We start from the raw sequence: 72,089 nt of genomic DNA on the forward strand, positions 1-72,089 counted from the left end.
GAGGACGGCCCCGGCTCCGCCTCCCCTGCCAAAGCATCGCACACCGCACACCTCTTTATGCAGGACCCATCCGCACAAATACGCTCTAAAATATCTTTAAAAATCGGCCAATCAGTACCCAAGATTAGCGGATGAGTGAGGCGGGAACTAACCGCTGCCTCCACACTATGGTTTCTTCCCCTGAATTTAATCGCCAAAGTCACCATGGGATACTTGTGAACATCCCCATGCACACACCTCACCCTCACCAGTTTAGCTAAACCCAAAGCCCCGGGTTGAACCAAGCGTTGGTGGATGGTGGTCTGATTGCAGCCGGTATCCAGCAAAGCTTGGTAAATACCCCCCCTGATCCTTACCGGAATCCGGTATGCTCCAGCCCGATAGGGGGCAGCCTGCGGGACGTCGGAGACCCGCACCACTGTCCCCACCTTCATCAGCGGACACTGATCCCGGAAGTGGTCCGGGTCCCCGCACCTCCAACAGGCCGGCCCAGGCGTTGCGGTCGCACTTGTGCTGGCGGGCGCCCCCACCTGAGGAGGAGAGCGGCTGAATGACGGGGAATGGGAGGGTACGTTCTCCCAAGGCCGGGAAGCTGGTCTCTGGTACACTCCACGCCTGCGCGGGGCAGGAACGGGCCCTGGGGAGAGAACGGAGCGAAAAGACATAGGAGGGGAGAAGGCAGGGGCAGACACAGGGGAAGGGGGAAGAGGGAGAGAGTAGGAGGGCTCGTCCGCCCTCGGGATCGCAGCCAGATGGTTCTCTGCAAGACGAACGGCTTCCTCCAGCGACGCTGGGCGGTGGCACTGGACCCACTCCGCCGTTTTCGGGGCAGCCATTGGCCAAATTGCTCCAGTACCACCTGATCGATAACACCCTCGACGTCGCGGTCCCCCGAGAGCAGCCACCTCCGACAGGCATCCCGGAGCCGTTGGGCAAATGCGAACGGGCGATCTGACTTTTCCAACTTCATGCCCCGGAAGAGCTGACGATTCTCTTCCGGGCTCCGACCGACCCGTTGCAAAATGGCTCTTTTTAGGTCTGCATAGGCCAGGAGGTTAGTTGCCGGCAGTTGTTGAGCTGCGAGTTGAGCTTCCCCGGACAGGAGAGGAACTAGGCGGGCTGCCCATTGTTCATGCGGCCAGCCCCAGATTTCTGCCGTTCGCTCAAACAAATCAAGGAAGGCCTCAGGATCATCTGCTATCCCCATCTTCTGTAACATGGAGCGGGTGTCCGGGGTCGCGGCTGTGGCCGGCGCGGCCTCCTGGCTGAGGAGGCTCCGGATGGCGTGCCGGTCCTCTGCCTGAGCCCGCATGATCTCAAAAAAACGGCTATCCTGGTCCTGCCGGAGCTCAAGCAGGGATTGTTGGTGGCTCTGGTGTAGTGTCGCGAGGGACTGGAGGACCTCCGTCAGCTGGGAGGACTCAAACAAGTCCCTGGTTTCGGCACCAGTGTAACGATCTCCTCCAAGGGATGACACTTGACGCAGTGGCTCAAAGGTGAGGGTCTTTATTACTAACAATAATAATTACAATAACAACGTGCAAGGAGCACTCTTTAAACAGCCAGCTTAATGACACAACACAGTAACTCTCATGTCACTCTCTTACCCCCATGGAGGCCCTCTGGCTGCCTTTTATGCCGCTCTCCCCATGCTCACTGAAATTAGAGACAGGTGTTAGACATAATTTAGCTCAGGTGCAAGCGCCCTTACCACTTTTCTCTCCTGGACAGGCGCTTGACCACGCCCCCGCTGCCACAATCTATATAGAGTGTTCCACAGAAGAAAGAAAGTGACATGGGTTTTGAGTAAATTATGACATAAAATTATAAATGGCTATTTTTTAATCACCTTCCTGTCAATAATATCAGACAGAGTAATAAAACATGGTGTGTGACAAGAACGTTTGTCTCAATGAGGATTTGTTTTTGTCTTGAAGACACTTCATATTCCATCATACAATGGGCCCTATTTTAAGACCCATAAGTCATAAGCTCAAAGTTAATGGGCATGGCCATGAAGTTTTGGTATTTTCATGCAAGCATGCGCTAAGTCTAGGTACAAGTGGGTTTGGCAAAATTATGCGCACAATGCACTGATGAGCTGGGTCAAGCGCAATTTATTTCTGAGTTTTTTCTCCGGCAGCATCTGCATCCTATTACTGTGTATATAGCGCATTCCTTGTCAAGCACCCATGATATAAACAAAGACAGCACATTCATAAGAAGTTGGTATTGTTACTGGCCTGTATGCAATGAATTAGAACAGTGGTTCTCAAACTTTTTTGATAAATGCCCCCTATTTTATTCCCTTACTCCCTCCATCAGGAAACAGATGTTACGACAGTACCCGAGACATTCCCATTCTGTCACTCACTCGACGTTGTGTCAATGTAGTGACACTAGGGTTCCCAATAGAAAAACGCCACAACAGCTGAACCATGTTACGTGAACTGCTGATTCAGGTGCAAGCAAGCTGCTGCATGCGTAATAGCAGGTGCATCAGACTGCATGTAACCTCCATCAATGCCCCAAAAGACATCATGTAGTTCCCCACATCCCTGAGGGAGGAAGCGATGTAACTAGCATGGGAGGAGGCTGCGCCAGCCGTGGCCATTTCTCTCTATGTATTCTCTTCACAGAGTATTCGATTCTTCTGGGGCCATCTAATGCTTTTATATGCATCGGGGAAGATTTTCTTTTCCTTTCCTATTCTTTCAAGGCGAAAAGACCCTGCGGAGACCACATCCTGCCCAAAAGGGGAGGTCAACATGTGGCAATACGACACATGGGCTCACCAGCCGCACATGGAAGAGGCAAGGTGGTAGGTCCTGCCTCGAAGGGGAGGAGCTCTACAAACCCAGCGACTGGGGGCAGAGAGAGCTCTACCCAAGGGAGATGCGGGTCTCCCGACAGGGGAGACCATACCGTGGAAAATACATCACAGGGGTTACCGGAGTAATCGGCACCAGTGGAGCACCTATTCTAGTACAGTACCCATAGTGGGTCTGGCTACGAACTCCTCCACCAAATTCACAACCACAGGGCTAGGGAGGAAGGACATCCAGGGTCCACGACTTCGTGAACTCAACTGGGGTAAAAGCACACGTTTTCGCTTCAGGGGAGGAGAAAGGAGTTATATGCAAGCGTTACACCTGGCCAGCTGTTCCGTATTACCAAACTCTACCTGTTGGAACACAGGACGAAACCGGCTCAACCCGGAGATTGTATCTCACGAAGGTATTGGGTGTTGCCCAGCCTGCTTCTCTGCAGATGTCTGCCAGAGAGGTGCCATTGACCAGTGCCCAAGAGGATGCCACACACCTTGTAGAGTGTGCTAAAACCAGCAAGGGGGCGGGCACGGCCTGGGTCTGGTAGGCCAATGCAATAGCATCCACGATCCAGTGGGCAAGCCTCTGTTTGGAGACAACGTTCCCTTTCCGCTGTCCACCAAAGCAGACAAAGAGCAGCTCAGAGTGTCTAAAGCTGGCAAGCTCATCACCTGATCCCTAAAAGGGGTCGAGGGAACCTTCGGCATGTAGCACAGTCGGGGTCTCAGAATCACTTGAGAGTCTTTCGAAGGCCCAGCAAGAACACAGAGAGGTCCCATGAGGGAAAGAGGTGCAGCCTAGGAGGGTTTAGCCTCTCAGGAACCTGATGATCAGGTAGTGCTTACCAAGGGATTACCTTCAACTGTGTCGTCGTGTGCTGCTATAGCAGCTACGTATACCTTCAGGGTCAAGGGGGAAAGCTGCCTCTTCAGCTTCTCCTGTAGGAAGGAAAGAACTGACCCGAATGTGCATCTCTGGGGGTCTTCGCTATGGGAAGAACAGCACTTAGCGAACACACACCACTTAAATAGGGAATACAGCTGCCTTGTAGAAGGAGCCCTGGCATGAGTGATCATGTTTTCTCCTTTAAGTGGCGGTAGACCACTTAAATGAGACATATTATAACCCTTTTTAGAAGATGTAATATAAGACTCAGGTGTTCCCAGAATGTGTCAAGTTTCAGCTCAAACTAGCCCATGGATCATTTATTATACCATGTTATAAATAACTCTTTTTGCATGGAATCAAAAACATTCTGATTTGTGTGTGTCTCTTTAAATGCAAATGAGCTGCTGCTCCCCAACCGCTTTCCGGAAGAGGGCTGTGCCTTTACAGCTCATGCATCGGTTACTACAACAACAACCAATCAGAACCTTAAATACTGGAGTTCAGGCAGGGCTAGACTGGGAAGAGAAATCGGCCCGGGATTTTACATAGCAACTGGCCCAAAAGTTGAGCGGGGGGGTGTTCGCTGTCCCTTTCTGCATATCGCGGAAGGGAGGCCGAGAGAGACAAAGCCAAGATTTCAGTTCATTATCGTTACAATTTATCTTGCTACTAATACCAAACATTATAATTTTGACTATTACAGAGGCAAGTTTCCTAGTTAAACTTAGTCTAACTGCAGTTGTGTCTGTGTGTACTTCATAATAAACACTGACGGCACATTTTTCCTCTAGAAATGCTCTGAGATCAAACGGAGCCTGTCTATGTGCGTGTTTATGCAAATAATTATCGGGATTTATGAATAAAAAAAAATACGAGTATGAACACAGAAAGTTGTTAACCCCTCAGGAAAAGACGCTGTGGGTTTTTCGCTGATAAACATCTGCAGTCATTTGCTGTATTTAGTTCAAGTTTTTACTGTATTAATTAGATAAAAGTAATTTACTGTTATTAATGAGTGATGTCACCGAAATTACCCATGATGCAATGTATATTACAGTTAAATACTGTATGGTTATATTATAGTAATTTACTGTTCATTTTACAGTTATTTACCGTATATACTACACTATGGGTTAACAGTGTACATTCATGGCCTTTTTCTGGATGGAGCTTGGCAGGACAAGAAAAGACAAGAGTATTTTCCATGTTTGACCTAATGTAATTAAGAAACGAACATTTTTGAGAAAATCACATTTTTTCACCAAAAAAGAAAAGAAAATTCTCTCATCATTATTTCACCCTCAAGTTGTTCAAAAATGGTATGACATACTTCAGTGGATCACCATTTACTTTCATTGCATGGAAAAAGGATGCAATGAAAGTGAATGTTGAGTGAGACTGTCATTCTGTCGAATTGTGTTCCATGTAAGAATGAAAGTCATGTGGTTGGAACAACATGAGGGTGAGTAAATAATAAAATTATTGTCCCTTCAAATGTGTTCTTCCATTCAGTGGAGTGTTGGCTGAACAGTCTCCCAAAGTTCACTTTGATGCAGTTACTGTGAGAGATCAAATCAATGTTATTTGATGAATAATTACGTCCATTCTGTCACTTCATAGACTTGTAGTTCCTTAATGAACAGTAAACTCTTCTAACCTGTCTTTAGTGGACAAGAGGATAATGGAGCAGTCCCACAAAATCTATGTGTGTCCCCTCTACAACAACAGTGAGCATATATGGACACTGTCCACCACTGGCCATGCAACCAACCTTGTCATCAGTATGCTCCTTATCAGCAAGCACCCTCAGCACTGGATCAAGAGATGTGTGGCTTTGCTTTGTCAACTGGATTATTAACACTGAAACCTTTGACTTCTGATCCAGCACTTTTCTTACCTTTCTGTTCATACATATGGCTTTATGATGTTTCACTGTTGAGCTACTTCTATTAAAAACATATCTGTACAGTTGATTCATCTTTAAATATCTTCAAAAAAAAAACAATCACTGACATTAAAGAAACAGACTCAAAATGGAAAATGATGTCATTATTTTCTCACCCTCATGTTTTCCCAAACCTGTAAGCTGTCTCTTGAGTGAAACACATAAGATGTTAGGTACCAGCAGCCTTACCATTAACTTTTATTGTAAGGGATAGAGCAGTGTCAAATCCACTATACTTAAAAATTTCTCCTCATGTGTTCCACCAAAGAGAGAAAGTCATAAGAGTTTGGAATGACATGCCGGTAAGTAAATGCTGAAAATTTCATTTTTGGGTGAACTATCCTTTTAAACTGTGTCTCTTTCTGGGGGATTGCTTTAGTCAATGGACAGCTTTCTGTTCCTCTTTAAGGAATATTCCTGGTTCAATACAAGTTGAGCTCAATCGACAACATTCGTGGCATAATGTTGATTACCACAAAATATAATTCCAACTCATACCTCATTTTCGAGGGTCGATTGAGCTTACTTTTTTATCCTTATTATTCCTTATATGTGCTGTTTTCAAGTAATTTAAAGAGCTCAAAAAAAGAAAGCGTGGCCCATTGCATAAGATTCATTCTTAAGTCAGCTGTCTGGTTGGGTAGAATTGCAAAACCGAGTGCCACGCAGAAGGTCAAAGCCAGGTGTTGGTTGGCTGGCCCAGGCCCCATGAGCGTATATTTTTAACTGCACATGGATATAAATAGGTGTGAGAGTGTAAAGCGACCAAAAACACAGTATAGATACAACTGCCACGAAAAACAGCAGCAGTTCCTGTTGCCTTAAGGTAGAATGATCATTTGCCTTTTAATTATATAAATAGATTTCTCTTCCTGGACATTTTGTGGAAATCTAGATCAAATTTTGCATGGGATGGAGTAATGCATGTTTTCAAAATAGTGTCAATGTAATTATTTTATCATCATTAGTGTCTTGTGATGTTTGGACATTAATCCTTGCACTAAAAGGGCCATTCTTTGCAGCAGCCTATTGGTTTGTAATGCAACAACAGTGTAGTTTCTCGTACATTCTCTTGAAATCCAACCCAGCATGGTAGAACTAGAGCAGATATTTTCAGCTTCTACATATGGCTATTATGAACCAGCTCTTGTACGCATGTACGTTACAGTTTGTTTCTAATAAATAAAGTCATACCATAATGTTTACTTCAACAGTCAAACTACATTGATGTGCTGTCATACTATTATCTCAAAACATTTATAATGATATAGGCATACTGTCTTTTTCTACATATGACCAGTCAGTTTATTGTGTTCCTGTGGAAAAACTAAACAAAAACACAATATAAAAGGGGTCACATTAGGGGGGGAAATCGTATTGACATTCTGATTTTTGGATGCCAATTAAGAGTTTAGTAGTTCATCATGGAGGAGGTTTATGATGCTGCAGAGGATGATTTGGACGAGGATGAGGCCACTCAGTACATGATTGAGCAAAGTCTGTTGGAGTACAGCAAACATGCTGATTCATCAAACAGGTACAGCTAAATCACTCTGCATTTAATATTGTATTATCTATCTCTATGGATAACTACAGTATATAATTAAACACTTTGCTGTCATGTGCCTTAGTGAACTATTAGACTGCATAGACCACGAGGAAATTTTCACTGCTATACAGGCTGGTAGGAGCTGAATTCTCTCAGATCACCATCAAAATTATCAGTGCTCAAATACAAGAGCTGCAGAATGAATGGAATGTGCGTGCTGTTCTCTTTCATGTCTAATGTCAGGTAATGAGGAAGCTCTGAAGATGCTGGTGCAGTGTAAGGAGGCTCTGTCTAAAGCAGACAGTAGGGGCTGGATCCCACTGCACGTGGCTGCAGTACAGCAGAAGAGGAGCATTCTTGAAATCATTTATGCAGGTAAAGGAGATGCTCTGTATTTGCATTATGATGTGCATACATTTAATCTCACTAAGACAGAGAAATTGTTTAATAATTGCTAATCAGAATTCCATATTCAGCATCTCCTCAGGGGTCAGGGCAGTGCCGTACTTTGAGAGGGGAGACTCCGTTGTTTCTTGCAGCTGTTCATGGTCTTAGAGAGAATGCCACATTCCTGCTACAGAATGGCTGTGACCCTGATTGCAAAAATGATGATGATGAGTCGGCATTGGTTGCAGGTGTGGAACACTGTGCTATTCAGAAAAGCAGTTTTGAAAACAAAGTTTATTTTTGCAATTCAGTTTAATATGACATGCTTTAGCTTTAATCACCCTCATGTTATTCCAAACCTGTACAACATTCTTTCTTGATGTTATACAGGATTTTTTCCATACTCTGAAATTAAATGTGATTGAGGCTAATATCACTTTTTGTTTTCCACAAAGAAAAGAAAGTCATACAGGTTTGGTACAACAACAACAACAGATTAAATTATGACAGAATTAACATTTTTGTGTAAACTACCCCTTTAAAATACCTTAGAGAATACATAAGTTTGCATTTTTTTTCCATCAAGTTTGATTAAGATACTGTATGAATTGTCTCTTATTCTGAAATCAGCCATAAATAATGACCAGTATGACTTGGCTCTACTGCTGCTACGCTACAATGCCACCGTGGACCAAAAAGGGAGTCTCCAAAGAACCGCTTTGCATGAAGCATCTGTGCTCGGCTTGGATAACTTTGTATATCTGCTCCTACAATCTGGTTCTGACCCAAATGCCATTGATGCCTGTGAACATACTCCTATAGGACTTGCTGCACAAGCTGGACATTTTAACGTTGTAGAGGTTCTGCTTCAGAAAGGTAATTTTTAGATGTGTGTTTGTGGATAGAAATTCATTACCTGCCTTAGTGATATAAAGTTTATTAAAGTTTATGCTACTCATAGCAGACAGATCTACTTGATAGATAATGTAATGATAGGAATTATCATGTTGTTATATAGGTAGTTGATTCATAACATATTCATTACCTCAAAATTTGTATGTGTATAAAAAAGCGTACATTTAAGGTGCTGTAACTGATCACCATTTCTTAATAGTTGTTCACTATTTTAATCTTTTTTAGTTCATGCCACACTGCAAAAGTGTCAACTGCCTTTATATTATGGAGTTCATGGTCATATTTCATTCGTTTTCAGGGGCCAGTGTGTGGTCCAAGCCTAACACTCCTAGTTCACCCTCAGTTTTGTTTGACGCAGCAGCCTCTGGAAACCCTGATATCATTGCACTGCTGCTGGAGTACGGAGCCGATCCCAACATGCCCACACACACAGGCCATCTCCCCATCCATCGTGTAGCCTACCGTGGACATCTGCTGTGAGTGACACACAAGTAATGGGTTATTCAGTGCAGTGTTCAGCCTTCCCTGGAAAACAAACAAACACACACAAAAAAAAACTTTTTCTTCAGTAAAAACATTTTTCAATAAAAATATCTAAAGATCTGTAAAACAAGAAGCAAAATTGCATAAGGTATTATGATATGTAGAGAATATATCTTGAATTAAGTTTATTTTTCTTATGACATAAGCAAAGAGTTTTTTCTTGTTTTAAGCATAAATCTAAAACAATATTTAGTGAGGCCTTTATGCTTAATGGAATAGTTCAACGAAACATTAAAATTCTGTCACCGAAGTTGTATGACTTCCTTTCTTCTGTGGTACACAAAAGAAGGGTTTTAAGGATGTTCTGTTCGCTGCCATCAATACAATAGCGGTTGATAGTGACTCACTTTAAAGCTTAAAGTTTGCATCAGTGTGATTATGATTAGTCAGAGCGTCTAAAAAAATTAAGTGTTTCTGAAGGCATAAGAAGCTTTTGGCAAGAGACAGCCTAATATTTAAGTTGTTTTACAGTGAAAATCTTGACTTCCGCCATAGCTCTCCTTTGCACATTCATAAGTTGGCCTGCATCGAGAGAAGCTCATTCACAATAGTTCATTCTTACACATTTTAAAAGCAAAAAGAACACTAAATAGTTGAACACATGCGTGAACACAACCATACACTTCTATCATGAACTCATGATTAAAGGAGAGGCATGGAAGAAGTCAAGATTTTCACTGTACAATAACTTACATTTTGGATTGTTGTACCTTCAGAAGACCTGGAATATGATGCGCAATTTGCATGGATATACTTTTATGACTCTTTTGGGTCCTTTTTTGGGTTCTCATCTGCTATTGTATTCAAATCAGCAAATTGAACATTCTTTAAAGCAATGTTTTTTCGGATGCAGCGTATATTTTCATACAATCATTATTGTATGAAAATTATTCGACTATTCGAGTCGAAAGAGAATGGATAGGGGGAGAAAAGAAAAATGTAGAGAGAGAACAGATTAAAAAGGAACTTTCCACTCATTCACTCTGTGGAGTGTAGGGACAAATGTCTGTTTGTTAATTTATTGTATGTGTATTGTCAGTCACTTAGGAGATCAAAGTTGCAGCTGCTGCTGCACAATTTCGAAAACACAAGATCTACCACCAAGACTTGTGTACTGCTGCTGCCCCAAAGAGCCTTGTGCACTGAGTGTATGCTAGCTAGGTTTGCTTTAGCCTGCTTGGCTAAATGGCATAATGAGCCGATTGGCTTGACATAATGCATGTGAGCGAGCTGATTGGCTAACAGATTTCAAGTTCAAAGAACCTATCAGCTTGCGGCAATCAGAATTTATCAGAATTTATTTCATCTCTGAATTTAGTCATTTGTAGACACACACATTTTTATAAAGTATAATTAGACTTGTTTCGGTCATAAACAACTTGGTGCTTTATCAGTGGTGGTTTAATAACTGACATAACAGGTCTGTGAACAAATCTGAAAAAAATAAAATGTTGGTGAACATATTCAAAAGACTTGAGTTACGAGTTAATGTCAGACAGAGCGACATCATCTGTTGACTGTTGGAGTTAATTCAATCCACTAAATAAATGTGGCATTTATTAAAGTAATAGGTTTTTGTAATGCTGGATATAACTTTAAACTAGAATTTGCTAAATGATTGATTAGTTTTCAATAGTTTTAGTTAATAAATGGAGAACAAAAAAGAGGAATGATTATGACAGATGAAGCATGTTGCCAATAAATAGACAGTTACAATAATATATGGTTTGTCTATATCCTTCAAGGGGTTTTGGTTATTTTTATAACACTATAAATGCTTATTATAGTGTGATGAGGAGGAGGGCGGGGCCGGGCCGTGAGTGCGCAGTGCCGGACCCCATTTGGGTTAATCAGCCGAGGAGAGGGATAAGGCCAAGCCGGATGTGGCTGTTCTGGAGAGAGAGAGCCACACACAGCTGACGTGTGTGTTTATGTTTGTGTCTTTTTACGTTTTTATTAATCATTATTTTGACTGTTCAGCCAATTCCAGCCTCCTCCTTACCCATTTAAACCCTGTTCCATGTAGAAAATGACAAGATTCTGAATAAATATTAGCTGGCTAGCTTGATATATGCATTTGTCATTTCCTTTTATTTATTTACAACAGATTGGAATTCATTAAACGCACACATCTTATAGTGTCATTGGGGGCTGAGCCCCTCTACGATTTAATTCCTAGAATTGATTGGGCCTTTGGTTCATGCAAATCTGTTTAAAATCTTACACTCTTTTGTCTCCATTGACACAATTCTCTATCCATCTTCTCTCTGATTTCACAGAGCACTGGAGCAACTGATACCAGTAACAAAAAAGGAGGTTATAAAAGAGAGTGGTATGAGCCCATTACATTCCGCAGCAGCAGGTGGTCACTCTCAGTGCCTGGAGCTGCTCCTGAGTTCCGGTTTCGACCCGAACTTCATGCTGCACCCGAGAGTGCGCAAGAACTATGACGATGAGCGCAGGTCAGCACTGTTCTTTGCCGTATCAAACAGTGACGTGCAGTCAGCACGGCTGCTTCTGGAGGCTGGGGCCATGCCAAATCAGGACCCTGTCAACTGCCTGCAGGTGGCCATGCGGCTGGGCAACTATGAGCTCATTAACACTCTGCTGCGATACGGTGCAAATGTCAACTACTACTCCCGTGTCAACACTACACACTTCCCCTCTGCTCTGCAGTATGCACTAAAGGATGAGGTGATGTTGCGCATGCTCCTCAATAATGGTTATGATGTGCAACGCTGTTTTGACTGTCCTTATGGTCAGGCCTCACATGTGCCTGTGGACTATGAGGGATGGAGCGCTACTGTAATTAAAGATGTGGTGGTAAGGCCAGTTTTTCTCTACTGTATTTCTGAGCTCTGCAAATAGATTTTAAAGGTATAAACACAAATGTATTATTTTCAAAGGGTATGATCTGATGTTTTAGAAGAAATAGTTTACCCAAAAATGAACATTTTGTCACAATTTACTCATCCTTATGTGATTCCAACCCTATATGACTTAATTTATTCTGCAGAACACAAAAGGATATATTAAAAAAAAAAAAAATCCCTGATTTCCATTCAAGTCGTTAGTGAACAAGCCTTTTTTCACATGCACCCAGGAATGCACACTGGAGAACTGTGGTGGAGGTTAATCAACTTATATTGAGGTTTTTTTCTCACCAAAGCCTGTCATATGGCTCCAGAAGACATGCATGGACTACTTTTATGACATTTTGGGTGCTTTTAATAAGCTTTAAAGTGAGTCACTATCAACTGCCTTGTATGGAAATCAGGGATCACAATTTTTTTTAACACATATTATTTTTGCGGCCTGCAGAATAAATAAAGTTGTATGGGATTGTAATGACATGAGCAAGAGTAAATATTGACAACATTTTAATTTTGGGTGATATATTCCTTTATGTTACAATTACCAAGTCGTAACACTCTTATCTTTGTGCAGTTTTGTGAGGTGATCACAGTGTACTGGCTCAAGCACATCTCAGCCCAAGTACTGAGAATTATGTTGGATTATGTCGATCATGTGAGTTTCTGCTCCAAACTGAAGAGTGTTCTTGTTGAGCAGAAACAGTGGCCAGAAATATGTAAAATACAAGGTAAGTCTTGGGTCACATCTCACACTGATGCCTTTAGAGAGATCCACAAAAGCTCTATGTATGAAATTTCATCATCAGCGTAAATTTATATTGTAAGTAGATCTGATGTATAGATCTCAATATTTCAATGTTATGATGAAAGTGATGAGTTACCTGATAGATTAAATTAAAGTGTATTCTAGAATGTTTAATTATACCCAGAATGTTCTGCTATCTTCAGAAAATGCTCGAAGCCTGAAGCACCTCTGCAGACTGAAGATCCGTGAATGTTTGGGGCGTTTGCGACTGAGGGCTCCCGTTTTTATCAGTTTCCTGCCTCTGCCAGCCAGTCTCAAAGACTACATTCGCTTTAAAGAGTATGATATTTACAGTAGAGGGAGTATGAATGAACAATTTTGATTTCATGGCAACTTTAAGAGTGTTAGTGTCATGTGATATGTAAGTATCTAACCAAACATGCAATATTTTACCACTATTTTATAATTTAAATGTTGTACTGACCGATATTAATTTCCAAGGGTGCAAACTATTCACCATTTGGCAAAATTTGCCAGTTTGAATTTAAAATGTCATGTACAGTACATGATTTGTTTGTCATTCATATCTGTGAATAGGGCTGAAATGATTAGTCAGGGCGTCTAAAAAAATTAAACACAATTATAAACAACACACATTATATCTTAAATACATCCTTTATTAAAGTTCAAATAATAAGGAAGCAGTTGTGTAAATAAGCTTGTCATTTCTCTGTGCGGTCAGAGCCGCTTACATTAGTCGCATGAAAAATTCACGAAGACGCTCATCCCTCGCCCCCACATGCTGCAGCTAGATTATAACATGATGACTCACGACGTAATGAATCATAATATACTGTGTGTCACGGTGTGTATCCTGTCGTAAATAAAATACGCAGATCTATTAAGAAGAGAGTTAGTTTTTTTAGTGAGTTAAAGATGGATCGATGTTAACAAAAAGGTGAGAGTGTAGTCAGCCCATTTTGCAATGCAAAAAAGGTTTTTGATTTGACCCCCCCCCCCCCTTATATATTCATGTAAATGTTTCATGCTGCAACCCCATTAAACTTTTTTTAACACATTTTTCTTCTTGTTATTCAATGAATGTTATTTACAGATATTTTTAAAAGATGATTTTTTTCTTTATTGTTATTAAGCACGTTTAATACAACCTTTTATGTCGAGGCACAATAAGTCGGTTAAGAGCCAATGATTAATTGTTGCAATAATTAACCGAATATTCAAATAATCGTTCTAATAATCGTTAGATTAGCCGATTATCAAAATAATCGTTAGTTGCAGCCCTAAATGTGAATGTGAAAACATTAAGAGCAATTTTTAGCAAATTAGGCTTAAGACAAAGAGCAAATGTGTGGATGCATGAAGGAACTGAATGAATGTAATAATCTGGCAGGCTTTTGAAGTAGCTTTATAAAATTCTATTTTATGAAAATTATCTATAAAAAAAAAAACACAAAGTAGAGCGTTTTCACCCAGATCAGAACTAGAACATGATGAGACCTGTGAATTGTGACTACTATTGTGCTTTTAGGTTTGGCGAGGACAGTGTCATATATTCTTAATACAAATATTATTAGTTAATAATTAAAAATAAATTCAAGATTTTCTCAATAATTTCTTTGTCTCTAATTAATTCTAAATTTTGAACAGCATCTCTTAAGAGTCTTCTTTTAAAAGAAACCATTTTATTTTTAGGTCCTTGTCAGACCTGTGCTCAAAAAAGAGCCACCAGTTAAAGAAATATTTTACGCACTCATTTACTCACCCTTATGTTGTTCAAACCCCAAATGTAGTTTTTTTTTCTTGGAACATAAAAACTGGTTGTGTGAGCAGCGAGCTGCGATTCACAAAAACTGTTCTTCTCATCTCTCAGAGTGTATGCTGTTGGACCTGTGCGCCGCTCACAGCTGCCCCCCCGGCTTCCGCCAACCGGCTTCCTCACTCCTCCGCTCTCACTACTCTCGACAGTGGAGCGGTCCCGGGTACCCGGCGGTCCCCCAGGTGGACAGAGCGGTTGCGATCCACCTGTGTCCCGAGAACGCCGCACCCTGGTGGGATCGCCCGGTGCTCCCCTCCAGGGCCTGTAAGATGATGTCGTTACTGACCTCCAAAGCCTACAGTGCCACCGGATAGACCGCTTCCGCCTTGCATGCCATGGCCCCTCCTGCCACCCACCAGGCCAAGGCACTTCAAAATCTGCACTTGGGTAGTCCTGTTCCTGATGTGCTGCAGGAACTGCACTCAATGACCGATCACGCCCCACGAGGCCACGAAGGTCCCAGTGCCAGCACTATGACGGTCGAAGGCCACCCTTGTGGTCCAGGAACGTTATCTATGGCTGGACCTGGTCGAGATGCGCTAGGTACACAAAACACGCTTTCTCAAACGCCCCCGTCTCCCAGCTCGGTCTATTCGGCGGCACTGTTGACAACTCCGCCCAGCAGTCTTCAGCGGTGAAGAAGAAGATGGAGGCCATCTCTTACATCATGCCCCGCCACAAAGCTGCCAGCATGGGCCACGCCCCGTCTGCTCGCTGAGGGCGTCCTCCTGCGGCTTTCAAAAAATGCGCAGCTCCGCCTCAACCCGGGCCCAGCTCTCAGCCCCTGCATCGAGCGCCCCGCAGGAAGCGCACGCCCCCCGCCTCACAAACTCCTTTGAGGACCCGAAAGGCTCCAAAGCGGTCCTGAGATGGATGACCCAGAGACTGAGACGTTTGCTCCGGAGCTGGTAAGCAGACCACTCCGTCCCCCGATGGAGGGCCTGGGAGAGAACCTTCAGTTAAAGGTACTTTCTGTACATTTTCAATAATAGAGCAATTTCCTCTTTCTCTGCGTCACCTGGCCCGCAAAATGCCGTTCTCACGGCACTCTGCCGCCACACCTCAACAGTCCCAGCACGGCTGGCCGGTTTTGACGAGTCTATAGGGTGCCTCCATGGGACCTCCTCCTCAGTCACTAACCCACCCCCTGCTGGGTGTGCAGAGCAAGGTAAGTGCTTCGAGACTTCTCTCAGCACCAGAGCCTCAGGATGTGCTTTTGCCTCCCGACACCACATTACCTGCTCCGCCCCACTGCGAAGCCCCGCAGGGTACGTCAAAAGTAATCGTCCCCTTAGTGCCCCTAGCACAGAACTTGGATATGTGGTTTTCACTTCCCAATCCATCACGCTGGTTGGCCAGGACCATTCGACTCGGTTACACAATTCAGTTTGCCAGGCCTCCGGCCCCCTTCCCAAAGGGGCGACCGCCTTACCGCGCAGTACACGGCGAACATGCCAAATCCCTGCATGCGGAAATCGCGACTCTCTTACTCAAAGACGCGATAGAGCCTCTCCCTCCAACCAAGATGAAGGGTTTCTACAGCCCTTACTTCATCGTACCCAAGAAAGGCGGCGGCTTACGACCAATCTTGGACTTGCGAGTTTTCAACCGGGCCCTGCACAAACTCCCGTTCAAAATGCTCAAGCAAAAACACATTTTAATTTGCGTCCGGCATCTAGATTGGTTCGCAGTGGTAGACCAGAAGGTAATTCCACGTCTCAATATTGTCTTAACATCGACCCTTCCAACGGTTCGCGTTCGACGGCCAGGCGCATCAGTACAAGGTCCTCCCCTTCGGCATGTCCCTGTCCCCTCGCGTCTTTATGAAGGTCGCAGAGGCAGCCCTTGCCCCGCTTCGGGAAGCATGCATCCGAATACTCAATTGCCTCGACGACTGGCTCATACTGGCCCACTTCCGAGAGTTACTATGCACCCACAGGGACCAGGTGCTCAGGCACCTCAGCTGTTTAGGGCTTCAGGTCAACTGGGAAAAGAGCAAGCTCGCCCCGGTTCAGAGCATCCCTTTTCTCGGCATGGAGTTAGACTCAGTTTCAATGTCAGCGCACCTCACCAATGAGCGAGCGCAGTCAGTGCTGAAATGCCTCGCCGCCTTCAGGCCGGGCACAGCGGTCCCTTTAAAACTTTTCCAGAAGCTCCTGGGGCATATGGCGTCCTCCGTGGCGGTCACACCACTGGGGTTTATGCATATGGAATAGCTTCAGCACTGGCTCCAGACACGAGTCCCGAGACAAGCATGGCACCATGGCATGCACCGTGTGATCATCACCCCCGCCTGCCACCAAATGTTCAAACCCTGGACAGACCTCTGCTTTCTGCGGACAGGAGTCCCCTTGCAGCAGGTGTCCCGACGTGTCCTGGTCACTACTGACGCCTCCAAATTGGGTTGGGGCGGCGTGTGCAATGGGCACGCAGCCATGGGCTGTTGGAAAGGGGCCCCACTGCGCTGGCACATCAACTGAGTTGTTGGATGTCCCTTTTGCCCTGTGGAGGTTTCTACCACTAATTCAGGGCAAACACGTCTTGATCCGATCAGACAGCACTACCACGGTAGCGTACATAAATCGCCAAGACGGCGTACGCTCCCGCCACATGTCACAACTCGCCCGTTGTCTCCTCCTTTGGAGCCAGCAGCTACTCAAGTCGCTGCGTGCCACTCACATCCCGGGCAACCTCAACGTGGTGGCGGACGCTTGGAGGCTTCACCCCCAGTCGGTCCAGCTGATTTTGGAATGGTTCAGCAAGGCTCAGGTAGACCTGTTTGCCTCCCGAGAGACCTCCCACTGCCCGAACGGAGGCTCCCCTCGGGGCAGACGCGCTGACACACAGCTGGCCCACGGGGCTGCGCAAGTACGCATTTCCCCCAGTGAGCCTTCTTGCACAGGTGCTGTGCAAGGTCAGGGAGGATGAGGAACAAGTCACTCTAGTGGTTCCCTATTGGCCCTCTCAGACTTGGTTCTCGGATCTTGTGATCCTCACGACAGCCCCTCCCTGGCGAATTCCCCTGAGGAAGGACCTTCCGAAGGACATCCGTAACCTAGACGTTAATAGTGCAATATTGTGTTAAGAGCCGCACGATTCTGGATAAATTGAGAATCACAATTTTGTTACTTCGAATAAAGATCACGATTCTCTCACAATTCTAAAGAAAAATGCTTATTTCAGTGATTTACAAAACCTGGATATATGGGTATTAAACAAAGTAACATATAATTTACTTGTTACGAATGAGGCAGCGAAGCAGACGAGGAGAGCGGATCTAAATGCAAGCTCGCTTTATTTAAACAGTCAAACCAATAAACACAAAGGAAAACCCTCAGTGGGGAAATAAACATAAAACTGAAAACACGAAGAGAACAACACTGAGAACTCGGGCAGGGAACACATACTAGGCTAACAACAACATTCAACGATAGACAAGGACTGAACCAAAAAACCAGGATATAAATACAAAAACATGGGACAAAGGGGCCAATGAACAAACAGAACACAAACTAGATGACAAGGTGATTAACAGAAACCAAAAGGCAAATTAACAAGGGCAGGTGAAAACAATGAACAGTGAACACGAGGGAAAACAAGACTGTGGAGCTACAAAAGGGACAAAAGTGAAAACTATGGAATAACAAAGGGACAAAAATGGAAAACAAAGGGGCAACGGTAAAACAAGACAAGGTCATACATAACATAGCCCCCCCTCTAAGGATCGGATCCCAGACGATCCTAAAAGAAAAAACACCAAAAGACAAAAAGGAACCCACAGAAAACAAAATGATGGCACCGGGGGCACAGAGGGCAGGCAGGAAGTCCAATGGGGCACAGAGGGCAGGCAGGAAGTCCAAGGGGGCACAGAGGGGCAGACAGGCATTCCAGGGGGCAACGAGGGGCAGACAGGCAATCCGGGGGGGCACAGAGGGCAGGCAGGAAGTCCAATGGGGCACAGAGGGCAGGCAGGAAGTCCTGGGGGCACAAAGGGCAAGGAAAGGTTCAGGTGGTCTGGGAGCTGGCCACTGGGCAAGGATAGGTTCAGGAGGCCTGGGAGCTGGCCACAGAGCAAGGATAGGTTCAGGAGGCCTGGGAGCTGGCCACAGGACAAGGATAGGTTCAGGTGGCCTGGGAGCTGGCCACAGGACAAGGATAGGTTCAGGAGGTCTGGGAGCTGGCCACCGGGCAAGGATAGGTTCGGTGGACCGGGGAGGAGGCCACTGGACAGGAACAGGGTCAGGGGGCCTGGGAAGAGGCCACAGGACAGGGGCCGGGTCAGGAGGCCTGGGAGGAGGCCACAGGACAGGGACTTCGTCAGGGGGCCCGGGAGGAGGCCACAGGACAGGGGTCGGGTCAGGAGGCCCGGGAAGAGGCCACTGGTCAGGAACAGGGTCAGGGGCCCTGGGAGGAGGCCACAGGACAGGGGCCGGGTCAGGAGGCCTGGGAGGAGGTCACAGGTCAGGAACAGGGTCAGGGGTCCTGGGAGGAGGCCACAGGTCAGGGGCCGGGTCAGGAGGCCTGGGAGGAGGCCACAGGTCAGGAACAGGGTCAGGCGCCCTGGGAGGAGGCCACAGGTCAGGGGCCGGTCAGGAGGCCTGGGAGGAGGCCCTAGAGGTGGTGAACTGGAAGGCTCGGGAGGCGGAGCCGTAGGAGGCTCGGGAGGCTCTGAGGGCGGAGCCGTAGGAGGCTCGAGAGGCAGAGCTGTAGGAGGCTCTGGAGGCTCAGAGGCCTCAGGGGGCGGAGCCGTGGGAGGCTCAGGAGGTAGAACTGAGGGAGGCTCAGGAGGCGAAGCCCTGGAAGGCTCTGGAGGGGGAGCCGTAGGAGGCTCGGGAGGTGGAGCCGAGGAAAGTGGCGCCGTAGGAGGCTCTAGAGGCGGAGGCCTGGAGGGCTCCGGAGGAGGAGCCATAGGAGGCTCGAGAAGCAGAGCCATAGAAGGCTCGGGAGACTTGAGAGGCGGAGCCCTGGAATGCTCGAGAGGCTTGAGAGGCGGAGCCCTGGAAGGCTTGAGAGGCAGAGCCCTGGAAGGCTCGAGAGGCTTGAGAGGCGGAGCCCTGGGAGGCTCGAGAGGCTTGAGAGGCAGAGCCCTGGAAGGCTCGAGAGACTTGAGAGGCAGAGCCCTGGAAGGCTCGAGAGACTTGAGAGGCAGAGCCCTGGAAGGCTCGAGAGACTTGAGAGGCAGAGCCCTGGGAGGCTCGAGAGACTTGAGAGGCGGAGCCCTGGGAGGCTCGAGAGGCTCGAGAGGCGGAGCCCCGGAAGGCTCGAGAGGCCGAGCTCTGGGAAGCTCGGAAAGCTCGGAAGGCGGAGCTCTGGAAAGCTCGGGTACTGGCACTGGCTCTTGGACGGACACGGCTACTGGCACTGGCTCTTGGACGGTCACGGCTACTGGCACTGGCTCTTGGACGGTCACGGCTACTGGCACTGGCTCTTGGACAGTCACGGCTACTGGCACTGGGACGGACAAGACCACAGGCGCTGGCTCAGGGACGGTCGAGGCTACAGGCGCTGGCTCAGGGGCGGTCGAGGCTACAGGCGCTGGCTCACTGACCTCTGAAGCGACAGGCACTGGCTCACTGACTTCTGAGGCGACAGGCTCGCTCACCATGGAAGGCGTGGGCGCTGGCTCGCTGACCGTGGCAGATGAGGGCTCTGGCTCGCAGACCAGGGCAGGCGTGAAGGGACGAACCACGGGCGAATGGAGTACCAACACTGTGGGAGGAGTGGCAGCACCATCCTCCCGTACGTCCACAGTGAGCGGCGATCCGCTGACTCGCAAGGTCTCCTCCACGAAACTGAGGAGTGTCCAGCAACCATTCGCCGGCGGCAACAGTTCCCTCAGAGACTCGTGTAAGTTACCCCGGAAGAATGCCACCAGAGCGTAGTCGGGGAAGTCAGAGATGCGTGCCAGCTCCAGAAAATCTTGGACGTGGTCCTCTAAAGGGCGGTCCTCCTGCCTGAGGCAAAGGAGCCGGTAATTCGCCGAGCAAGCTGCTAGATCCATGTGGTGGTCTATCATTCTGTTACGAATGAGGCAGCGAAGCAGACGAGGACAGCGGATCTAAATGCAAGCTCACTTTATTTAAACAGTCAAACCAATAAACACAAAGGAAAACCCTCAGTGGGGAAATAAACATAAAACTGAAAACACGAAGAGAACAACACTGAGAACTCGGGCAGGGAACACATACTAGGCTAACAACAACATTCAACGATAGACAAGGACTGAACCAAAAAAACAGGATATAAATACAAAAACATGGGACAAAGGGGCCAATGAACAAACAGAACACAAACTAGATGACAAGGTGATTAACAGAAACCAAAAGGCAAATTAACAAGGGCAGGTGAAAACAATGAACAGTGAACACGAGGGAAAACAAGACTGTGGAGCTACAAAAGGGACAAAAGTGAAAACTATGGAATAACAAAGGGACAAAAATGGAAAACAAAGGGGCAACGGTAACATTTAACATATTAACATTTATGCATTTGGCAGACGCTTTTATCCAAAGCGACTTACAGTGCACTTATTGCAGGGACAAGCTCCCCGGAGCAACCTGGAGTTATGTGCCTTGCTCAAGGACACAATGGTGGTGGCTGTGGGGATCGAACCAGTGACCTTCTGATTAACAGTTATGTGCTTTAGCCCACTACACCACCACCACTCCACAAGACAAGGTCATACATAACATTACTAGTGTTTCTGTCAAAATATTCTCTGCATCAATCTATGCAAAAATGCAAAAATGCAATAAAGTTGTAAATCAAATACCTAAATGTAACTATAAATATACATTTGTGAAATAAAGTTCACAAGAGGGCACAGTGAATACATTATAAACCAAACATCACCTTGTGATTATTGCAAAAATAAATAAATAAAATAAAATCCTGTTAAAAAACAGCATAAAGAGTAAAATAACTGCTGTTCAGAGCGCTGCATAATCATCGGGAAAAATGAGAGGCGGTGGAACATATTTTTACATCAACTAAAGTTGGTTTACAGATGTCACAGTGTTGAAGATGTGCTGTCCTAATTTACAAGTGCTCTTCATCAACTGTAAGCCTTTTTACTCACTGCGGGAGTTTTCCTCATTCATTCTTTTGCTGGTTCATTCAGTGTTTATATCCTGCCACAACGTGCATGAAAGCAGCGTTGCTACAGTCTAATGTCTGATCATATCACAGACATGGAGCAACAACACCCAAACTCACTTATTATTATTCTGGGAGATTTTTTAATAAAGCTCAACTCACCCGTGAACTGCCAAAATACTAACAACACATCACATGCACAACCAGAGACAGAAATATACTGGATTACTGCTACACCACTGTAAAGGATGCATATCACTCTCTCCCACGTGCAGCTTTAGTACTCTCTGATCTCTGTCTGGTTCATCTTCTCCCAACCTACAAGCAGAAACTAAAATCAGCTAAGCCTGTTGCAAGAACTGTAAAGAGATGGACCAATGAAGCAGAGCTGGAACAACAAGCCTGCTTTTACTGCACTGATTTAAGTGTTTTTGAGGCTGCAGCCACAGACCTGGACTAGCTCACAGATACTGTGACATCATATATCAGTTTCTGTGAGGATATGTGCATCCCTACTAGGACATTTTTAACATTCAATAATGATAAACCATGGATTACAGGAAAACTCAGACTGCTTCATCATGCCAAAGTGGATGCTTACAGAAGTGGGGATAAAATATTGTACAACCAGGCCAGGAACAAACTTACTAAGGAAATCAGAGTGGCTAAAAGAAGCTACTCTGAAGAGCTGAAAAACTAGTTTTCAGCCAACAATCCTGCATCTTGTGGAAAGACCTGAAAAGCATCACAAAGTACACGACACCTCACCCTCGCTCTGTAGAGTGTCAACTAATGGCTGATTAACTGAATGTGTATTACTGCAGGTTTGAAAAGCCCAGTCTCATATCCCTCCCCCGCTCTGATCTTCACTTCACACACACCAACAGCTCCTGCAAACCCCCTACTCCTCCCTCCAGTTACTCAATCTTCACTTATGATCTGTGAGGAGGATGTGTGCAGGCTCTTTTGGAAACCAAAGACTAGGAAAGTTTAGGCCCAGACTGTATTTCACCTGCCTGTCCAAAAGTCTGAGCTGACCAATTGGCCCCCATCATGACACAGATCTTCAATTGATCACTGGAGCAGTATGAACGTCCCTGCTGCTTCAAATGGTCCACCATCATTATGATCCCCAAAATTACAGGACTTAATGACAACAGAACTCTCTCTCTCACATCTGTGGTCATGAAGTCACATCACTGGACCCCTGCTGGACCCCCTTCAGTTTGCTTACCTACAAAACAGGTCTGTGGATGATGCTGTCATTATAGCACAGCATTATATCCTGTAACACCTTAACAGACCAGGGACTTATGCAAGGATCCTATTTGTGGACTTCAGTTCAGCCTTCAATACCATCATGCATGAACTTCTCTCAACCAAACTGACCCAGCTCTCCATGCCCACCCCTATCTGTCGATGGATCACCAGCTTTTTGACAGATAGGCAGCAGCTAGTATGACTGGGGAAACTCATATCCGAGACCCTCTCTATTAGCACTGGTGCTCCTCAGGGATGTGTTCTCTCTCTCCACTGCTCTTCTCCCTGTACATGATTGACTGCACTACAAAAGACCCCTCTGTCAAACTCCTGAAGTTTGCAGATGACACCACGGTCATCTGCCACATCCGTGATGATGACGAGTCTGCATACAGGTGGAAGGTTGATCAGCTGGCTGTCTGGTGCGGTCAGGGCCGGCACGACCCAATAAACAACATAAACATTTGTTTAGGGCCCTGTGATTGGTTCGGGGCCCCACCTACCACCCCCATTTATTTTATTTTTTGTCCATCAATTACTCTAATCAACAAAACACACAACCGTATCAATGAAACGTAGTATGTTTCATTTCGTATATTTTTTCTAAATTATCTAGTATTTTCTAGAAACCTGTAGGGCCCCATACACTATTTTTGTTTAGGGCCCCCAAAACCCTGGGTGCAGTCACAACAACATTGGGCTGAACATGCTCAAAACATTGGAAATGATAATGACTGACCAAATCAGACAGAATGAAACTACAACGGACAGTCAGGACTGCTGAGAGGATTATTGGTATACACACCCTGACCACTCCCTTTTTGAACTGTTGCGCTCTTGTCGGTGCTACAGAGCACTGAGCGCCAAGACATCCAGCACAAGAACAGTATTTACCCTCAGGTCATTTTCCTCATGAACAGTTATACTGCCTCAGAAATCCCCCATAGTGCAATAATGTACTGTAAATACATTTCTCATGTATATATGTAAATTCACATATTTAATTCAATAACTGTACATACCCTGCCTTGCACATATATTACAACTTGCACATGTACATATGCCATTCTCTTATATGTCCTATTATTTGACTGTCTGTTTATACTCTTACCTTTTTTTATATTCTGTCTCAATGTAATGTCGTGTGCACTTGTATCTCCCATCACCAAACAAAAAAATCCTTATGTATGTGAGCACACTTGGCAATAAAACTCTGATTAAATTAATGAATTCCAGATGTTCTATGTGGTCTGATTTTTGGATCCCAATGTCCATTAAATGTCTAGTTTGAGAAATAGCAATTTGGCATGTATTTTAGTTCAAGTTCTGAAATCAGGTCATATGTCAATCATATCTCTTGAATTTCATGATATTATATGGTTCACCACAATGTCTGAAGAAAAACAAAAAAAGTGACATTCCCCAAAGTCTTACAGCTCGACGATGCAATTTTTGCAGCTATGAAACAGCAATTATCTCTCAGGTAAATGTTAGGGACAATGCCCTCTGTTGGAGCTGGACAGCGGCCAATGATCAAAGCTCCCAGTGTTATGAAGTCTAGACGCTGTGCAGTTCACAGTAGCACCAATGGGGGGCGTCGCCCTGCGTGAATGTAAACGGAGTGACGCCAGAGTTTTGCAGTGGTGGGGAAGGTATACGTCACAGACATTATGGCGGAGACTGGTTGAGAAGGAGAATTACTCCGTGAAGCGGCACTGAAAACCAACTTCATCTCTTGCGTTACGAGGTGATCGCTGGTCTTAAAAAAATGGCCTGCAATATCGGCCAGGAAAGAAAAAGCGACAAGGAGAGCACCAATACCGGCGGCCTAACCGTGGAGGATTGTGAGAGCAAGAAACAATTGTTGTCAGCCTCTAGCACGGCCACATCGAAGCAAAATGGCGATCAAGCTGGATGTGAAGACGAGCAAATGTCTGAACAAGATGCTTCTGAGCGGCAGAGGCCTGGGCTGTCGGACCAGAAAAACTGTAGAGGTTCGCCCTCGACACTGCCGAGGTCGGCAGAGGAGCTGCCAAGGAGGAATTTTCAGATTCCGCGGAAGATCAAGGAGCGGAAAGGTTGTGTGTCCCCTTCACTATTATTTCTACTGCGTCTGCCATTGCCGAAACGAACTATTTCTGTTTCATATAGCGTGCAGCCTGCAACCCCGATAAAACTGCGTTATCTAGCGGCTGATATTGAATTAATATAACGGTGTTGATCATCTAAACACCGTACGTATATAATGCACCACGTGATTAGTTGGTGAGGTTTTTAGTGCTGTTAGTATATTGATTTTTAGCTAATGCACTGCACTCAGAGCTGCTGGTAAGTTAAATGCAACTCAAGCAGCACATGAGAAACAGGTTTGTTTCACGCGCCACGGGAGTTCTTCACTGGAACCTCAAATTATGCACGAGAGAGAATGTGCATTTTTCCCCTATGGTTGTAAACCTCTCGGAGGCCGGTGTCGTTGCTAGCTAGTTGGCTACCCCGGGCCGCTGAGCCACCACATACCACATGACACATGTCTTCCCCTCCTCATCCAGCGCTGACTATGAATGGGCTAGTGTGATTTAACTGGCCACAATATTTGTTCACAGTATTTCTTCCCTCAGTCTTTAATGCACGATATTTGAACGTTTTAATCACACGACATCTAGTGTCCCATTGACATTCATTTCCATATAGTGTACTGTTTTCATTTAAAAGTAGACTCTCCAGTTAAATTAATACGATGAGGTTTAGGCCTAAGCGCGTTGTTTTGTGAGAGAAATACAGTGAATTTGAATGAAAACGAAGCAGGTGCACTTGTGAGGAGGTGTTAGTATTAGTTATGCATGGTTGGCTGCTTTCACTTTTGCGTGCGGAAATGCTTATGGCATCTTGCGTGGTGGATCTAGGACAAAAATCCTTTGTATTGGCTTAAACAGATGTTTTGCCATTGAGTTATTTAGACAGGTGTGGTTTGTTTTTATTTGCTATGTACTTGTTGGTTCTCATGTTAGTTTGTCAAAATCGTTCTCTAAACGTGACTGGCCATGTAAATTGCTCATAAACTTGAGCGTATTGTTAAAGATTTGAGGCCTGTGCTAGCTCGTACTAAACAGTTACATGCAGGGTCCCCACTGGCTGGAAATGTCAGGAAATTTTAACAATTTGATTTCCAGGCCTGTAAAAGTCATGGAACTTGAGAGTAATTTACAAGTCATGGAAAATTTGCATTAAAAAAAAGAAATAACACGATTTTAACACCAGGTTAACAAGGTTTTAGTGTGATTCAGTTTCGTACTAATCTTTACTGTGCAAAGTTATATCAATTACGATTCGTAAAACCTAAAACGACCCCAAAAATGATGATTTAGGCCTAAATAACTTAACATCTCTTATAATACACAAGTTTTAACAGAAGAATAAATGCAAGTGCTTTTACAAAATAATAAGCTTCACATTTCTGCCTTTAAACCCTCCAAAATTGGCCCCATTCACTTCCATTGAAATGGCCTCATTGTTGCCCCCTTTAACTCTCATTATAAGGGCCTTGCCTTGATTTATGGTACTTTTTTTTAGGAGGGACGGTAGAAAATATTGCCACAAACAACTGTCCATTGAGCCCATACATTAACGTATTAACTTATTCCACTCTGTATTGAAATAGGCCTATTCATTTAAAACATCTCATCAGCTAGATATTGCTCTTGTGTAGAGTAAAACTTGCTCACAAGCCATAGTGATGTCCAATTTTTATGTTATGTTATACATTTGGGTCAGTTCTTGTCATTAAATTGGACAAAATGGCTCACACTGATTCTTTAGCGAATCACTTTCGATCAAATTAATATTGTTTCACAAATGCCTGAAAAAGTCATGGAATTCCATTGGTCAAAATGGGTGGAACCCTTTAAATGAAGCACTGGGTTAAAGCATACATCACCTTGTGCCAGTTTGAATAGCATATTTTTGCTTTACATGTGGTGTGCATTTCTGTTGTCCATTCCTCATGCAATTTAAGATGTATGTTGTCGGCCACTGTCACGCCATTAAAAACGACTACTCAAGACATTTATAAACTTTGCAATTCATATATTTATATGCTTTGATCTTGTTCCTGTGTATTTCCACCCTCTTGTTTTCTAATGAATTCTGTCCTTTTCTTAATGTGTGTTGTTCTCCAGGTCTCCTTCAGCACTTGTCTCCAGATTCCAGAGAGTTTGAAGAAGTTGTGAAGCTCCTCTCCACGTTCTATCTGGATGCTGGCTCACGTGGGACTTTTACTTACACCAAAGCTTGTCTCATTCACAATGAGCTCCTGGAGAAAGAGGTGAGTAGTGAAGTGGACAAACATGAATTATAGTTGGACTGCAACATTTACTCTTTCAATTGTTATAGACTGTATGATTGACTTTGTCCTGAGTTCATGTAGAGACAGTTTTCAGTTAATTAAAGAATGATTCAGTTCAATGTCTTGTTGTTTTGTTTCTTTTAGTTCATCGAAAAGAAAAGGGAACTGAAGCAGAATGGTAGGGCAGATGCAGAGCTCACCGAATTCTATGCTTTTCTACTGCCAGAGAGAAATAAGGTGAGATTGTCAGCACAAGATTTTTTTTTTGCATAGTGTACCACCCCCAGCAACTTGGTCTTTTGGTACTGACCACTGTTTTCTGGTACTGTTTTAACCTGAGTATTGCTATTTAAACTTTATTTATTATGTAATTTATATATCCTGCAGACCTAATTGATAACGCTTTACAAAAAGGTTATATTCATAACATTATTTTGTGCAATAGGTATCATGAACTAACAATGGTTTTTCACAGCATTTTTAAAATATTTTTTTATCAAAAAAAGTATGTTGTTTGTACACAGTGCATTGACTAATGTTAACATGTATCACTTTTAGAGTACAAAAAATTATTTGTGATTGTATGAATAAGCATCAAGTCAAGTGGTTTTTATTGTCGTTTCAACCATATACAGTTAGTACAGTACACAGCAAAACGAGACAACGTTCCTCCAGGACCATGGTGCTACATAAAAACAACAAAGGACCAACATAGGACCACATGAGACTACACAACGAAATAAAATACCTATATAAACTACCTATATATACCTATATAAAGTGCACGTGCAAACATGTGCAAAAAGTACAGGACAGTACAACAAATTACTGACAATGAACAGGACAATAGACAGTGCAGCACCGACCAGTACTCAGTAGTGCAAAAAGATGACAGTTTCTAAAATGTAAACATAACATACTATGAGATAATGTTCTATGCACATAGCAGTTATTGAGGTAGCAGACAGTTATAAAGTGACAGTTATTAAAGTGCAACTCAGGACACGTGTGTGTCAAACCAGTCTCTGAGTATTGAGAAGTCTGATGGCTTGGGGAAGAAGCTGTTACACAGTCTGGCCGTGAGGGCCCGAATGCTTCGGTACCTCTTGCCAGACGGGAGGAGGGTAAAGAGTTTGTGTGAGGGGTGTGTGGGGTCAGTCCACAATGCTGGTTGCTTTATGGATACAGTGTTTTTTGTAAATGTCTTTGATGGAGGGAAGAGAGACCCCAATGATCTTCTCAGCTGTCCTCACTATCCTCTGCAGGGCTTTGCGGTCCAAACGGTGCAAGTCCCAAACCAGGCAGTGATGCAGCTGCTCAGGATGCTCTCAATAGTCCCTCTATAGAATGTAGTGAGGATGGGGGTTGGGAGATGTGCTTTCCTCAGCCTTCGAAGAAAGTAGAGACGCTGCTGGGCTTTCTTGGTGATAGAGCTGGTGTTGAGGGACCAGGTGAGGTTCTCCGCCAGGTGAACACCAAGGAATTTGGTGCTCTTGACGATCTCCACAGAGGAGCCGTCGATGTTCAGCGGAGTGTGTTCACCTTGTGCTCTCCTAAAGTCAACAACCATCTCTTTTGTTTTGTCGACATTCAGGGACAGGTTGTTGGCTCTACACCAGTTCAGTCAGCCGCTGCACCTCCTCTCTGTATGCTGACTCGTTGTTCTTGCTGATGAGACCCACCACGGTCGTGTCATCGGCGAACTTGATGATGTGATTCGAGCTGTGCATTGCTGCACAGTCTTGAGTCAGCAGAGTGAACAGCAGTGGACTGAGCACACAGCCCTGGGGGCCCCAGTGCTCAGTGTGGTGGTGGTGGAGATGCTGTTCCCGATCCGGACTGACTGAGGTCTCCCAGTCAGGAAGTCCAGGATCCAGTTGCAGAGGGAGGTGTCCAGGCCCAGCAGGTTCAGCTTTCCAATCAGGTGCTGGGGAATGATTGTGTTGAATGCTGAGCTGAAATCTATGAACAGCATTCGAACGTATGAGTCCTTATTGTCTAGGTGGGTGAGGGCCAGATGGAGGGTTGTGGTGATGGCATCGTCCGTTGAACGGTTTGAACGATCACGCAAACTGCAGTGGGTCTAGTGAGGGGGCAGCTGGGTCTTAATCTGCCTCATGACGAGCCTCTCGAAGCACTTCATGATGATGGGTGTAAGTCGCGACGGGACGGTAGTCGTTGAGGCAGGACACTGAAGACTTCTTTGGCATGGGGATGATGGTGGTGGCCTTGAAGCACGTTGGAACAACGGCGCTGCTCAGAGAGATGTTGAAGATGTCGGTAAGAACATCTGCTAGCTGGTCTGCACATCCTCTGAGCACTCTGCCAGGAATGTTGTCTGGTCCAGCAGCCTTCCGTGGGTTGACTCTACGTAGAGTTTTCCTCACATCTGCCGTGGTAAGACAGAGCACCTGGTCGTTGGGAGGAGGGGTGGACTTCCTCGCCATCACGTCGTTCTGCACTTCAAACCGAGCGTAGAAGTCGTTCAGCGCATCTGGAAGGGAGGCATCTTTGTCACAGGCAACTGATGTTGTCCTGTAGTTGGTGATGGCCTGGATGCCCTGCCACATGCGCCGCGTGTCACCGCTGTCCTGGAAGTGACTGTGGATTCTCTGGGCGTGTGGCGCTTTGCCTCTCTGATTGCCCGTGACAGTTTGGCCCTAGCTGTTCTTAGGGCTGCCTTATAGCCTGCTCTGAAGGCGGAGTCTCGGGACCTCAGCAGCGTGCGCACCTCCGCAGTCATCCACGGCTTCTGGTTGGAGCGTGTGGTGATGGTCTTGAGAAAGTGACATCATCAATGCACTTGCTGATGTAGCTGGTCACTGATGCTGTGTATTCCTCCAAGTTGGTAGAATCGCCATATGTTGCAGCCTCCCTGAACATGTGCCAGTCAGTACACTCAAAACAGTCCTGAAGAGCAAAGATGGCTCCTGCTGGCCAGGTTTTCACCTGCTTCTGAAGCGGTTTTGTGCGTCTGACGAGCGGTCTGTATGCTGGAATTAACATAACAGAGATGTGGTCTGAGTAGCCGAGGTGGGGCGGGGCTCCGCCCGCAGCGCCTGGGATGTTTGTGTAAACAAGATCAAGCGCGTTCAGCCTCTCGTTGCAAAGTCCACATACTGATGGAATTTAGGGAGCACTGTCTTGAGATTTGCATGGTTGAAATCTCCGGCGACAATAAACAGTCCGTCGGGGTGAGCGTTCTGCAGTTCGCTCATAGCCCCATACAGTTCACAGAGCGCTTCCTTAGCGTTAGCTTGGGGAATGTAAACTCCGGTTATGCAAACAGTGGTGAATTCCCGTGGTAGATAAAAAGGTCTGCATCTAACAGTCACAAGCTCCAACAGCGATGAACAGTAACTAGACTAATGTCAACCAAGATTAATAAATGCTGTAAATGTTTGTTCATTGCTACTTTATGCTAATTATTTGCATTGACTAATGTTAATGAATACAACCTTATTGTATAGTGTTATGCCACTTAATCTAGGATGGTGAAATGGAAAAATGTATTCGCTACATTTACATGGATTGAAATTATCAGACTATTGCCAACGCTTTGAATAGGAAAGTGCCTTGTAAGCAGCATATTCTGAAAACCTAGATGTTTAGAAGTTTAAACCTAATGCAAACTTTGACCCCTGTTAGAGATTTCTCCACTACATTTTGATGTCCAAATGGCAGACAATGCAACCTTTACCTTTTTGTATTTAATTATTTATCAAGATGAACGCAATAACATGTAAATAGAAATGTGAGTCGAGTAGTTGTACCAAAAACCTTGTGTCAAAAAACCTAGTACTTAATTAGAATAGAAGGCCAGTTATCAGATTAATAGTTATTAGTATATTATATAATAATAATAATGTTTGAACCCCTTCACCAGGTTCAATTGATCTGCGAAAAGGGTCTTTCTGTGGGACATTCGCGGGTCACCAATCTAGGAAGTCCTCTTAAAGGTAAGCATTCTGTCTCCAGAACATTAATTCCATTAAGAGACATCTGTTTGGCTGTAAATATTTGAGTCCTGTTAGGTCTGTCTAGTTACTTTTGGTTGTGATTTGACGAAGTTAAGATAAGGGCCAAAAAGACCATTTCTTTCAACTCTCTTGTATTGTTGGATGTCGACCAAATAAATGTTAATGAAACTCAACTCCTGACAGACATAGATGGCTTAGATAAATATGTTTGTGTACAGTTATTTTTTTGGAATATTGGTCTCCCCTACTGCTGCTTTCTATTTGCATAGCATGTTTGAGGTTTTGGAAATAACATTCTGTTCATTTTGTTCTTGGCACAGTAATATGAGGCAGGTCTCCCAGAGATGTGGTATTACAACAGATCTGAATTGGTTCATGTTGTTGATGAGTTCATGATCTCCTTAGTGAAGCCAATGCTGTATATCTTAAACAATGAAGACACTTTATGTATTCACAAAACCAGACACTCATTCCTATCACTTCAAGTGTCTTTCTAATGTGATTGGTCTCTTCAGATGATGAAATTAAATAGTATCTGCAAATATTTATTCCTAGCAAACACTCCAGGACTCTGCATTCCAAAGTATTGATAACAAATATCTTGGGATTACCCCATGGCATTTTTGAAGGAGTTTTACATCTAGTAACAATTCTCATAGATAACTGCTACTTTTTATATTTTTAGGGGTTTACCTCTCAAAATACTCAGACTTGTTACAAATGAATACATTTGAAGTTGGTGCTGCTGGAGAGATAATAATATTTAAAGTCATGAAGGTAAGTGCTTCACTCATGGATTGTAATAACCAATGCATATTGAATGACAGTATGCCTTATAGTAAAACTTTGGTTTTGGATAAATTCAACAAGTCGATGTGACCTTTTTTTTGTTCTGCAGGGTAAAGTGAAAACAATATTTGAGAATGTGCCCAAGGGTAATCTTGAACCTGCCCCTAAATATGACTGCCATCTGTACAAGAATGCCAGCAAAGTGACCTCACTATTGTCCTATAGGGCCTTTGAACACACTCAGGTTAGTTTGTTTCAAATCATCCTTACAGCTGTGCCATTATGAGTTATTTTTCATTTTGAATGTTCTTTTTGTATTACTTGATTGGATAGATTCGGTTTACTCACATCATATCCTTCTGTTTCTTATTCACAGCAATACTTTTATGAATTTGCGTTTGATGAACTAAGGTCAAGGCCCAGGCATGTGTTACCATACGCAGTTGTGTCTTTTCAGTACAAAGGCAAAGAGTCTGCTACGGCTGCACACAGGTATAAACTGGTAACACCTAAGACTGGCTTAGAAACGTATTAAGTGCATAAAAATGTATTGACATATTTACTTTTAGTTACCTTTACTGTTGGTTTGTATAGATTTTAAAAGGTTTCTTTTCTCTTGGTAGATTAAACAGCACTGTGCATGAAGGGCAGAGGGGTAAGTTTTGTATGTATTTCTCTTTATCATAACAGTGTGATAAAATTATTAGATATTCAGTTATGTAGTCACTTGCAGCATAACAAAGGACCGGAGCTCTTTCTTTTGCTTTTGATGTTTTAGTTCGACGGAGATATACAGTTTGGAGTGGCTCACTGGTGAATAAGGGAGAGGAGGTCTATCAAGTTTGCATTCGGTCTACAAGTCTCCCACTCATTCCACTTAAACTGTAAGTCTCTTCTTTTCTGCTAAGACTACTGGGCTCAGTTTTGTCCTTCCTGAACGTTTCACTGGTTTTAAATTGCTGTATTTGTTTCTTACACAATTTTTAGCCCAGAAAAGCTTGACATCAATATGGCAATGCATCTCGATCAAGTAAAGAGAAAGATACCATCTTCTCTGTTATCCTGGGACACGTACAGTGGATCACGTGAGGGTATGTGAATTAACAGTGGTTCCCAGGGTTATGATAGTTTTGAGTTCTTATTTCTATTTTTTTTTTTTATTAATTTTGGTTTACTTTACATTTTTCCAATTATGTTATTATTATTAATTATTTATTTATATTTTCTGTTAAAGGAAATATTTTTGCTTTCATTCATTATAATAACACTATTGGTGTTTTTTAATCCAAGAGATGCCAAAACTTTCTAGCACACAAGTGAAAGCCTTTCTCTACCTGAACATGGATAATATTCTGTTCCACTACAATGCATGTTTTATTGTGCAGGTATTTAGTTGCATTGTTTAGAGGCTGAAAATGTGTTGTGTTGCAGCATTGAAGTGTGGCATGTACTGCAGCCTGTATGAGGTCAATGGGAAGAGTAAACAGGAAGACAGTCTCTCGGGACTGCTGCAGCGTCTTGAGAGAGAAAGAATGGTGAGCTCATTCACAACCCACTTCTAGTACACTTTGATTGGATGACCCTCCACAGCCCCACTATTGCAGGGTGAAGTCCCCGCCCACCATCTTCTCTCTGTACCATTTCTTCAGTCTGTTGATGAAATCTGTGTCAGTCAGCTGATATGTAGAAGTTGTACTGGGGATGTGCTTTTATTAAAGTTATGCTATAATTAATCTCTTTTGACTGTAGGTTCTGGTGAAGCCATTGGTAGACAAAGGATTTCTCTTCCTCCTTTCGTCCTCTCAGTTGCACGCTACCAACGGTAGGTCAACACATGACAAACTTTGACCCCGTTCATCAGCATTGAAAATATGGGCATGGCATGGACTAAGGCTGTCAAATACAATTTTGAATATTTTAGATAAAAATGCACATTTGAATGCTAAAACTGTAGAATATTTCAAAGACTTCAGACCAATCGCATTGTTACACCATAAAAGGCTACCTAAACAAATAGTTTAACAGAAAGCAGGTGTCTCAAGATGCATTTTTAAAGGTTGAAGTGCTTTTTAACATGACACAGCATCTAAAACATGGCAAATCAGTCAAAGACATCCATGTAGCGCATGTTTACATAAAAGAACTAAAGTTTGCACACCCCCTTAGGTGGAAGTCTTGCTCACAAGCCATAGTCATTTTAAAATCCCCGTTGAGAGTCCCCATTGTATTTCATCCTTTAAAGTTAAAAGTTCAAATATATATTTTTTTTCTCCCCTGGTTAATGGTATTTTGGTTGCACCATAAACTACATATGGAATTTAATTCAAATTGGACTTGTAGCCTCAGTCTTCAGCATGGAATAATGCAGCCTGTCACTTTGTTCGTTTTTTTTAAGAGAGGCGAGGCAGATATGACAGGGGTTTACAGGCACTTTTTGTCTTTCAAGAGCAAAGAATCGTCTCGAGGTTGGGTGAGTCTCCCTTGTATTGCATAGTCTTTTTTTTTTATGTTTGTTTGAATTTGGGTGTTTATCCCTCACTGACTGCATCTATTTACCTCCTTCAATTGATATCTTTTATTATTTTTAAGTTGCTAAGAGCTTTGGAGTAGATGAAGACCCACTGGTTCCACTAGAGCCTAAAGACCCAATTAGCCACCAACTAGATAATTTTGTACCTGCCCTGCACCATAGCCTCTTCAAGCTGCGTTCCAATCCACCAAAAGAGCTTGCTGCTGGGCTGAAACGTCAGGCACTGGACTATCTAAGTCAGCAAGAACAAGGTGCTATACAGCCCTTTCAGGTGGGGGAGTATCGGCACAGTTTAGATGACCGGACCAACCTACACCCTGCACCTCGTCCCAAGAATATAGACTTGGCCCTCAACTCTTACATATATGGGCCGGGACAGTTTCAGCTGCCTGTGGAGGCACTGCAGCAGGACCTAATGGACAGCAGACAAGGGGCAGTGTCTCCCCCAGCATGCGTAGAAGAGTATAGTCCTGTTTCAGACTGGGGAGGGTCAGACAGACAGGCATCGTGCAGCAGTGGACTTGGGATTTCTCAGTCTAACGGTGGTGCTCAGAAGCCACAGGGGAATATGAGAAAGAAAAGATGGAGAAATTGCTGAAGTTGATACAGTTACACAAGAGGACTTTAGGGAAGGATGATGGGAGCGGGCCAGAGAGAGATGAGGACTGGGACCCCGCCAGTCTGAAAAGGAGGCTAGAGAGGGAAGGTGCTGGAGGCATGAGCAAGTACCTGAGGACAGATCTGCTGAACGGAGAGCCAGGGAGAGGTGAGTGTACAGGAAAAAATTTAGAGGATGGTGGTTGCATGATATATGAAAACATTTCATATATACACATTCTCAGTCTCCAAGTATTGCATACTGAATTTTTTTTTTTTTTAAACTGAAACTATTTTTATATTATTTAGAAGCAACAAAGTTATGTAGGAAACGGTTTCGTTTTATTTCAAAACTTAAAAGAAAACCAAGGTCTTGTTTTTTTTTAAATTTAAGGTAGCTTCAGTAAAACTTTTATCTTTAGACCTGCATAAAAATGAACTTTGATCTGACCTCTAATATGATTACAAGTTGATGTGTAAACAAATGTGAGAATATTACTTAGTTTCCCTGTATCATCAGGCCCATGTGAACTGCCTATTTGACACGCATCTGAGAGAGGGTGTAGTGTGCCACGAAGTAGCTCCAGCACAATAGAGTGTGATTGATACTCCCACATCTGTATGACTGCAGCTCCTCAGATAAGATGAGTTCCTTGTTGACAGCTGGTTTCTCTTTCGGTTAGTGATGATGGACAGCATGGGGCTGTGTGATACAGACCTGCGGGAGCGCGTGACTCACAGTGCCACTCTCCGAGATACGCATACGTTGCTCAAACTCTTCCTCAGCACACTTAACAGGATGGCCCAGACCTCTGCAAGTAGCCAGCCTTTGCTCCCAGACAGCTTGGAGATCAACCAGAGTCATGACCCCACTGACTCAGTTGCTCACTGTGACCTTGACCTGCGAAGCAGGCGTGCTGATGCAGAGCAGGTTAACCAGGATTACTTAGAGGTTTGTACTGTGCCTCACAATGTCAAACACCACACTCATTCTGTCCTCTTGGACATATCTTGATTCTTGAATCTTTCACCTTTGAAGTTGTTTTTGTTAACCTCTAGCTTGTGTTTATAGGAGCAGATGGTTTGCAGTAGGAGCAGTATGGATGTGTACAGTCCCTCCTCCATTATGGAACAGCAGCCCTCTCATCCAGCAGAAACCTCACATCAGAGCCACCATCTCTGGAGAACATCCACCACAGGTTCTTACTCACTTGCATTCTTATAAGACAAAGAGGTCCTAATATCATAATCAGCTTTAAAGAAATGTGATGAAGCAGGGGCACAAATAAGAGGTAAATGCAGAATATGACCACAAATGAGCCCATGACCAATAGGCATAAAGAAATAACAGAAAAAAGTAACAAAAGAAGGGGTCATACATTTAAAGATAAGTATGGTAACACTTTCTGGTTTTATTTTTAGAGGGTGTTGGTGAGGCATGTATGAGTGGAGAGGAGAAGCAGGCAAAGACCACAGGGAGAGCAGTAGAGGCCATCCTTGACAGTGAGTTCCAGAACCTCTGCTCAGGGATCCATGAACTGATGGAGGCCCAACATATAATGTATATCTCCCAGCCTCCTTTGCTTCGACGTGAGGAGCAGGCCAATCGAACTTGCCCGGCCTTCTCTCCTTTTGTCTCAAAATATGTTTCCTCGCCACCAGTGCAGGGGTACATCAACACACTCTCTGAAAAGATGAACCGATTGATTCGTGCTCCCAGTGTGTCTTTGGAAGCGGCGACCATCACGTCATCAGCTGCTGTTGCCCCACTGCTCGCTGCCCACTTGCCTTCTGTCCTGCCCTCTTCTGCCAAGCCGGCTCCTGCCCAAACTACCCTGCCCTCTGCACCTGCTCCTTGTCACACTAAAACATCATCTCCAGTGCCTAAGTCTCAAGCTTCAATTAGCAAGCCACAAGCCCATGTACCTACCCCTAAACATCCCTCTTCAGGCAAGCCTCATGGCGCTGTCAAAGGGGTCCACCTATTTTCAGGAGGAAAGTCAAATGGCCCCAAGTGTACAAATGTTGTTGAAAGTCCCATGTGCTCTCCATCAACCATAAGTGGCAGTCATCCTCCAATCCCTTCAGTATTGGAGATGCCCTCAGATCCTACCCTTGCAGGAACCTCAAGCACTGTGGGTGGCAACATTATTGGCCAGATCAAGCCGGATGTGTTGTGCACACTGGTGGAGATCATGCAGAAGAATGCGGTAAAGTTCTACATTCAGAGAGGAGATGAGGAGAGTGAACTCTGCACTGAGATCAAGGTCTAATTCTAAGTATATAATGTGTCAGAATATTCATTGTGGATTGCATATTGACCTTTGTTTTTAAAAACTCACATTATCTGTTATTCCTTCCTTGTTTTGTTTTGCAGGAGTATTTAAGAAGTCTTGGCAACATTGATTGCAACCCACAGACCTACCTGGTGAATAAAAGCCAGCAAAAGTTCATGATCATCATTCAGAATGAGGATATTGCTGCTCATGTACATAAGGTAACATCACAAGATAACTAAGTTACTGTTGTATTCAAACTGAGAGGCATCCACTTTAATATTTTTTCCCTCCATACCTCAATTAGATCCCAGCACTAGTGTCTCTAAAGAAGTTGTCCACTGTTTACTTTGCTGGAGTGGACAGTCTGGATGATGTGAAAAATCGCACTTACAATGAGCTTTTTGTGTCAGGAGGTCTCATTGTGTCAGATGAGCTCATTCTCAACCCTATTAATATAACACTAGGTAAGAGCTTCCAAAAATGTGGTGGGATTGCAAAAACACCTGTACCATCAGCTATAATTAACGCTGTGATGGTAGAAATGTAATGTTTTTTTTCTTTTGAAACTGTTCAATTGCAATTTTCAGCTTAAATTCAGTGTTATTGCATTTTGGCATACCTTTTTCTCATAAAGCTCACAATTGAATTGTGTTTGCAGAAAAGCTACAGGCATTTCTTCAGTTTCTGGAGGAACAGGGCTCACCCTGGAAGTGGAAGGTGCACTGTAAAACTCAAAAGAAGCTTAAAGAGCTCAGCAGGTTAGATACTGTTTGAGACTGTACAGCTAATCCTGACAGACCTTAGTCTTCAATATCTCACATTATTGGCCACTTCACTTTCACAGGTTAAACACAGAGGCCTTGGATCTGTTAAACCTGCTGACAGCCTATCAGAAGAAACACTTGGTGGAGTTTCTACCTTACCACGAGTGTGACACTCCATCCAAGCAGGCTCCTGATTTGGACTGTCTGGTGAAGCTACAAGCTCAACACACACCGCTCCGACACATCATATTCCTTACAGGTACGCTTAACAGGTCTAGTCGAATATTGGACTTCAGTGGTCTTTATGAATGGTAGTGTTTCAAATTTGTTTAAGGTATTTTTTCCTTCTTATGATATGACATTTTTGCTGTTATCACTTTGGTTTATATACAGAAAGGCATGATGAGACATTCTCACAGTTCTCTGGTAGCGGCGTCATCGTGGCATGTATGAATGAAATCATGAACAACTTCCAGAGTTTGATCACCATTCCGGAAGAAGTAGTGGATGTCCTACCTGCTCCAGGTAAAACCTAAATATCTTGACAGTTAACAGAAATTATGCGGTTTCCTAACTGTGCAATCTCTGCTCATTCAGAAATCATAAACTTTGTTCACAGAATTGGTAATGTTTGAAGCCATGTTAATTAACTTCTCTTTCACCACTCAGCAGAGCCTGATGCAGTGGTAGATGAGGAGGACATGTCCATAGACTCTGAAGATGACATACTGGTTATCGAAGAGCCTTCCATTCAAACCGAAAATAATCAGGAAGAACAGCAGACCCCTCTGCCCCCTCTGCCTCATACAGATGTGTTTCGTCCTCCTCTCCCTGACCAGCCCACTTTGGACCCCATTATGGATCCCCCACTAAACCCTTCCAGCTACCCTACCCAGGGCTCTTATGTGTCCAATTACGCAGCTCTCAAATCTGCCATCGCTCAATATAAAGCTGCCACTCAGGAGGGTACAACTAAGCCTGAAGTGGAAGACACCCTGGCCAGTTTTGGGGTGAACCCCCACCAGAGCTATCTGTGTCCCGGCTCAGCACATTGGAGCCCTTACTCTGGATCACCTGCATACCACATGTCCTCTGCTTATTCGTCACCAGTCCGGGTGCCCTCCAAAGGTTCAGAGTACATTCAAACTGCAACCCAACCCACCACAAACACCTCTACTTTGCCCATCGCCCAGCCAACCTCCCTGCCCCTACCTCAGCCACCTGTAAGCTTAGTGGAGATGACTCTGACTACAGAATCAGCCTCCTCTCTTCAGCCCCCTGACAGTGTGGGACTGGCTGGTGCAGCAACAACAAGCATTGCAAATAAGCTGGGAAATGCTGGCTCTCTGGATGCTCAGAAATATTTAGAGACTGCTTCCTCCTCTTCCTCTCTTCACACCACTTTTCCTTCCTTCCCAGATGCTACTCTCTTTCCAGCCCTCACTCCTATTCCTCCCGTTCCACCTCTCTATAATTGGGGGCCGACACCGGGAGCCCAGCACAGTTACACTGCTGGACAGAGTGGGGGAGGATTCAGTGCTTTCCCTATCACCCAAACTGAGGTTGCAGGTGTGCTGGGGGCCAGTGAGAACAGAACCTATAAAGGTCAAGAGGAAGAAGGCACCCCTGCTCCAGTCACTTCTACAGTTGTACCTGTACTGCAGGAGGGTGGTTATGATGAAGGAGGTGCACTGGGTAGTTTGACCTCATGCAACCAAGGCAGCATAACTTCAGTGAACTCTTCCTCAGAGAATCAGGGAGGGAGTCAGATCCCACCCACCAGGGGCGGCACCATTAGTAGAGGACTCCTACCCGTCCCTGGAGCTGCAAGGGGGACCATGTGCAGAGGTGGGTCACACAGCAACAAAAGAACATACCATCCCAGAGGGGGCATGTCAGGACCTTCTGATATGATGCGTGGTGGTTTCAGGGGCAGAGGTGTACCACCAGGTCCCATGAGATCTAGACCAGGTTGGGGTCAAATCAGAGGAGGCCCGTCCTGTAATTGGGGCTATCCCCCTGGGAGGGGAGGGGGTGGACGCCCAGACTGCTATTCAGACTACAGCTACAACTGAATGCCATTAGGATGCCATGGCCTCCCTTATAGACTACTGGCATTAGGAATGTACATATTTAACTGTAAGAGCACATCAAATCAATGTCATGAAGTGTAAGAAAAAAAAAAGAAAAGAGGAAAAAAAAATGAAATCTGGTTTTGTATGAATGAGATTTGAGACTCCAGTGGCCAGAGTTTCACTGTTTTCAATAATGCTCTTCCTAAAATGTTTAAAAAAAACCTTGTTCATACCACTATATTTATATTGCCAAGAAATGTAATTGCCTTTTCAATGTTTCATTTTTGTCAATACTTTTTGTTTGGATTTTCAAAACGGTTTGTGAACAAGGAGCAAAATGCAGACAATATTTTTTTAAAGAAAAGTGTCATTCTTCATTTTAGCTTTTTTTTTTTTTTTTTTTTTTTTACATTCTTGGTTGTACAAATGTTCTATTAAAACAAGGTTGTATCAAACATTGTGATATTGTGTTCAGTATTTACTCATGTGAACTCTTTGTATATGTACATAATTATTTATGATGATTATATAAAAATAGTTGTTACAGATTTTCTGTTTCAATGAGGTCAATCAATGCCAAAGTTGTTTTATGGGTACCTGACAAAATTTGATCTAATGATTATACAAGCCAGCAGAGGGAGTCATTTCCTCATTGATTCCCATTGTGCATCACCAAAGAAAAGTGTATTGTCATAGAAGGAACAAATTATTATTTTCATGTGTAACTATGGCAAGATCTTTTTCATAATAACTGATTCATTACTGCCTTTGTGCATGAACACAATGAATAAGGTTAGCTTAAGTTCTGTAGAAAATTATACCTCATAGCATTTGAAAAAATGTATTATTCACCTAAAAAAACAGCTATGCCTCTGAAAACAATGCCTAATATTGTTTGTGGGCATGGACAACTTGAAATGTATCTGTTAAATGTGCTGTTAAAACCGTGTAAGGTTTTAACAGCATGTTCAACTTATGTGTTTACAGAAAAACAATAGTGTTAATTCCAAAATTTGCTGTGAGAATGCCAATGTTAAAAGCATGCTTGAAAATGATAATGGCATACTTTATTTGCAGCTTAGAAGCAAACTGTTCATCTAATGCACTGGAAAGTATGCTGTACATCATACCTCATAAATAGTCCATCTGTTTATACATTATCTTGTGAACAGATGTTTTTGCTATAGGGGCTGAATTTGCATATATGAGTTGTGCTTGTAAGATTTACTAATTTAGCGTAATAGATGTGGCAGTACAGCATATTCATTTGTAAGCATATCCTCTATAGGAATTTATTGCCTTCCAGACAAATTGCAACAGTAGATTCTCTTAGTTAGTTTTGTTAATGTACAATATAGGTGTGTCATTTAATATGACTTAGTGTATTTATAGTTCCGAGGTACAAAACGTTTTTGGATGGGTTGGAAATCTGTATTACACAGACTTGGCACAATCATTCTCAATTTAGGGAACCAATTTGCATTCTCCACCCCCTTCCATTCTTCATTTATCACCGCCTGAGTTGAATATAGGAGAGGTTGAACAAAAGATAAGACCAAATCACTCTCCATCTGTGCTTCGTTCTCTGCAGCTGGAAAAGAAAGCTTAAAGGATTATGAAAAAGGCAGAAAAAATGTTAGAGTACCTAGTTTGCCCTAAAGAGTAATCAGCTAAAACCTGACCTTCCACGATCTCATCTCTCATTTGATAGTTATCTCTTAAAACAGTCCTGGTATTACATGCAAAACAGAGGCAAAGCCATAACAAAGCAGTCATTGCTATATAACTGTCTAATATTATGTGTAGTTACAGTTAAAGTCAGAAGTTTACATACACTTAGGCTCCAGACTACAAAATGAATTTAGAGCCATATGCTCCTAAACTGAAATATTTGTCTCCAAATCAAAGCATTTGTGGATTTAGATTGCTGTTCAGAAACAAGATAGGAAGACAGATGATAGCCCATTAATCTGAGGTTTAATATACAGAATGTCTTGTTGAGAAGACAAGTTTGCATTCCCTTTTGTCTCAAATGTTCACACCCCTTTCATAATTTATACAAATGAAATATTTTTTTATTTAGTACTGCTCTTCAGAATCTACATTACAGGTGAAACTCGAAAAATTAGAATATCGTGCAAAAGTTCATTAATTTCAGTAATTCAACTTAAAAGGTGAAACTAATATATTACATAGACTCATTACAAGCAAAGTAAGATATTTCAAGCCTTTATTTTATATAATTTTGATGATTATGGCTTACAGCTTATGAAAACCCCAAGTTCAGAATCTCAGAAAATTAGAATATTGTGAAAAGGTTCAGTATTGTAGGCTCAAAGTGTCACACTCTAATCAGCTAAACACCTGCAAAGGGTTCCTGAGCCTTTAAATGGTCTCTCAGTCTGGTTCAGTTGAATTCACAATCATGGGGAAGACTGCTGACCTGACAGTTGTGCAGAAAACCATCATTGACACCCTCCACAAGGATGAAACGCCTCAAAAGGTAATTGCAAAAGAAGTTGGATGTTCTCAAAGTGCTGTATCAAAGCACATTAATAGAAAGTTAAGTGGAAGGGAAAAGTGTGGAAGAAAAAGGTGCACAAGCAGCAGGGATGACCGTAGCCTGGAGAGGATTGTCAGGAAAAGGCTATTCAAATGTGTGGGGGAGCTTCACAAGGAGTGGACTGAGGCTGGAGTTACTGCATCAAGAGCCACCACACACAGACGGGTCAAATGTCAAACGTCTTACCTGGGCTAAAGAAAAAAAGTACTGGTCTGTTGCTCAGTGGTCCAAAGTCCTCTTTTCTGATGAGCGCAAATTTTGCATCTCATTTGGAAACCAAGGTCCCAGAGTCTGGAGGAAGAATGGAGAGGCACACAATCCAAGATGCTTGAAGTCCAGTGTGAAGTTTCCACAGTCTGTGTTGGTTTGGGAAGCCATGTCATCAGCTGGTGTTGGTCCACTGTGCTTTATTAAGTCCAGAGTCAACGCAGCCGTCTACCGGGACATTTTAGAGCACTTCATGCTTCCTTCAGCAGACAAGCTTTATGGAGATGCTGACTTCATTTTCCAGCAGGACTTGGCACCTGCCCACACTGCCAAAAGTACCAAAACCTGGTTCAATGACCATGGTATTACTGTGCTTGATTGGCCAGCAAACTCGCCTGACCTGAACCCCATAGAGAATCTATGGGGCATTGTCAAGAGAAAGATGAGAGACATGAGACCAAACAATGCAGAAGAACTGAATGCCGCTATTGAAGCATCTTGGTCTTCCATAACACCTCAGCAGTGCCACAGGCTGATAGCATCCATGCCACGCCGCACTGAGGCAGTAATTAATGCAAAAGGGGCCCAAACCAAGTACTGAGTACATATGCATGATTATACTTTTCAGAGGGCCGACATTTCTGTATTTAAAATCCTTTTTTTTTTTTTTTTTATTGATTTCATGTAAGATTCTAATTTTCTGAGATTCTGAATTTGGGGTTTTCATAAGCTGTAAGCCATAATCATAAAAATTATATCAAATAAAGGCTTGAAATATCTTACTTTGCTTGTAATGAGTTTATATAATATATTAGTTTCACCTTTAAGTTGAATTACTGAAATTAATGAACTTTTGCACGATATTCTAATTTTTCGAGTTTCACCTGTATATATATTGTTTTTGCCTTATTCTTTCTTTATGATTACGGGACGGTCCAGTCACAGAGATTACAAGAGTGCAAATTTAATGAAATCCCAGATGCAGTTTATTGTGCTACTCCAATCCCAATCAATAATTGCCAGAAGAAAATAAAGTGGTACACAACATAGGACTTTTAGTAATAAAGAAGCCCGAAATACCCATTACTATTTTGAAATGTCTGCACTCCCAGTTGTGAGTTCAGCTCATGAGTTCAAACACTGTTCACGACTCTCTCTCTCTCTCGCCGCGCTCTCTCTCTCTCTCTCACACTCACTCACTCACTCACTCTGTGGTGTGGTGAGCTCATCAGAAACAGAATTGTTGAAAAGCGGCTCAAGACACAAGATTATATCTGATGAAACCGCATGAACGCACACAACCCGAATGTCGCCAATGGCTACTAGATTTCAAATTATTGTCACAATCATATATTTCGGGTCGCATTTGCCACCATTTTAGTTGCAGTGTGCTTAGGTTGAAGTCATTAAAACTAATTTTTTAACCACTCCACAGATTTCATTTTAGCAAACTATAGTTTTGGCAAGTCGTTTAGTACATCTACTTTGCGCATGACAAACAATTTTTCCAGCAATTGTTTACAGACAGATTGCTTCACTTTTAATTGACTATATCACAATTCCAGTGGGTCAGAAGTTTACATATACTAAGTTACCTGTGCCTTTAAGGAGCTTGGAAAATGTAATACAATTATGTCAAGCCTTTAGGCAATTAGCTTCTAATAGGCTAATTGGAGTCAAATGGAGGTGTACCTGTGGATGTATTTTAAGGCCTACCTTCAAACTCAGTGCCTCTTTAGTTGACATCATGGAAAAATCAAAAGAAATCAGCTAAGACTTCCAAAAACATTGTGGACCTTCACAAGTTTGGTTCATCCTTGGGAGCAATTTCCAAATGCCTGAAGGTACCACGTTCATCTGTACAAACCATGGGTCCATGCAGTCATCATTGCTCAGGAAGGAGAGATTAAGGTAATTTGGTGCAAAAACTGCAAATCAATCCCAGAACAACAACAGCAAAGGACCTTGTGAAGATGCTGGAGGAAACCGGTAGACAAGTAACTATATCGTAAAACAAGTCCTATATCGATATGACCTGAATGGGTGCTCTGCAACGAAGAAGCCCCTGCTCCAAAACCACCATTAAAAAAAGCCAGACTACAGCTTGCAATTGTGCATGGGGACAAAGATCTTGCATTTTGGAGAAATGATCTCTGGTCTGATGAAACAAAAATGTAACTGTTTGGGCATAATGACCATCACTATGTTTGGAAGAAAACACAATCCCAACTGTGACGCATGAGGGTGGCATCATGTTGTGATGGTGCCATCATGAGGAAGGAAAATTATGTGGATATATTGAAGCAACACTCAAGACATCAGCCAGGAAGTTAAAGCTCAGTCACAAATGGGTCTTCCAAATGGACAATGACTCCAAGCATACCTCCAAAGTGGTGGAAACATGGATTAAGGACAACAAAGTCAAGGTATTGGAGTGGCCATCTCAAAGCCCTGATCTCAATCAATAGAGAATTTGTGGGCAGAACTGAAAAAGCATGTGCGAGCAAGGAGGCCTACAAACCTGACACCGTTACACCAGTTCTGTCTGGAGGAATGGGCCACAATTCCAGCAACTTATTGTGAGAAGCTTGTGGAAGGCTACCCAAAACATTTGACCCAAGTTAAACAATTTAAAGCCAATGCTACCAAATACTAACAAAGTGTATTTAAACTTCATAACCACTGGAATGTGCTGAAAGAAATAAAAGCTGAAAGAAATAATTCTCTCCTATTATTCTGATATTTCACATTCTTAAAATAAAGTAGTGATCTCAACTGACCTAAGACCAGGAATGTTTTCTATGATTAAATGTCAGGACTTGTAAAAAAACTACATTGAGTTTAAATGTATTTGGACAAGGCATATGTAAACTTCTGTCTTCAACTGTAAGTTGCTGTTGCAAGCACATATCCTCATGACTGAGGAGCTGATTATTTATGAACTCAACCATTCAGTTTTTTTCTCCCTTTTGCAAGGGCAGAAAGACTTGATGTTAACCACATCAACAGATTAGTTTGATAAAAATATAAGATATAAAATAATTTATGAATTCTATGATTTTAAAATGCAAACAGGCATGCGCACAACACTTGGTGTTTACGTGCAGAGCAAAAATCAACCTGTGCCAATCTTTTTTGTTATTTTTTTATGTTTAAACCATTTATGTACTTACCCAAATAAAAAGAAAACGATTTAAGGTGTTTATATGACCACATGTATGCTCATTCATCATAAACTGTCTATGAATACGTGCATGTAAATGCACTCTCTGATGATTGTTCACTCTCATTTCTAGGAATGCTTTTTCAGTTCTTATAACTGATCTGATTATTCTATGTAGAAACATTGCTTGTGGCAGGGCTTTATAGCTGACAGTAAGCCAGAATACATGTGTCATTGTATTACGAATGGGAAAGTGGGTTGCTGCAGATAAATCTGATCACAACTGGAAACAGTCTGTGTGGATTTTACCTTTGCCTCTGTGCTCTTTCATTTTCATATTTTGTTTTAGTCAATATTGTGCATGGTGTGGGAGGGAAAATTCTGGCAGGGGTGTTTAATTCTCTCCCATAGCACATCCCTCTAATGAAAGAGCATTTTGCTTAATGCAAAGTGGTGAAGATGAATTATATCACACATAAACAGACACTCACTACATTTCTCTTGGTTTTTCTTGTCCATTTATCATCTCACTCCTTTGAGTTGTGGATTTAAACAATTTAATAAAACTGCAACTGCTATATGAGGAAGAAGAACATTTATTTATTGCATACTGTCATGGTTTCTGAATAAACTTCTCCATAATTTTTTACTAACATTGAGAGTTTTCGTGACAAGGATTAGATGGTAATGACACAACAGCAGAGATTAAGCCTAACCCTTAAATTGATCTAGAAGGCCTTCTGTTGAGGATTTAGATCAAGACTGACATGTCCTCTTTTCTTAAATCAACATCTTATAGTATCATACTGTGTCTTGTGTATGTGTGCATGGACTGACCACCAAATGTTTTTGACCGCCTTCAGATGGAGTTTGTACTTCCGAAACAACCTAGCACGAAGAGCCTCAAATCTGAATTTTGCTTGGTGCCCTAGAAATTATAATCCAGCCTCTGTGGGTTTTTCAATGCTTTATTAGCAATGCAGTCCTACCCATACATGTACCGTCAGTGTAAGCAAACAGACTCATACTGCCAGGTATTTTGAGACAGGAGACACGTTCTTAATTTAAGGATTAATATAATTATTTAACAGGGATTTATTACAGAATAATTTGTGGGGATGCTCCCCATGGTTCAATCAGGCATAGAGGGATATTTCACCCAAAAATGCATATTATGTCATCATTTATTCACCCTCATTTTCCAAACCCGTATTATTATAATTTTATATGTAGAACCCAAAAGGAGATGTTAGGCAGAATGTTTGCCTCAGTCACCATTCACTTTCATTCTATTTTTTCTTCTCCTATAGAATAGAGAACAATAGCCTAGTTCCAGAATTTAAAAAGTCCCATTTATTTTTTTTCCATAGGGGTATTCATTATTAACAATAACGTATAAATCCACGATCCTGAGGGGGAAAATCCACTAATCACAGATTTGCGGCAAACAAACCTTGGTAAAAGCAGCAACCGCCCACTTCCATGATGCACTGCAAATGAGGCAATTAAATCAGTCTGCCTACACTCCAAAACAACTTATACAAAGTTTTCAATTATATGACTTACTTTGGAGCAGGTTGGTTTGGTTCATGGCTTAGAATTCTTTCATGAAGTACTTTGAAATCCCCATGAAACAATAAATTGGAAAAATACAGAATGGCTGAAAAAGTGGATGGGCACTTATGTGTTCTATTAAAGTGAAAGGTGACTAAGGCTGTCATTCCATAATATTCTGCCTAACATTTCCTTTTGTGTTCCATGAAACAAAGAAAGTCATACATATTTGAAACAACATAAAGTTTAGTAAATTATATAATAATTTTTATTTTTTGGAGGTGAACTATTCTTTTAATCATGCAGGATTTTAAAGTCACAGGTTTGCTACTCTGAATCATTTCTATCTTTGAAAATGGTCACATTTTCTGTGTCCCATTGAATTATGGGATGTTCAACAACAAATGCTGCTTTCGTTTGACCGTTTTTATCCTCCATGAGTGGCTCAAGAAACACTACATGCCTGTCAGACTGAGACTTGCCTCTCAGTCGATTTCCAGGTGACGGAGCTGCAAAAATAGAGGCCAGTGTGCATCTGTCTTCCCCGAAAGTTGAGATGGCTGGAGAGGGAGGAGGGGGTTTACAGCAATTACAGCGACATGGGGTTAAATACAGATACATGAGTATCAGCACAAGGGTTACAATGCAGCCCAACAGGGTGGTGTAGCCTGTGTTGAATGGCTCCTTCATGAAGCGCTGAGATACCACAGTTAGATTTACTTCTCGTGATTCATTGATCATCTTGGAGTTATCCACGGCATTGCACATGTAGACCCCTGAATCTGTGGACTGGGCTGCAATAATATCAAGGCTACCGTCTTGATTAAGATGTAGGGTTCCATTCTGAATCAGCTGAGAGATGTTCTCTTCATGAGGGATGATCCAACTGTAGGACAGATCTTCCCTATTCAGGGTTCCGGTGCAGTCCAGTCTCACTTGTTCTCCCTCGTAAACAATTTTATCAGCCTTTGGGGAGATGAGGGATATCAACTTCCCTATTGTACAGTTCTCAAATAAGTGAGAGGTGCGCAGAAAATGAATTGATATTTGAGGCTCACCGTACATCAGACACTTATAGTCCTCCTTGTAGTCTTTCACACTTGCATATCCCTTCTGCTCCCAATGCCAGAACAAGCGATACACAGAGCAATCACACTCCAGGCTGTTGTTGTGCAGGAATAGGCCTCTTTGCACTTCCACAGGCAACAACACAATGTCATCCATAGGCAGTCGAAACAGGCAGTTGGAGGAGAGGTCCAGCATCACCATGTTGGGATGGCTGTGCTTGCGTATTGTGAAGAAAGGGAAGTTGGTGATCTGGTTGAGACTGAGGTAAACCTTTCTGAGATTGCTGAGCCCTATTAAGGTGTTGCTTTCCACATGGGTAAGGTGGTTGTTGTAAAGCAACAAGACTTCCAACGCCAACAGGTCCTGGAAGTGGTACTTCCCCACCACCTGCAATTTGTTGGAAGAGAGGTCCAGGTACCGTAGACTGCTTATGTTGTGGAAAGCTCCTGGGCTGAGCAAGGAGATGTGGTTATGGGACATATACAAAGTGTGCAGCCTTGGGAGCCCATAGAAGGTGCCTGTTGCCAGCCAGGTTAGTCTGTTATGACTAAGATCCAGGACAGAAGTCATGAAAGATATTGGTGAGGGAAATCGGTCCAGACCCAGCGAGCCACAATTTAGGATGTCAGAGGTGCACAGGCAGTTATGAGGACAGCTGGCCCATGAGAACCGAACCAAGAGTGAGATCAAAACCATGCAAGATGAAGAGGTCATTCTTGTAAAAGAGAACAGATTACACCTGAAACAGCATGGGCACTAGATACAGAAAGTGAACGTTATCCTGATCACAAAACATCCAAAAAGTCCACAGTGTTTTCCAGGTTGTAAATTAAACTTGTTTCTTTCCTTTTACAGTTCTCCTCAGGTTGAGTGTGCTTGTTGTTTGTAGAGTGTCCTTTTATTGAGTGATGAGTCCACAGAGTGCAGTACTAATCTCTTCCCAGTCTTTCCCTTTTCCTATTCAGAGCACCGCCTCATGTCTCTCTCTCGCTCCCTCTGCGATTATTCCCGATATGGCTCTCTCTTAATATCTTTCTCTCACTCTTTCTCTCCCATTATTTGATTCCTTTAATCCTCTTTGGATTTGTCTCTTTCCCATTTTCTCCCTCAAAGCACATCTCTTAACCGGATTTCAGATGCTGTGTGTTTGTGGCATCTTACTGTATATTTAATGAAAATTATGAAAACATTTGGACTTGGATAAGAGAGAATTTGTTTGTATAGCACAAGGTACCAGTCAGCTTGGAAACTGCAGTTTTGACTCCCCCTCATCTCCCCTGCTAGGCAGTGTTTGGCAGCTGCTGTCGGTTGTCTTGGTCATGGTGGTCCTCAGGGAGCTGATTGCTGTCACATTGCATAGGTACTGGTTTGTATGTGTTTCACCAGGGGCCAATGGCACAGAGTGTCACCCACACTGAATGGTACAGTAGTTCTGATATCTTCTTCTTCAAACTGAGAGTATAGTATAGTATACAGTGGGAGAGAATTACGTTTCTGGATCATTTTGACTGAGGGAAATTTTGTTTTGACATAATAACACTTACCTTCAATAATTAGATCATGCAAAAGTCCAAAAGTGCAAAAAAAATTAAAATACAAGCATGAAGTTATAATTTGGGAATATAATGGCTCTCGGAGTCAAACCAAATCATAGCATCTGTGCATGATTTAAAACTGTGAAATGGAATTAGGAAATGTTTGGGAGGTGGGGGGTTATGGACCATGCGTGACATGGACGGGTTAAGCCATTGAGCACAGTCTCCAGGATGCGAGCAGGGTCCGACTTTGGGTGGCAAAGCTTGTTTTTAATGTAGCAGCTGCCACCCTTCTGGCCCCGCCCCTGCAGAGTACTCCCACACTAAAACCAAATACAAAAAAATAAGAATATAACAACATTACAGAACATGACTGGAGACAGCTTTGGAATGCAGATCTACTCCACATTCACATGATGTGGGCACATTATGAAATGTTGAATGTGTGGGAAATGGTGAGATTAATTGAGAGGGTTCCTGTTATGACAATCCATTAAATACACACCAATGATATATATCCTCGAATCAATACTTAACTAACCTTTAAAATTCACGTTTCTCTCTCTGTGTTTGAAATGTCCATAAGGTCATTAGTGAGTTTTAGCAATTTATTTTCTAATGTCTGTTTGAGGCATTAAAGCTGCTCTATGTAAGATTTGTTTGAATAAAAATTAGAAATTGCCAAAACAATGTGCTTACCCCGATTCATTTCGGTAAGCCTATAAAATTATTTTAATTTTGAGGGTTGGATTTGCCATGAAATCGTTGGCTTATGTCATTTCTCTTTGCGTCATGACGTCATGTCCGTAAACACAGGAAAGAAGAGCTGGCTGTAACATGCTCAGGCTGCGGACGCTGTTTAGTTCAGTCAGTCACAATCACACAATTCAGGATGGCATTGTTGCAGTCTGGATGCACCATTTGGCGAAGTTGTTAACCTGCTATAACGCTTGAAATTGGATATAGTATGTTGTCTGGTAGGGGTAATGCTCTTATGAATCAAACATTACTGATCTGTTGTCAGGGGAAGTTACTGTACATGCTTACTAATACATATGACTTCTGAAATGTACTTTTGTACATATAATTTTCATGTTTAATAGAGTATATTTTATCCCTATTATTGCTCGTTTTATGTTTTTAATTTACAGTGTTATTAGCCCTACAACTGCACTTGCTTTATCAACTGCCGTGTTTATATTTTCAGTTTTTCGTTTTAGTCACAGTTTTAGTCTTTTGACAAAAATGTCCATTAAATATAGTCAATACATCATGTTGTATTCATGAATTTTAGTCTGTTTTAGTCTGACAAAAATGACATAACATTTTAGTCAACGAATGTAATATCCTTTACTTGATGATGACATGCAAAATGGAAAAATTTTCAAAACTGTAACAGACCAAACTTTAATAAAATATTCAAATATTTAGATATAAAAAATAATAATTCTAATGTAAACATGTATCAAACATACAGTATAAATGTGCATGGGCCTAATGTCCTTGTTGTGAAACCTGCTCCTGAAATAATAATGAACAGACTGAAGTATTAGCTAAGAAGCCTGTATTCTGACTTGTTAATGCTTTAGAGCCATTTTCCCTGAAAGGATATTACATTGTGTGTAGCGTGTTTCTTAAGGAAACAGTGTATTCACAACCCAAGTTACACAACAAATTATTAGCAAATTATTAGCACACGTGACGTGTCACTAAATTCAAGTTCACCTGTTCATTCGTTTCGTTGTGCAGATGTAAGTTGTTCCATTAATGTTGTGGATATATTGACGAATCTCATGTATAAATGGGATGCGTTTGAATGAGAAATGTTCCCCGCTTTAAAGCGGTTAATTTAGCTGGTGTTAGCGCGTTCAACACTGCTCAAAGGGAGAAATGCCCAACACATTGGATTAATGGATTAAATAAATCAATATCTAATATTTTCTTCAATTTACAGATTCTGAAGGTGTTTCTTCTTCTGTTAATATGTTGCACTGTTAATATCTTGCAGTGTAATTTGTATCGTATATTTCGTCAACAACATGCTTTATTAAAATAATTTAATATCATGATGCGCCTTTTTCGTCAACAAACATTTTCATCACCGACTTCGTTGACAAGATTAATAGAGTAAAAATAATGAAGCGTTACATGAAACTCGAATCAGCAGTATCACTTCACCTCTTAAAATGATACGTATAATACAATATACTGGTAACTGGTGGTGATTACGGAGAGACTCCTGATCTCTATTTAAAAGCGCTTTGTGTGTAGTTATCAGAAGAGTGTACCTACAATTCGTTCATTTAAAATATGTGTGTTGTTTATCTTCATCAAAACAAGTAATATTTCATTTTTAAATGTCTAATCGTATAGCCTAACATGATCATATAAACATGAAAATAGCTATTTATAACTCCGGATCTTGATTTCTCCCAGTTATGATCACACAAAGGCGATGTCCGGGTAACCTCAAATAACGAGATTCATCCGCCCAGAGCAGTAGTGTCGAAACACAACGGACGTAAAATATTATTCTGCAAATTGCACATTTCAACCACAGATGCCGCTAGAGAGCACAAAGTTCCGTATTGCAGCATTACATTAATATTTAGTTTGTTGCGCTCTCTAGCGGCGCGTATACTTGAGCTCTATGTTGGTCGAAAAATCAAAGTCACTCAAGCATATTGACGTAAATTTGGAAGTTCATGGACCTTGAAACCAATCAGCTATAGTCGTCTATATACCTTACACAGCCATTAGATTGAAGCACCTACACATATGATACAAAAAAAAAATCTGATTTATAAAACAATTCGTACGCCAGAACCTGCGCATAGTTCACTTAATAAATCCCAGCTAGCGGAAGAGTGTGCGTTTGCACGTGATTCATTCCGCAAAATAACCATATATGGATTGTACAACACCTGTTTTTACATATGCTCATCTGCATACAAATACCATATGCGTTTCACCATCCAGAGACGTGTGTACAGCGTTTAACAGTACTGTAATGCCAAATATAAGGTTAGATACGGCACCGTGAAGAAACATAATTTATTAAGATATTAACTTGATTTCAGAGAATATATCTTGAATATCAAATGGCAAAAGGTTTTTATCCTGCAGACTGTAGAATATGTGTGTAGCACTGTTACTGTTAGGCTACTGTTAGCTACTGTCACTGTAAATGTGTGAGGCTGTATGTTGGGAAATGGACATGAGTGACAAGAGAATAAATCAGTTCATCAAAGTTGATCTGTGACTCACTCATTAGGCCTACTTTTGCACATCTACACAGACAGTAAATCTAACTAACCTAAGCAATTGCTTTTCAGAAAACACTTTAAGTGTGTTTTTATTGTGAAGTTAAATATTTAGAACTGAAAACAAAATATTAAAATTATTTTTGCAGCATTTGATATCGCATTAGGCCTACTAATATTTTATATTTTACATATTTTATAAATAAAAACACTGCTGAACGGCAAATGTATTTTTCATATGTTTTTATCAGACTAGAATGGGGGTTTCATTGCGATGAGGGTCGGGATGAAGTGGAGCAGGCAGCACATTTGATGCGCGTTTTATGTGCATTGCCTATAGAATTGCTGTACCTGTTTGCAGCTGTATAATATTGTTTCTGATGAGACATGTCTCTCCAATGGTCTGTTCGACTTCTGAATGTGGCCAGCGGTGCCTGTCTTATAGCTACTACTGTCTGTTTTATCGAGCCATTTAACGTCAGTCAGAGTCAAAAGCGCATCGCATTACAGATAGCCTAATCTTTATACAAAAGGCTGTACTTATCTCAGTACATGATTGTAATAGAACAGAAAATATCTCAAACATGGATATCTTCGTGGCATTTTTAGTTTCTGTATGTTCCTTCTCTATGATGACACGGGATAGTTCAAACGCAGCGCATCCCAAAACAATATTTTCATTTTACAGCTTATTTGAATGCCTTTTTAATTAGTTACATACAAATAATAGAAATAGCCTTGTATTGGCTCAACGATTACTTCTGTTTTAATTACTTAACTACATGCTTTTTATTCTAAATGTAAATCAAAATGTATAATCAGTCTGTTCAGTTCATTATTTATCCAGCTTGAGTCGTCAGTTCACACACACACACACACACACACACACACACACACACACACACACACACACACACACACACACACACACACACTCATGTTGTGTTTCCATGTTTTATGGGGACTTTCCATAGACATAATGGTTTTTATACTGTACAAACTTTATATTCTATCCCCTAAACCTAACCCTACCCCTAAACCTAACCCTCACAGAAAACTTTCTGCATTTTTACATTTTCAAAAAACATAATTTAGTATGATTTATAAGCTGTTTTCCTCATGGGGACCGACAAAATGTCCCCACAAGGTCAAAAATTTCGGGTTTTACTATCCTTATGGGGACATTTGGTCCCCACAAAGTGATAAATACACGCTCACACATACACACACACACACACACACACACACACTGTTCTTTCCACTGTTAATTCTTAATAAATTTACCTGAGGGGTTTGAACAAATGTTTGTGCTGTCCTGTCAGAGCTGTGCTTGAGGAGTTTGGTGACTACAGCATCAGTTTCCTCCCACTGACATGTCTTGAATAGTGGACTCACACAGAGACTCTGTAGAGGTGATTGATTAGGAACAATGGGCAGTAATTTTTCCTCAAGAGAATGTACAGTTAGGATCAGTTGATTGAACTCACCAAGGATACATTGAGGAGAGTCATAATTAGTAACACTGAATAGTGTGTGTGTGTGTGTGTCCATGTATAGGATATCTGTATCTTTGTTAGTTTGCAAGATTCAGTTGGACTGTTCATCAGTGATTGAGGGTCCTGTTACATCCCATGATGTATTTCTTAATTCATGTCCTTGTTACATCTGTGGATGTAGCAGTTGATTGTATATTGATTATACAGTGTTTGTCTTCCTTGTTTTTCCTTGTGTTCTCACTCTATCATTTTCCCAAACAGATTAATTTACATCAGCTGCCAATGATTACGGTCAAGTGCTGCACTGCTCTGATTTGTGGACAACATGGGGAACATGTGGATAAAGCTGAGGTGGAAAGTCCACTAGAAGAGACTCTTTCCTCCTGCCCCAGCATGTGTAGCTTTGGTGTTTAGTGCTGTTGTTATAAAGAACTTTAAGTTGCATTCTATGATCAACAGTTTCCTTTCTTTAAACCTTGTAAGTATTCCATCATTTGTTGGGCGTGCGCGTGTGCCTATTTCTACCCAATTAACTTTTATGGAAGCAGTAGAGAGGTGGGTGCCATTTTCTATTGAGACCTACAATTGGAGGCTCAACTTTTTGTGTGCATTTGGTGAGTCTTTTCATTATTATTTTTAACTGCTTTTGAATTTCGAGTGGGGGAAGAGATCCCATATTAGTGATTTTGGAATTTGTCTTATGCTCACTTTATCGCCCACTTTAGAAGAATTTGACCAGTGTAGAAAGAAGGATCTGATAATAATGCCAGACTTCTTTAATATATCAAAGCCAAGAAACAGGTGTTGAAAGATTAATTATACTGTAAATTAAGAGGCGAGTGTCTTACCAAAATGCTCTGGGGAGGTTGCGGGTAACACCGGGTCTGGTGGCGATACCTCATCTGACAAGAGAAATCCAGTAAGTAGTAGTACAAAAATCCCTTGCAAAGATGAAATTCAATTGAAAGAATTGGATCTTGCTTTGAAGCAGCAATAACACAAAACTCTGCTTCTGCGCTTGAGAGCTTTTCAGATTGAGGCAGGTCGGAATATTAAACGGCGAGAATTAGAGCTTGAGGCCTTCAAGCCTTGCACAATAAGCCAGTTCCATCACCTCGATCTAGATATTCCTCTTCTAGTGTTGGTGCATTGCAAGCTAAATTTGATGTCGGTAAATATGTAAAATTTTCATGAAACCGAGATTAATTCGTGTTTCACTGCCTTCAAACATGTTGCTGCTAAACTGAGTTGGCCAAGAGACGAGTTGGCCAAGCGACATGTGGGCATTAATGTTACAATGCAATCTTATTGGCAAGGCTCAAGAGGTGTGCTCAGAATTATGATCTTGTAAAGGCTGCGGTTTTGCGAGCTTATTAATTGGTACCGGAGGCATATCGACAGAGTTTGAGCCTGTTCAAAATCAGCAAGACAAACATTTGTGGAGTTCACAAGAGAAAATAACACTTTGAGAAGTGGTGCCTAGCCAGAAAAACCACTACTTTTAAAAGAGTTGCAAGTGCTTGTTTTATTGGAGGACTTCAAGAGTTATGTGCCCGGAAGTCTTGTAGTGTATTTAAATGAGCAGAAAGTATCTAAGCTTTCTAATGCGGCGGTTTTGGCTGATGAATTCTTACTCACCCACAGAACTGTGTTTCTGTCTGTGCGTTCCGTTCAAACTCCAATGTGTGCGGTAAGGAAGGAATCGCTGCGGGTTAGTATTTCTAATCCTAGCTTTGACTCTAAAATCATCCCAAAAAATACTATGGGTAAAAGGTATTCTTATACTGCCTTGACCATTTGATCTCAGATTGCATAGCGTGCAAGCAAATAAATTCCACTAGCAAATCTAAAAGTGTTGCATTTGCACAAACTCTGTTTCCGATGTGGTTCGGTCTTGCTTGCAAACTACCTTTTTAATCCATTTGTGATTGAGAGCACAGTAGCCCTTTCCAATGACTCTGTGTTTAGACAGATTATGATGTTGAGAGATACAGGGGCAGCGCAGTCATTAATTTGAGAGTGCTCTACCTTTTTCGGTTGAGTCATTTACGGGCAGTGCAAAGCCGCAAGACGCTGATGATAGTTTTGAGATGATGATAGTCGCGTGATGTATTGTATTGCCTTTTTGGTTACCATTACCAAGTTTTGCAGCTGGCTAATGAGCATGTATGTTCTGGTCATCTTGGGGTAACCAAGACTTATCATAGCATCATTAGACACTTTGGCCCGGTTTAAAATCCGCTGAGTCCAGGTTTATCCAATCGTGTCATGCTTGTCAAGCTGCTGGAAAGCCCAATCTGACAGTTCCACAAGCTCCACTTCACCCCATTCCAATCATGGAAAAATCCTTTGAAAGGCATATCCTTGATTTGTGTAGGTCCATTGCCAAAGTCCAAATCAGGCCATCACTACATTTTAAGCATTATGTGTACAACCACCCATTATCCTGAAGCTGGTAATGAAAGGACTTATCAGATTCTGCTAAATTTTTGGCTTCCATATGGTCATTCAAACTGACCAAGGGTCAAATTTTACAGCTCATGTGTTGAGCAAATGGTGAAAGAGTTGGGCATGGAACATTAGTTGTCAAGTGCATACTTGTGAATCCTCATAAAAGGCAGTTTATGAGGGAGGAAGTTGATTTATTTCATCATGGTTTTGCTGTATCCAGTCTGTAGAGTACACCATGCTTAACTCTCAGCAATTCTGTACAGACTATCAGAAGATGAATGAAGTGACCAAACCGGGTTATTTTCCTCTTCCCAGAATGGAAGACTGCGTGGATAGGGTAGGTTCATCACGTTATGTCACAAAGTTAGATCTTTTAAAAGGTTACTGGCAGGGTACAATTAACACCCCGTGTTGGTGAGATATCTGCATTTGCTACTTTTGACAACGTCTTTTAATTTTAAGGTCATGACCTTCGGCATGTGAAATGCTCCCGTCACCTTCCAGCATTTGATGCAGAGGGTTTTGTCAGGAGTACAAAATTGTGATGTGTACCTTGACAACATTGTAGTTTATTCGTTGACTTGGAACGATCATCTCAAAATGTTAAAGCAGAGTTAAAATGTTTGAAGCTTCTTTAACATTGAACCTTGGCATATGTGAGTTTGCACAGGCAGTTGTCCCTTACCTTGGCAAAATGGAAGGGCAAGGCCAGGTACGGCCTGTTAAGGCCAAGGTGTCTGCCATCATTGAGTTTCCCTCTCCTACAAACAAATGTGAGTTAGGGATGACCGGTTACTGTAGAGTTTGTGAATTTTGCCTCCATAGTTTCACCCTTGAGAGATCTCTTGAGTGCAGAACATAAGTTCGTACAGAGCCCTGAGTGTGAGTCTGCTTTCTATGCACTCTGCTTTCTATACACTCAGATATTTCTATCTAAAGATCTTTTGTGTAACACTCCAGTTCTGTCTACCCTGAATTTCACCTTTCCATTTAGTCTGCAGGCAGATGGTAGTGCTCATAGAGCTGGTGCAGTGCTTCTACAGGAGTATAGCTCGGTATTGAACATCCAATATGCTATTTGTCTAAAGTTCTCCAAATGCCAAAGACTGTATAGTACCATCGAGAAAGAGGCATTAGCCTGTTACTGGCTCTTCAGCATTTTGAGGTCTGTTTAGGTTCTGGCAACAGCAATCCAATAGTGGTTTACACAGCCCACAACCCTTTGGTTTTTCTATCCTATATGTCAAACTCTAATCAGCGGTTGATGAGGTGGTTCCTCATCATACAGCAGTTTAACCTGGACATGCATTATAAAAGGAGAGTGGAGAGCCGATGGACGGTCCAGAGCTCATGATATTGAAAGTTAGAGGGTAAATAAAAATGTTTACAAGTCCTGTTTTAGTGGTGGCAAGTCCTGGCTTGTAAGTAAGGTTGGATGTGTTCTGTCCCAGGACATATTTATTTCCTTGTTACATATGTGGATGGTCTGCACTTATATAGCCCCCTTTTAAACTTGGTGGTATTCAAAGAGCTTTACACTGCGTATATTCACACACGCCAATGAATGCACAGCTGCCATACAAGGCACTGGCCTGCCAATGGGAGCAACTTTGGGTTTAGTGTCTTGCCCAAGGACACAAACATGTGGAATCATGTGGGCCGGGAATTGAACCACCAACCCTGGGATTAGTTGTCAACCCGCTCGACCACCTGAGCCACATCCAGTAACAGTATGTAGCAGTTGATTGTATATTGATTATACAGTGTATGTTTTCTGTTGTCTGTCTGGTTTTTCCTTGTGTTCTGTCATTTTCCCAAACAGATTAATTTACATCAGCTGCCAATGATTAAGGTCAAGTGCTGCACTGCTCTGATTTGTGGACAACTTGGGGAACATGTGGATAAAGCTGAGGTGGAAAGTCCACTAGAAGAGACTCTTTCTTCCTGCCCCAGCATGTGTAGCTTTGGTGTTTAGTGCTGTTGTTATAAAGAACTTTAAGTTGCATTCTATGATCAACAATTTCCTTTCTTTAACCTTGTAAGAATAAAATACTTTTGTGTTTATAGAAGAAAATAAACTTGTAACTATTATTGTAACCTGTTGTTATTTACTGGGACAGGATAGAAGACCTCCATACACGTTTCATTTAAATTGGTTCTTTTTATCACTTAGTTTTTTTTTTTTTTCTCTCAGTCCTTTTTGATTGGATCATACTGAAACGTGTCTCTTTCCATCAAATACACATGCTTTTTAAGCCAGTACCCCAATTGCTCGTTAATTGTCTTTTGTGGTAGTCCGAGATTTCTCATTAGGTTTTAATTAGCCCTCAGTTAAAGTGTAGTACAGCTTGCTTTTAGTCAAAGCACTAATAGTGTTGCATTCTTGCCTAATGACTCAAAAATAACGTGAAGGTTTATGGCTCCATTTCCTGGGATACGGATTCACGACTGATTTGATCCGATTTGCTCCTGATTAAGTTATGCTTCACTTGCGGCTCCATACGTGCCAGATTATTTCGAAGTAATTTGTCTGCATACTCCGTAATTTACACTATAGCCCTGGACGTGTGTGTGCGTCATCATAATGGTTAGTTTATGTTCATAACAAACTAGTAGTTCATAGTTTCATTTTTTTATATATATATTTTATACCCAATGTCACTTTACAGAATACGCAAAACAAATGCATAACACAAGAGAAAAAATAAATAAACGGCATGATAATCTAAGATATTTTGACTCTAGAAATTGAAGCTTGACAGTACAGAAGAAATTTTCTAAGGCCTCTACATTATCAACCTAATCAAAGCTCTTCTGAAAAACCTGTAAGTAAGATGTCTACTTCTGGTGAAAGTTTATAATAGTCTGTAATAAAGGCCACCTTCGTATTGCGATTGTCCGCATTTGTTTTTTTTTTATTATGTGACATCTTTGCTGATTTTGACTTGTTTTGTAACAATGTATTTTTATTAATATTTTAAAATGTGAATTTGCTAAATTTAAGCAACTTATGCTTTTTATTTTTTTTTTACATTATTTTGTAAAAATGCAAATATGATCCAACAGGCTTTTGAGGTATCTCTCCATCACATTGATTTTTTTTTTTTAAAAGATGTGCAGCCTGCTCATTTTAAAGAACATTGTTTATATTACAAGCTGTTATGATGTCATCTAACCCATCATCTTTCTCTGACCTCCTGAGACCCAGCAATATTGTGTTTGGTTCATAAAAACATATGATAAAATATTTTTCGGAAAGCTTTGTTGACAAAGTACGGAGGCCCTATTGGTCAAAGGATTAAAGCCCAAGCACTGAAAGTGTTAAGTAGGACCCCCTTGAAAATGGGCATGGGGGGCTCTGTAGCACCCCCATTTTCACCTACAGTCACCAAAATTGGTACATATATATAGTTTTCATCGAGACATCTTTCATACTCCATCATTAGCTCCACCCAACAGGAAATTGGCCATTTTGGATTTTCTGAAAATCACAGGCTCTGAATGGCTTTTTGATGTTTTGAACTGTTGTCACGGCGACGCAATAAATTAAGGACACCAATGGGAAACCGTAACTTCCTTATATCTTCTGTGTGCATTGTATGATTTTGATAAATTCAGCTGTATGTTTAGTAAATGGGCTGATCACATTTATGCAGCTATAATGGGTCACAGTCATAGTTCCAGGAAGTCAGGCAACTTTATCAGACTTTGAAAAAGCCCTCTTGTGTTTACATGAATTGCTTCAAAATTATTTAGAATAATGTCAAGACACTGCTGATATAAAATTGAAAAGGGATATTTGATATCTTAATGTTGCAATCACAATTTATTGTTCAAGTGAAAACCGTTTTTAAAGTGAAATAATAAAGCTACAGATGTCCAAGTTTATTGTAATGAAATTGTACTGCACAAACATTTTATTTTTTATAGAAATAAAAATATCAACTGAAATGTAAAAATACTAGAAAATCAAAGCCATATGTTTATCCCAGTTCTGAGTGGCAATTAACTGGTTCAGACACAGTACCAGAAATGCCCAATAGAAGGCAGCCAAGCTCCATTGATATTATTTTTTTCCTCCCTTTTTCTCCCCAATTTTGGAATACCCAATTCCCACTAGCCTACTTACTAGGTCCTCATGGGGGCGCGGTTACTCACCTCAATCCAGGTGGTGGAGGACAAGTCTCAGTTGCTTATGTGGCTCGCTGTGCATGGCACCGCAGAGACTCACATCATGTGTAGGCTCATGGTACTCTCCGTGATCTACGCACAACTTGCCCCATTGAGAGTGAGAACCACTTAACCATGACCATAAGGAGCTTATCCCATGTGACTCTAACCTCCCTAGCAACTGGGCCAATTTGGTTGTTTAGGAGACCTGGCTTGAGTCACTCAGCACAACCTGGATTCGAACTTGTGTTAGTAGTCAGCATCAATATTCGCTGAGCTACCCAGGCCCCCCAGCCAAGCTCCATTGTTGAATGATTCCCAAAATACCACATCTCCATAGTAACAGTGTAAGTGTACCTCCACTGTGTGTTTCCTATCAAAATCCTTCTAAACTTTCACAGGACCGCAGAAAGCACACATACATCAGAGCTAGCGTTTAATCTTCACCCTGCATGCTGCAAATGAGACACAAAAACCCACGTTTATACAAAGAATCCCTAACATTCACTTAAAATCCCCATTAGTAGTAATAAAATGTGCTATTTATACAGTAGGCTACAAATGGCAATATATGCTGAACACTTGTATGCTGAATGTACATGGTTTTACAAGGGCTGCCAATCGATTAAATCAAATGAATTACATGGTGTCCCGATTTAATTAATCGCATATACAAATATTTGCTGATAAAGCCCCTCATATAACAATAATTCAGTATATAATGATGAAAGAATTATACATAGTTATATTTAAATATTACAAAATTACATATGTATAAAATAAAAAAATATTCAGATAATTAAATTTTCTGATTAAAATAATCACATTCTTGTAGCAGAAGAGTTCATCATTGATAAGACAATACAAAACGCGGCTTTAGAATACAATGTATTGTTTACTGTCATATTATTGATCATAAGTCAATCACTGGCATACAGTTCACAGCAATCCATTTCACAAGTGAATTTGTAGAACCGTCAATTTACACCTGCGTCAGACTTTTTTTTTTTTTTTTTTTTTTAGAAACAAGCCACATAGTACACAATACTATAGATATATTTTACAATAATGCCAAGACATTATATTCTTTACATAGTGCAATGGTTTTCAATGCTTTGGAGTTGTTGGAGGTACAAAGAGTATTTAAATAATATTTCAAGTCTTTACAAAAAATTGCAAATAGGGGCTTTATAGACATACATTTACACTTGTATAAAAAACTTGGCAAGAAAAATAAACAGATTAATCAGAAAATATTAACTTAAGTTATCAAATCTGTGAAAACCAAATAAAACATCTTTATAAAGCAAAGAAAAACTAGTTAAAATAGAGGTACGTACAAACAAACAAAATGTTCTCCAAAATACTACAGCATGGACACATTCCCAAAAAAGATGAGAGGGCAGATTCATCTACAGCATTACAGAAGGAGCAAAATGGATCTATTTCAGGGAGCATGTTTCTTAAATAAAGATTGACTGGGTAAAAACGGTGTAACAGTTTAAAGGACACCTCCTCAACCTTGTTGGTAATTAAATATTTGTGAGGTAAAGACCATACGACCTGCGTCAGACATGCTTGTGTCGCGTCTCGTGTGTGTTACATCATAAAAATAAAATGTTTAGGTCACTGTGTCAAGTTAAATATAGTTTAATACTCAATCTTTAAATACATCTTGAGATCCCTTAGTTCGTATTTGCGCTCCTTCAAGTGTTTTGAATGCAAGAACGTAACGCACGTTTGTGTTGTGTGTCCGCTGAAAGGTTGTGAATATTTTGTTCACTGTGATAAACTGTGTGTTGCTCACACAGCTAAAATTTCACTTACTGCCCTCTGGAGTAAACATGTGGTAATACAAGCTTGCGTTTCTCAGGAATTTCTCAGGAAAGCATTGCGATTAAATGCGTAATTGTTTTTAAAAATCAACAGCCCTAGTTTTTACTGATATAAAAAGGTCACTTATACACTCAAACAATTATTTTTGCCTTTTTTTTTAAGATTTATCCATTTCAATTGAATAACAAATTTCCATCTAATTGAATTGAATAGTCTTGAAGAAAATGTAATTAATAACACTTTTTGTAAGATTTATCCATTTTAGTTAAAGATTAGGAAATTCAAATTAGATGGAAATTTGTTATTCAATTGAAATGGATAAATCTTAAAAAAAAAGGCTAAAATATTTTTTAGTGTATATGCATTATACTGTATATGTCAATATGAAAAAAATGGCAATTTTCATATATGTAAAATGTTTTTTTAAACATTTGAGGAATTTAAATGTGTGCATAAATGCTCAAATTTATGAACTCTAATTGTATTTGTTCATACATGTCCATATGCAGTACCAGATTTAAATACGGGGGTGCTTGAGGGTTCTAAGCACCCTCAAGCGAAACTACTGCCCGCAGGTCGATTTATCATGAACATTTTTTATTAGATCTTTCGTTTATCTGGCTTTTAGACCTATCGCGCATCCACCAGCTTTTAATATGCTCGAGGGTTGCCAGATAATAGATGCAACAACCCAATCAGAGATTATACTTTCGGGTTAAATCATACTTAATTTATGCAATCTGGCAACCATGCATGCTAGTGTGCATACTTTCTCCTTTTCTAAATAAATAAATAAATAAATAGCGCTCAATAGTGCAATATTATGCAATATTAATATTAAGTGTGATGCAGCCACTCCATGTCCATTTAGTGCCAAGAATGCAAGCAAACCTTTTCAGTGAACTTTAGTAAAATCCCAATAGATCTTCGCATCATTCACACACAGAGGGGACACGAGAACAAAACCAAGAGAGGAATATGTTTTTTTTGTTGTTGTGTTATTTATGAAATGCTGAAGTCCCTCACACCATATGCAAATGTTACTCTGGCAGTAATCATTTATCAGTGTCATGCAGCCTGTTTTATTCAGTTGTGTGCTGAATGGGGTGCCAAACAAACCATTGACGAGACCCATATCATTACCGATGAACATGTAAACAGGTTGATCATATTTTGAGAATAAAACCACTGTGTCCACTTTGCGGTAAACATTAAATAAGCTCTTAGAATCTATAATTTCAGAATATTTTATTTTAGTATTAAACCTGCCACGCTCCTGTCCTCATGTAGAGTGTTAAATAAAATAATAAATGACCACTGCAATGAAGAAAATTAGCTTCAAAACTTCAAGCAATCACAGAATGGTCCCATCAGTCTGTATACGTTTCAAAAATGTGTACATCATTCATTGAGTGCACGAGTGCCATAGTACTTCTGGGTTTAAGATACAACTATTGAGAACTTTTTATCTTCTCTCCTCCCATGTTCTTCTTAATGGCTGATTTGGCCCCTGTACCAAAATAATTGCACACGCCTGCTCAATTGAATATGTAAGACTAATACTGTAAATTGGCAAGCAGAGTTCCTTGAATCCCAGCAAACACACAGAAATCCCTGCATTGTGTGAACACAAAATGCTGCATCAAAACTTAAAAACGTGTATGATTTTGCAAATCAGTATGACCTAATCTGCAGGTGCAGCATTTCGCTGTCATTTTCAGCGACAGATCATGTGAAAAAAAACTATTAAATAAACAGAAGCAATAAATGTTTTTTTACATAAAAAAACTTTTCTTTACGTTGTTGTAGTATCGTTTGAACATGGTTTGATATATATAAAAAAATACATTATACAAAAATACTGGATTTAGAGGCAAAATTCAGCATTCAATCATGGAACATTTGTCTTATTTATTTGTATTTTTCTCCCCTTTTCTTCCTAATTTGTAATGACCCATTCCCAATGCGCTCTAAGTCCTCGTGGTGACATAGTGACTCGCCTCAATCTGGATGGTGGATCTTAGTTGCCTCCGCGTCTGTGACCATCAAGCCAACGTGTCTTGTTGAGTACATTACCACAGAGACGAAGTGCATGTGGAGGCCCACGGCATTCTCCGCGGCATCCGTGCATATCTCATCACGTGGCCCACCGAGGGCAAGAACCACATTATAGTGACCACAAGGAGGTTACCCCATCCTCCCTAGCAACCGGGCTAATTTGGTCTGGTTTTGGCTGGAGTCACTCAGCACGCCCTGGATTCAGACTCGCGACTCCAGGGGTGGTTAGTGTCTTTATTTACTAGGCCTAAAATCCCCTGAACTGAGCTCAGACCCCTGAAACAGACCAAGTGTAAAAATACCCTAAGACTGCATCTGTAGCACCCACGTTTCAACTTTCATAATTATAGTCATGACATCCAGGAACAGGAATTCGGCCATTTTAGATTTTTTGAATATTGCAGTCTCTGAACTCCTCCTTGGGGATTTTTGAGACTGTCACCAAATTAAGACAACATTATGCTAAGACATTGAAAATGCTAAATTGTCAACATATTTTTGATATATCAAACAGTGTTGCCATGGCGAGGGAATACATTTATTGTGGAAAAAGGGAAATAGTAAGTGTGTCATATCTTTTTGTATGTGTCTAAGGTGCCATCGCAGGACACTCGCATACCTTGAAAAACATGGCCACCTTCAACAAAACATCTATTAGCAGCTATTTAAACTAGTCGTAGTCCATTCATCCGATCGGAACCAAACCAGTGCAGAAAGATTCTATGGAGTTTCATTATTAATAATTATAAAAAAAAGTTTTAACTTTCGATTCAAGATTGCAAAACTACACCAAAACGTAAGTAGTGGGCGTTGTCACTTTTACTTAAACAGCAGTAACTCTTGAACGGAATGAGACATTTTCACAAAATTTGAGACACTTACATATGGGGTCATTCAGAGGACACGTGAAAAAAATGGCATACCTATGCCAGTTGGTGGTGCTATAACAGTAAGGAATGTAAAAAAGACCATATCTTTGTGAAGCCTCACCTGATGTTTCTCAAAATAAAGGCACTTTAACATTGTTTTAGTTGCATTTAGACTATCTAATTAATACTTAACATCTGTTGCATGTGAACTTAAAGGCTTGAACCCTGTTAATAGCTGCTTGCAGCTATATTTCATATTGTATTTTATGTGTTTAATTATAATATCATACATTTCAACAGACCAAGGAGCTAAAATGTTATATTTGACCAAACTATTGTACAACCCCAATTTCCAAAAAATTGGGACAGTATGAAAAATGCCAATAGAAACAAAAAGTAGTGATTTGTAAATTATTTTCACCCTTTGATCAATTGAAAACACTACAACTACACATTATATGATGTTTTACCATGTGAATTTCTTTGTTTTTATGTACAGTAATTTCAAGTCAGATGATTGCAACATGCTCCAAAAAAGTTGAGATGGGCAATTTAAGACTAATAACCATTTTATGAGTTAAAATAACAAGGTAATGTGAATCAGGAGATGTTAAACAGGTGAGGCAATCATGTTTTAGTAGATAAGGAGCCTCCAACAGCCTAACAGCCTAGTCCTTCATGAGCAAGGATCGTTCAAGACTTGTCAGTTTGCCTACAGATGCTTCAACAAATAATCCAGCACTTTGAGAACAATGTTCCCCAAAGACAAATTGGAAGGATTTTGGGCATTTCACCCTCTACAGTGCACAATATGGCAAAACAAAAGGGCAAGACGAAAAACACTTCTGAATGCGTGTGATCTCTGATCCCTCAGACGTCACTGTCTTAAAAAACATCATTCATCTGTAATGGATATCATGAACATAAGCTTGGGATAACTTTACTAAACCTTTGTTAGTCAACACCATTCAGCGCTTCATCCACAGATGCAAGTTAAGGCTTTACTAAGCAGAAGCCCTTAATCAACACGGTCCAGAAGCGCTGCCGACTTCTCTGGGCTCTGACTCATCTTAGAAGGAAAGTAGAACAGTGGAACCGTTCTTTTTGGCCACATTTCAAATAGTTTTTTTAAAAACTTTGTGTTCTCCGGGCCAAAGAGGAAAAGGACCATCCAAGCTGATATTAGCCTCGGGTCCAAAAGCCAGTGTCTGTACGGGCCAGGGGTGTGTCAGTGCCCATGGGTAACTCACACATCTGTGAGAACACCATTCATGCAGACAGATATGTACTATATTTTTGGCAGCATATACTGCCATCCAGCACCATCTTTTCCAGCGAAGTTTCCAATTTTCAGCAGAACAACTTCAAACCACATACTGGTTATATACCACAACAGTACTGCTAGATTGGCCAGCCTGCAGTCCTGACCATCTCAATTGAGAATGTGTGGTGCATTGTGAAGTGCATAATACGGCGACGAAGACCGGTATAATCGTGCAGCTGAAAACCTGCATAATGGATGAATGGGGGAAATTTCACTTTCTAATCTTGTGTCTTCAGTGTCCAAATGCTTAATCAGTGTTATTAGAAGAAATATTGATGTTTCACAGTGGTAAACACTCAACTGTCCCACCGTTTTTGAAGTGTGTTGCAATCATCGGATTTGAAATTTCTGTACTTTTTCAAAAAAAAAAAAAACAACAAAAAAATGAAATTCACAAGGTTTCAATATAGCACAGCATGAATTAATAATCATAATAATTTAATAATCACACCTTGCTTTTATTAGCATTTTTCATACTGTCCCAACTTTTTTGGAATTGGGGTTGTATCTTTCCCACACATGTGGATGAACTTGTAACAGTGGATCCTGCCAATAAAGGAATATTCCAGTTTGATAAAAGTTATGCTCAATCAACATCATTTGTGGAATAATACCACACAAATTATTTTCGACTCGTCTCTCCTTTTCTTTAAAGAAAGCTAAAATGAAGGTTACAGTGAGGTACTTGCAATGAAAGTGAATGGGGCAAATTTTTGGAGGGTTCAAATGCAGAAATGTGAAGATTATAATTTTATATTAGCACTTATAATAATTCTGCTGTTAAAAATTGTGTATTATTTGAGCTGTAAAGTTTAAATAATAATTGTTAAGGTTGTTTTAGGGTTTGTTGACATTACATGGCAATGAAGTTGTAAAATTGGCTATTATGTCACACAGAGTTCATCACACTAAATTCATGTTAACTTATATTGTTTATGCCTTGTGGCTATACTTTTTAACAGTGAGTGTTTTAACGTTTACGGATTGGCCCCATTAACTTCCATTGTGCTCACTTTAACTTCCATCATGCCACAAATACTTTCAGTTGAGATTAACTTTTATTGAACCAGCTTATTATAGGCTTTTAGAGCAAAATGTAACAATAAAACAATTACGAAGCACAAAATAATTCATGAAGCAAAACTGCAAAAAATCGTACGTCCAAAAATATACAACATGAAATGTTGTACAATTATAACATTTAAAACATTTACAACTTGCCCCATGAAATTTACGAAAAATGTGACCGCTTCTCCGTATGACAACTATAGCCCGCGTATTTTTTCACAAATTAAAACCCATCCTCACCGTCCAGTTTTCCGGATTCACGACAATATCACTGCTTACCACAAAGAGGCAGTGGTGTTACAAATAGCAGAGTGCTCAGATACGCTTCATGAGTGATTCTGTCAGGGCAGCACCCCCCATTAACCATGTCATTTGTCATAATTGTCGGAGCACACGAGGCGCAGGAGGGTTCGCGTGAAGCTCGCGACAGGATCACAGATTTGTCATTTTATCAAGGTGATGCTTGAAGCCGACATTACGCGTTCTGTTGTAAAATACAATGAAAGAACACTTAGGATGAAAAACAATCAAGTATATATTTATTTTATGGTCTTGAAATGTTTCTCTTTAGAAATTGGTTGGCAACTCAATACAAGATATTACTCACTTTAAATAATCAGTTTAAATGTTTCAGTCATTTTGTCAGACAATCGTTTTTTTTTTTTTTTAAACAAATGATTAGATGATTTATTTATTAACTAATTTATTAATAATTCAGTGGATTCAAAATGTTACATAGAATTCAAAAGCGTTTTAAAATCTTTGTTTTAAGTCAAAAGGAACATTTATTTCTTGTTACGTTATATGGGATCCACGGTGCAGACACCGCGTTGTGAGCATTCAGGGGAGGGTGAAGTAAATGATGCTGAGCCAATGGAGATCCGAAACTAGCGAGCGAAATAGTATAACGCAGCTGTCTCCGATATGGGAAGTGCTCGAGATGTTAATCTGACCTGAAGTTTGATTGAGGTTGCTCTAATTCAGTGACTTTGGGACATTCGCCCGAGTTGGACCAAAAAAGAAGGTAAATGATACGCACGCGGATGTTATTATTTAAGTTTTGTCATGTTGTTTTGCATACGCATGAATGTTCAGGTACTGATCGCAGTTTGTGCTTTTTTCCGCGAGGGGCTATAGCATAATATCGCTACATAGCAATATGCATGATGTTTAAATTGTATATACCGCCGGATAGTAAAAGGCAGACATTGTATTAATGGCTTATCTAATAAAAAAATAAAAATCAACAACACTAGTTAAAATAAATGTAGGAAATCAGATCTTGGATAGCGCTTAGCCTACAAATATTTTGTTGCAAGGAGTATCTCAGTATCTCTTCTCCTATAGATTTTAGGGGGGAGTAATGTTTTGGTTGATCTACTATACTGCTGTTAAATCTTTTTTCTGTAAGTTTCACGGCTTAGGCGATGCTGTTCCACATGAGATCTCTGCACTGCACAAACCTCCAGCTGTTTTGATGCTGAATAAGAACAGAAGTGCCGCAAAACTCAAGGGTTTTTTAAGAATGGGTATTTCTATTACGGATAATGGTCGTTTAGCTCACGATTATCTTGCCTGAAAGGTAGCAATTTTATATGCTCTCATAGTCACAGTACACAGTATACGTTCATAATCTCGCCTAATTCGATCACCTGTTGCATGCTCCTCTGTTTTATCCAAGGGCATTTTTAATTTGGATTGAGCGTTTCAGTAAAGCCATTTTACAAAGCTCTCAGTAATTAAGCCCATACTTGTGCCCTTTCTCTGTTTTCCTAATTGTTTCATGACTCCGGTTTCTTTCATTCACTGCTTTCACCTGACTCCAGTGTTTTCAGGTTTACATTTCATGATATTTTTTCATTTAGTTGCTTTAAACCAAAAAGACTTAAATGAGGAAAAAACAAGTAGTTTATCAGAAAGGAGCCAACAATATTAGCAGTGCCACAAAATCTAATTTCAATTGTGATAGGTTTAAAACATTCCATTAAAATTCATCCTAAGGCAGGGCTGGCTCCAGCTCTATGATGTAAGGTGGGCCATAGGACCTTGCGGGTGGGCCGAACAGTTGGAGGGGTGGGTGTAGGTCAGTGGGGATTTTTTTAAGACTGCAAGGGAAGCTCAGCTTCCCCTATAATGTCAAAAAAATAATGGTCAAATATGTACTATTGTGTAAACAATTTATTGACTAAAAGGCGTTAGAACACGTTCATCTCGAAGACGAGTTCGTTCAGAATCAGCTACATTACATATAGCAGGTCGGCTGACTCAATTTACTTCTCATACATTCCCGTAGCGTCAGTGCATTTCCCTGTTGAAGCCGAGCGTCCATTGACTTCAATGGGGCTGCTCTGAACAGTTTTTTTCAGTGCTCCGAAAATAGACAGTCATTGGATAAATGCTGCGATTATGTCCCGCCCACGGACGCTCAGCGTCTCTGGGGGTGAATGAGGAGTGGGCTGGCCCGGACTCTGGGCTTCAGCGTGATGATTGGAGGATCTGTCGAAAGACTGCATCTCCTTTTGATTGACAGCGAATCTGTACTATAAGAAGTCACTGAAGCTATTTCAGCTCAGTCCCATCGCGGATTTCTCAAGTGTAGTCGAAAGACAAACTGCTGCAACCTATTTCTTTATATTTGTTTGGCTGAAATTGCTAGTCAATTTGCATAATACATTTCACACAATTATACACCACATTCCTTGTTTCAGTTTTACCAAGTTTAATATATTTTGTTTTAGAGCGTTCGTTCGTTCGTTCATTCATTCATTCATACAGTAGGCTAGGCTAGCGTCGTACGGGTGAAACTGCGCACGATGGCAGACGGTGCTAATATTGTCGACCTGATTTTGGCGAAGCCATTTGAAAGTCTTCCTTACAAGGAAAAAATTAGAATTAAACAGCAGGGCAGATCAACACCTAAGATTGATGTAGTGCAAAAAATAGGGTAAATAAGTTTATAATGTAGGCCGAAAATGAGCTTCCCCTCTTTGAAAGACCAGCAGCCGCCACTGGTGTAGGTATAGTAAAGGTGAGCCAAGTTCATGATTGGATCGGGAGCTCAGCCCATTAATAGTTTTAATTTATCAATTAACGTCATACAAAGTACATTAAACCTAAAAAAAGCTAAATCAGTATTCTGTGTGTCCACCTTTACCTTCAAAACAGCTCCAGTTTTCCTAGGTACACCTGGACAAAGTTTTTCTTGGTGGTTGGCAGATAAGACGTTCAAAGATTCTTGGAAAA

General features: G+C 41.5%; 3 protein-coding genes across 3 annotated transcripts; 2 read left to right on the forward strand and 1 right to left on the reverse strand.

The window, feature by feature from the left end:
- Positions 1–6,420: 6,420 nt before the first annotated feature.
- asb14b (ankyrin repeat and SOCS box containing 14b) lies at positions 6,421–13,707 on the forward strand. The gene is made up of 10 exons (XM_052092255.1): positions 6,421–6,487; positions 7,070–7,198; positions 7,293–7,345; positions 7,454–7,585; positions 7,687–7,845; positions 8,228–8,473; positions 8,811–8,988; positions 11,335–11,878; positions 12,503–12,656; positions 12,877–13,707. Exons 2-10 carry the CDS (start codon positions 7,086–7,088, stop codon positions 13,053–13,055), a joined length of 1,758 nt encoding a protein of 585 aa, XP_051948215.1. The 5' UTR covers positions 6,421–6,487; positions 7,070–7,085; the 3' UTR covers positions 13,056–13,707.
- A 10,815-nt stretch (positions 13,708–24,522) lies between these two features.
- On the forward strand, positions 24,523–40,650 carry tasorb (transcription activation suppressor b). Its single transcript, XM_052091799.1, is given in 24 exon segments — positions 24,523–24,943; positions 27,041–27,186; positions 27,352–27,444; positions 31,094–31,166; positions 31,873–31,964; positions 32,086–32,220; positions 32,353–32,468; positions 32,600–32,631; positions 32,755–32,860; positions 32,964–33,067; positions 33,408–33,511; positions 33,726–33,798; positions 34,372–34,446; positions 34,566–35,066; positions 35,069–35,272; positions 35,787–36,055; positions 36,176–36,302; positions 36,526–37,370; positions 37,481–37,600; positions 37,687–37,846; positions 38,041–38,140; positions 38,227–38,405; positions 38,540–38,671; positions 38,816–40,650. Coding segments are annotated over 24 exon segments (5,502 nt in total). The 5' UTR covers positions 24,523–24,633; the 3' UTR covers positions 40,222–40,650.
- Positions 40,651–47,112: 6,462 nt separating this feature from the next.
- LOC127619285 (amphoterin-induced protein 3-like) lies at positions 47,113–49,702 on the reverse strand. Its single transcript, XM_052092145.1, has one exon. The coding sequence runs from the start codon at positions 49,488–49,490 to the stop codon at positions 48,036–48,038; it is 1,455 nt and encodes a 484-aa protein (XP_051948105.1). The 5' UTR covers positions 49,491–49,702; the 3' UTR covers positions 47,113–48,035.
- Positions 49,703–72,089: the final 22,387 nt, after the last annotated feature.

Source organism: Xyrauchen texanus, chromosome 25, assembly GCF_025860055.1.
Source record: "Xyrauchen texanus isolate HMW12.3.18 chromosome 25, RBS_HiC_50CHRs, whole genome shotgun sequence".
Classification (NCBI taxonomy): domain Eukaryota; kingdom Metazoa; phylum Chordata; class Actinopteri; order Cypriniformes; family Catostomidae; genus Xyrauchen; species Xyrauchen texanus.

What these genes read in the sequence shown, in the direction of transcription:
- asb14b (XM_052092255.1), top strand. Translation starts at nt 7,086, where the DNA reads ATGGAGGAGGTTTATGATGCTGCAGAGGATGATTTGGACGAGGATGAG. An exon ending in CATGCTGATTCATCAAACAG is followed by an intron (nt 7,199 to 7,292) that starts GTACAGCTAAAT and finishes CATGTGCCTTAG; the next exon opens with TGAACTATTAGACTGCATAG. An exon ending in TGAGTCGGCATTGGTTGCAG is followed by an intron (nt 7,846 to 8,227) that starts GTGTGGAACACT and finishes TTCTGAAATCAG; the next exon opens with CCATAAATAATGACCAGTAT.
- LOC127619285 (XM_052092145.1), bottom strand. Translation starts at nt 49,490, where the DNA reads ATGACCTCTTCATCTTGCATGGTTTTGATCTCACTCTTGGTTCGGTTC.